This window comes from Oncorhynchus tshawytscha, linkage group LG15, assembly GCF_018296145.1.
Source record: "Oncorhynchus tshawytscha isolate Ot180627B linkage group LG15, Otsh_v2.0, whole genome shotgun sequence".
NCBI lineage: Eukaryota > Metazoa > Chordata > Actinopteri > Salmoniformes > Salmonidae > Oncorhynchus > Oncorhynchus tshawytscha.
The window spans coordinates 762,248-834,336 of record NC_056443.1 but is presented as its reverse complement, the minus strand read 5'-3'; positions in this window follow the sequence as shown (position 1 = coordinate 834,336).

Here is a 72,089-nt window from a genome sequence, read left to right as displayed (position 1 = left end):
GTTCCACAGCGAAATATAATAGCAGAGAAAAGAAAACGCCAATGAAATCCCCATCTTACCTCCTAATCCGCGTTTTATTGCCCGTCTGAGATGAGGGGTGTGTGCTGGCGAGGGGTTGTGATCTCCAGACTTGCGTGCGCACATGCAAGAACACACGCACATAAACAGACACACTCACATACACAAACACACACACACACACACAGACGCGTGCACACAGACGCACGCACGCACGCACGCACACACACACACACACACGCTGATCCTCAGGGCTCAGGCAGATATCTCGACAGAGGCCCAGTTCATATTTCACGGCACAGGATCAATGAGTGAGTTATCTAACTTTTAACTTAATTATGGAAACTGGAAATATCTTGTTTCAGAAGACGGAGATAGAGAGAGTGAGCGAGAAGGCGAGAGAGAGAGAGAAAATGAGAGAGGGGGAGAAATAGTGAAAGTGAGATGGAGCGAGGGAGAGGAGTAGGGTGTGTTGGAGCAGATCAAAGGCAGACCACAGGCTGTCTCTGTAGGCTGATTAGTAAAGCACGCAGATTGTGACACAGAATGTGTGTGTGCATATGCATAAGCATGTCTTGGTAATCTGTCTTTATGAGCACTCCTTATCCCCTCTAGCGTATGTCACCGAGCGCCCGCTGCCCAGAGGTGGTCCAGATGGTATGACGGTGCCAATGTAACGTCTAACGACAGGACTTAATCATAGTCACTTTGGGAATATCTTTGCCTAGCCTTACTTTTCACTTTCACTCAAATTGGTCCATTTTATAATTACAGTCATAGAGCAGTCAACTGGCTAGTCATTTCTGGAGTAGGTGAAGTCAGGTGTCTTGGACTAGTCATTAGGAGGTTAAGTCAGGTGTCTTGGACTAGTCATTTCTGGAGTAGGTTAAGTCAGGTGTCTTTGACTAGTAATTAGGAGGTTAAGTCAGGTGTCTTGGACTAGTAATTGGGATGTTTAGTCAGGTGTCTTTGACTAGTCATTAGGAGGTTAAGTCAGGTGTCTTGGACTAGTCATTAGGAGGTTAAGTCAGGTGTCTTGGACTAGTCATTAGGAGGTTAAGTCAGGTGTCTTTGACTAGTCATTAGGAGGCTAAGTCAGGTGTCTTGGACTAGTCATTAGGAGGTTAAGTCAGGTGTCTTGGACTATTCATTGGGATGTTTAGTCACGTGTCTTTTACTAGTCATTAGGAGGTTAAGTCAGGTGTCTTGGACTAGTCATTAGGAGGTTAAGTCAGGTGTCTTGGACTAGTCATTAGGAGGTTAAGTCAGGTGTCTTGAAATATTAATTGGGATGTTTAGTCAGGTGTCTTTGACTAGTCATTAGGAGGTTAAGTCAGGTGTCTTGGACTAGTTATTAGGAGGTTTAGTCAGGAGTCTTTGACTAGTCATTAGGAGGTTAAGTCAGGTGTCTTGGACTAGTCGTTAGGAGGTTAAGTCAGGTGACTTTGACTAGTCATTAGGAGGTTAAGTCAGGTGTCTTTGACTAGTCATTAGGAGGTTAAGTCAGGTGTCTTTGATTAGTCATTAGGAGGTTAAGTCAGGTGTCTTGGACTAGTCATTAGGAGGTTAAGTCAGGTGTCTTTCACTAGTCATTAGGAGGTTAAGTCACGTGTCTTGGACTATTCATTGGGATGTTTAGTCACGTGTCTTTGACTAGTCATTAGGAGGTAAGTCAGGTGTCTTGGACTAGTCATTGGGAGGTTAAGTCAGGTGTCTTTGACTAGTCATTAGGAGGTTAAGTCAGGTGTCCTGGACTAGTCATTAGGGGGTTGAGTCAGGTGTCTTTGACTAGTCATTAGGAGGTTAGTCAGGTGTCTTGGACTAGTCATTAGGAGGTTAAGTCAGGTGTCTTGAAATATTAATTGGGATGTTTAGTCAGGTGTCTTTGACTAGTCATTAGGAGGTTAAGTCAGGTGTCTTGGACTAGTCATTTCTGGAGTAGGTTAAGTCAGGTGTCTTGGACTAGTCATTAGGAGGTTTAGTCAGGTGACTTGGACTAGTCATTAGGAGGTTAAGTCAGGTGTCTTGGACTTGTTATTAGGAGGTTTAGTCAGGAGTCTTTGACTAATCATTAGGAGGTTAAGTCAGGTGTCTTGGACTAGTCGTTAGGAGGTTAAGTCAGGTGTCTTTGACTAGTCATTAGGAGGTTAAGTCAGGTGTCTTTGACTAGTCATTAGGAGGTTAAGTCAGGTGTCTTGGATTAGTCATTAGGAGGTTAAGTCAGGTGTCTTGGACTAGTCATTAGGAGGTTAAGTCAGGTGTCTTTCACTAGTCATTAGGAGGTTAAGTCACGTGTCTTGGACTATTCATTGGGATGTTAGGCACGTGTCTTTGACTAGTCATTAGGAGGTAAGTCAGGTGTCTTGGACTAGTCATTGGGAGGTTAAGTCAGGTGTCTTTGACTAGTCATTAGGAGGTTAAGTCAGGTGTCCTGGACTAGTCATTAGGGGGTTAAGTCAGGTGTCTTTGACTAGTTATTAGGAGGTTAGTCAGGTGTCTTGGACTAGTCATTAGGAGGTTAAGTCAGGTGTCTTGGACTAGTCATTTCTGGAGTAGGTTAAGTCAGGTGTCTTTGACTAGTAATTAGGAGGTTAAGTCAGGTGTCTTGGACTAGTAATTGGGATGTTTAGTCAGGTGTCTTTGACTAGTCATTAGGAGGTTAAGTCAGGTGTCTTGGACTAGTCATTAGGAGGTTAAGTCAGGTGTCTTGGACTAGTCATTAGGAGGTTAAGTCAGGTGTCTTTGACTAGTCATTTGGAGGTTAAGTCAGGTGTCTTGGACTAGTCATTAGGAGGTTAAGTCAGGTGTCTTTCACTAGTCATTAGGAGGTTAAGTCACGTGTCTTGGACTATTCATTGGGATGTTAGGCACGTGTCTTTGACTAGTCATTAGGAGGTAAGTCAGGTGTCTTGGACTAGTCATTGGGAGGTTAAGTCAGGTGTCTTTGACTAGTCATTAGGAGGTTAGTCAGGTGTCTTGGACTAGTCATTAGGAGGTTAAGTCAGGTGTCTTGGACTAGTCATTTCTGGAGTAGGTTAAGTCAGGTGTCTTTGACTAGTAATTAGGAGGTTAAGTCAGGTGTCTTGGACTAGTAATTGGGATGTTTAGTCAGGTGTCTTTGACTAGTCATTAGGAGGTTAAGTCAGTTGTCTTGGACTAGTCATTAGGAGGTTAAGTCAGGTGTCTTGGACTAGTCATTAGGAGGTTAAGTCAGGTGTCTTTGACTAGTCATTAGGAGGCTAAGTCAGGTGTCTTGGACTAGTCATTAGGAGGTTAAGTCAGGTGTCTTGGACTATTCATTGGGATGTTTAGTCACGTGTCTTTTACTAGTCATTAGGAGGTTAAGTCAGGTGTCTTGGACTAGTCATTAGGAGGTTAAGTCAGGTGTCTTGGACTAGTCATTAGGAGGTTAAGTCAGGTGTCTTGAAATATTAATTGGGATGTTTAGTCAGGTGTCTTTGACTAGTCATTAAGTCAGGTGTCTTGGACTAGTCATTTCTGGAGTAGGTTAAGTCAGGTGTCTTGGACTAGTCATTAGGAGGTTTAGTCAGGTGACTTGGACTAGTCATTAGGAGGTTAAGTCAGGTGTCTTGGACTAGTTATTAGGAGGTTTAGTCAGGAGTCTTTGACTAGTCATTAGGAGGTTAAGTCAGGTGTCTTGGACTAGTCGTTAGGAGGTTAAGTCAGGTGTCTTTGACTAGTCATTAGGAGGTTAAGTCACGTGTCTTGGACTATTCATTGGGATGTTAGGCACGTGTCTTTGACTAGTCATTAGGAGGTAAGTCAGGTGTCTTGGACTAGTCATTGGGAGGTTAAGTCAGGTGTCTTTGACTAGTCATTAGGAGGTTAAGTCAGGTGTTCTGGACTAGTCATTAGGAGGTTGAGTCAGGTGTCTTTGACTAGTCATTAGGAGGTTAGTCAGGTGTCTTGGACTAGTCATTAGGAGGTTAATGCAGGTGTCTTTGACTCGTCATTCGGAGGTTTAGTCAGGTGTCTTGGACTAGTCATTAGTCAGCTGGCCAAGGTCACACCAGAGGTAAGGCCATCAGCTACTTGAACCAGATGCCTTCTTGATACTAAACTGCCCCTCTAAAGGGATAGTTCACTCAAAATACAAATAGATATTTGATTTCCACTGGCCTCTATGGCTTTCATAGAATTTTGCTCCAATGTTTATATTTTTTATAAACTATCCCTTTGGTGCTTAATCCACACATTCATGTACTTGGTACTCAACTAGCACACTGATTGACAGGCATGTCCAAATGGGCCCCCTAGAGAGAGAGTAAGTGTCAGGGCCCAGTTAGTTTGCGTTGTAAACACTGTGATTACAGTGAAGACGTCAACCCTTCATAAGTAATTGGACACATCATGAAGGGCAGTGATTCACAGAGTCAAACTGGGGGCATGATCTTTTTTTGGGTGCGTGAGAAAAGAACAGATGTTTTCTCTTTTGACTAATTTGTAGAAAGGGAAATAGAGAGAGGGAAGTAGAGAGAGAGAGAGACAGGGATGGGGGAGAAGAGAAGAGACAGGAAGGGAGATGGGGGAATGATGGGGATGGATGGAGAAAGAGAGAAAAGAGGGGAGACAACATTAAGAGAAAGAGGATGGAGAGGAGGAATCAGAGAGTGGGGATAGATGTTGTGTAACGTTTGTGCTAGCCAGAGGAGAAGTCCGGGGGCCTGTGTTCTGTGTGTTAATTGATTCTCTCAGTGCTGTCTCCAGCTCCACTCTAAACCCCCTCTACCCCTTTCTCAGGGATTTTTGTGATGCCAGCAGAGTTCTACTTAAAAAGATTCTCAAAAACACCCAGATATCTGCAGGAATACACACGCACAAACACACACACACACACACACACACACACACACAAACACACACACACACACACCTCAGACAGAATAGAAAATCAGCATCTTTTCTCACATCTCTTCAAGGGGTGTCCTTGTCACTGCCTGGGCCCAGTGTGTAGCCAAACAACACTTGAATGGCAGGAACATTGCTCCCTTGGCGTGAAGATATAGTGGCCGTAAGGCAGAGCTGTGCCCTCTGCTCTCTTTTCAAGTCCTGACTGACTGAGTGATCTTGTTGCTGCTGGAGGTCTTGGTGGGTTCAGTAGTGTCTGCAGAGATGGGTCATACACAGTTGATGGGTGATTCTTAGATGTGTTGTTAGATTCTTAGAAAGCTTTTCCAAAATGTGTTCTAGCCACAATGGCTGGCTCACGCTCAGCTGAACATTTTGGAAACACTGTTCCTGTGTACTCCCTATTGTCCTCAAAGAGACTCATAAAAAAAACAAAATGGCAGAAGATAAGGTCGCAGTGCATTATACCCCATTACAGTTTTTTTTTCGATTGCTAAACGACAGTGGACACAACTGGAGTCACATGTGCAAAACTCTAACTACAGTCTGCACAGCAGCAGTTTATGTGGACCAAACTCTAGTTCGTTTTTCATTGCTTGAACACAGTTTTCAAAACTCTACACACTTATCCCATGACTTTAACCACAACCTGCACAACACTGTGGATTTACAGCACTTTGTTCAAATGCTAACACACTGCTGTCAAAACTGTGAACCACACATTCAAAACAGAATAGATTTCACGCTTGTGCATTTCAAACACTGCTGATTGCAATTTCAGCTGAAAGGCTAAGCAGGTGTCTTGTTTTAGACTTGTTAGTGAACACACACACATATTACAGTGTATATAGGTAGAGCTCAGAAAGACTCATTTTGGAAATGGAACAAGGAAGATGGGTTCATGGAGGGAGAAGGGTGGCAGGAAGAGGGCGGATGCGTGGAGGAAGACAAAGAAGACAAAGAGCTGTTATTTCAGATGAAATAAGGGCTACACTTATAGACCATGTCGTGAACCATGGTCTCTCATTGAGAGAGGCAGGGTTGAGGGTGCAACCCAATCTGCAAAGATCCACAGTGGCATCTGTAATGCGAATTTTCCATCATGCAAACAGGTGAGAGTTACATCCTTACAGTAAATGAAAACATTACAGGAATCTATGTTGTATTGCAATTATAGAATATTTACACAGATATATATTACAGTAAGTTTGACTGTAAAATATATTTTTACAACAGGACCCAAAGGCTGCCCCCAACAGGGGGAAGAGGAAAAATATTTTCAGATGCGCAGGAAAATGCTATTGTTGACATGGTTGTTGTCAACAATGCAATAAAACTGCGGGAGATTCAAGATAGAGTGCTGGCTGATAATGATATATTTGAAAATGTTAATTCTGTCAGCACAACAACTATTGCTCGAGTCCTAAAGAAACACCAAGTTACAATGAAACAGTTATACACTGTACCGTTCGAGAGAAACAGTGAACGGGTAAAAGAGCAAAGATTCCAATATGTCCAGGTAAGACGTCTGAGGTTACGTACACAGCTATACAAAATATTTACAGTAAAAAAAAACACTAGCATTTCTACAGTAAAACTGTGCACTTACTGTTTTTCAGAGAGTAATGGAGGTGGAAGCACTGGAAAGACCACATTCATTTGTATTTATCGATGAAGCTGGATTTAACCTTGCCAAAACACGGCGCAGAGGAAGGAATGTTATAGGTCAAAGGGCCACTGTGGAGGTTCCAGGCCAAAGGGGGGGAAATATCACCATGTGTGCTGCAATGGCCAATGATGGTTTGCTTCTCAACACACCACTCATTGGCCCATACAACACAGAAAGGCTTATAGCTTTCCTAGAACAGCTCTATGCTCAGCTAGTGCCAGCAGAACAGGGGGAGCCAGTAAGAAACCCCCAAGGTTTTGTCATAGTTTGAAATAACGTTGCTTTTCACCCCTCTGCAGCTGTCACAGATTGGTTTGCAGCACATCACAGATTTATGGTTTTGTACCTGCCTGCATATTCACCCTTCCTCAACCCAATAGAGGAGTTTTTCTCTGCCTGGAGGTGGAAAGTGTTTGGTCACCACCCACATGACCAAATGTCTCTTTTGGAAGCCATGCGTGCCGGATGTGAGGACACGAGTCCAGAGGACTGCCAGGGATGGATAAGGCACTCCAGAAGGTTCTTCCCCAGGTGCATGGCAAGAGAAAACATTAGATGTGATGTTGAAGAAAACCTGTGGCCTGATGCTAGAGAGAGGCAGGATTAGCCCCTCAATTATTTGTTCGAATTACAGTATGTACTTTTAGTTTCTACCTTTTTTTTCTCATTACTGTAATTCCGTAAATTACTACAGACTATTGAACCAACTGCTAATTTTCATTTACCTTAAAGAATTGTTATGTTCTAAAAATTTTAATAAATCATGTGAAAGAATGTCACTCTTTTCTTTGAAGAAAATATTACTTTGTATGAAGTCACTGAAATTGTTCAAACTGTAAAGATGAAAAGTTTGTATTTTCTGTATTGGTGTTTGATGCTAGTGTTTTTACTCTCAGTGTGTTCTGAGTGACAGTGTGTGTTATCTCAGTGAGGGTTGTGCATAGTGTTTGGCTGCACTGAGTGTGTTTTGAGCCATGTGTTAAGAGTTGTGTTGCTTGGAATGAGTTTTGCAGGTGATGTGAACTGTTTAGCTCAGGTGACTGTTGGTAGTGCAGACTGTAGTTAGAGTTTTGCACATGTACCTCCAGTTGTGCCCACTGTCGTTTAGCAATCGAAAAAAACTGTAATTGATCCAGGGCCAGTTTGAGTTTTACACTTATTATACAGATGGATGGACCGGCATAAGAAGAACTGATCCCACACCAGTTTTGTCAGAGCATCGGTGGAGTTTCTCCTTGGATTCTGGAAGAAACAATATGGCTTTACTGTCTTTAGAGGGAGGTTGATAGTGGTGAACGGGCTAAGTTTGTTACTGTGCTCCCTTCTGGGAGGAAGTGACATAATTACAGCTGGGAGGGATGGCAAGGGAGGGTAAGAGAGGGAGAGAGAGAGGGAGGAAAAGAGAGGGAGAGAGGGGAGCGATGGGAGTGAAAGAGGGGAGGGAGGGGAGGAACAAGTGTGACAACATTTAAAAGTGACACTAGAAAGGGTAGAAGAGAGGGTAGAAGAGAGAGAGTAAAGATAGAAGGTAGAGAGAGAGTAAAGAGACAGGGTAGTAGAGAGAGGGTAAACAGAGAGAAGTAGAGACAGTAGTAGAGACAGGGAAAATAGAGAGGGTAGTAGAGAGAGGGTAAAGAGAGAGGGTAGTAGAGAGAGGGTAGTAGAGAGAGGGTAGTAGAGAGAGGGTAAAGAGAGAGGGTAGGGGGAGAGGGTAGAGAGAGGGTAGTAGAGAGAGGGTAAAGAGAAAGGGTAGTAGAGAGAGGGTAAAGAGAGAGGGTAGGGGAGAGGGTAGAGAGAGGGTAGTAGAGAGAGGGTAAAGAGAAAGGGTAGTAGAGAGAGGGTAGTAGAGAGAGGGTAGTAGAAAGAGGGTAAAGAGAGATGGTAGTAGAGAGAGAGTAGTAGAGAGAGGGTAGTAGAAAGAGGGTAAAGAGAGACGGTAGTAGAGAGAGGGTAGTAGAAAGAGGGTAAAGAGAAAGGGTAGTAGAGAGAGGGTAGTAGAGAGAGGGTAGAGAGAGAGGGTAGTAGAGAGAGAGTAGTAGAGAGAGGGTAGTAGAAAGAGGGTAAAGAGAGACGGTAGTAGAGAGAGAGTAGTAGAGAGAGGGTAGTAGAAAGAGGGTAAAGAGAGACGGTAGTAGAGAGAGGGTAGTAGAGAGAGGGTAAAGAGAAAGGGTAGTGGAGAGGGGGTAGTAGAGAGAGGGTAGAGATAGAGGGTAGTAGAGAGAGGGTAGTAGAGAGAGGGTAAAGAGAAAGGGTAGTAGAGAGAGAGTAGTAGAGAGAGGATAGTAGAGAGAGGGTAATAAAGAGAGGGTAAAGAGAAAGGGTAGTAGAGAGAGGGTAGTAGAGAGAGGGTAAAGAGAGAGGGTAGTAGAGAGAGGGTAAAGAGAGAGGGTAGTAGAGAGAGGGTAGTAGAAAGATTGTAGTAGAGAGACGGTAAAGAGAAAGGGTAGTAGAGAGAGGGTAGTAGAGAGAGGGTAGGAGAGAGAGGGTAAAGAGAAAGGGTAGTAGAGAGAGGGTAGTAGAGAGAGGGTAAAGAGAAAGGGTAGTAGAGAGAGGGTAGTAGAGAGAGGGTAGTAGAAAGAGGGTAGTAGAGAGAGGGTAGTAGAGAGAGGGTAGTAGAGAGAGGGTAAAGAGAGAGGGTAGAGAAGAGCGGATGGAGGGGAGAGAGGGTAAAGAGAGAGGGTAGTAGAGAAAGGGTAGTAGAGAGAGGGTAGTAGAGAGAGAGTAGTAGAGAGAGGGTAAAGAGAGAGGGTAGAGAAGAGCGGATGGAGGAGAGAGAGGGTAAAGAGAAAGGGTAGTAGAGAGAGGGTAAAGAGAAAGGGTAGTAGAGAGAGGGTAGTAGAGAGAGGGTAGTAGAAAGAGGGTAAAGAGAGAGGGTAGTAGAGAAAGGGTAGTAGAGAGAGGGTAGTAGAGAGAGAGTAGTAGAAAGAGGGTAGTAGAGAGAGGGTAGTAGAGAGAGGGTAAAGAGAGAGGGTAGAGAAGAGCGGATGGAGGAGAGAGATGGGTAAATTAAGAGACAAAACAACAGAGACAAAGAGGAAGCAAGAGAAGGGGAGCTTTGGAGTTGTCTAATTCTGCAGGGAGAGCCGGATGTGTCCTACTGGGGGGGTGGGGGGGGGGCTGAGTCGAAAGGGCTGCAGGCTATCACAGTATGTGGGCCTGACTGATGGAGGTCCCACTGTCCTGTGCTAGACTGACACACACACACAACAATTTAGGACCCTCCTCTCCCTTAAAAGTTACCATCCCTCACATCTAAAGTCTAAACTGTGTTTAAGATCTCTGCCAACCAAACTGTGAAATCTGTGTTGTCAACATTGTGGAGGCCTATAGGATACAGTGTTGTTCTGTGTTTGTAAGGCTGCTGTGGTCTTTGGGTGCCGAGAGTATTGGAGATGTGTGGATCCCCTGTTGTGTTGCGGCTCCAGTCTGCCCCGCAGATGTTTAACCAACCCTGGAGCTTCTTACTCCCAGAGGAAGCGAGCGGGGCCCAATCAGAAGGCGGTGCGAATACCAACATGCAAACAGACAGCAGCTGCCAAAGTCAGGCTTCCTACTAATTAGAGAGATAGACACAGAGAGACACAGAGATACACAGAGAGACATTGAGAGACACAGAGAGACACAGAGAGAGACTGAGAGTGACAGAGAGAGAATGACAGAGAGAGAGAGAGACACAGAGAGAGACAGAGTGACAGAGAGAGTGACAGAGAGAGAATGACAGAGAGAGAGACAGAGAGTGACAGAGTGACAGAGAGAGAGTGACAGAGAGAGAATGCCAGAGAGAGAGAGAGACACAGAGAGAGACAGAGAGAGAGATATGTGTGTGTGTGTCTGTGGAAGTGTTGTGGGAATGGTGTTGAGATATTTATGAATTACTGGGATATCATTTGTTTGTGTATTTGAATTCATTTGTTGTGTATGCCGGTATTTATTTGTAATGTATTTATGTATTTATACTGTATGTAAACCCTCTGACTGTTTCTAACCCAGGTGGTGAGGGTAGGCAACAACATCTCCTCCCCGCTGATCCTCAACACTGGGGCCCCACAAGGGTGCGTTCTGAGCCCTCTCCTGTACCCCTGTTCACCCACGACTGCGTGGCCATGCACGCCTCCAACTCAATCATCAAGTTTCTGGACGACACAACAGTGGTAGGCTTGATTACCAACAACGACGAGACGGCCTACAGGGAGGAGGTGAGGGCCCTCGGAGTGTGGTGTCAGGAAAATAACCTCACACTCAACCCTCAACAAAACTAAGGAGATGATTGTGGACTTCAGGAAACAGCAGAGGGAACACCCCTGTTTCATCCACATCGATGGAACAGTAGTGGAGAGGGTAGCAAGTTTTAAGTTTCACAGACCCTCTGACACATCTGACAGTCTAAACCTCTGACAAACTGGTCCACTCACACAGACAGCATCTGAGGAAGGCGCAGCAGCGCCTCTTCAACCTCAGGAGGCTGAAGAAATTCTGGCTTGTCACCAAAAGCACTCACAAACTTCTACAGATGCACAATCGAGAGCATCCTGGCGGGCTGTATCACCGCCTGGTATGGCAACTGCACCGCCTCAACCGTAAGGCTCTCCAGAGGGTAGTGAGGTCTGCACAACGCATCACCGGGAGCAAACTACCTGCCCTCCAGGACACCTACACCACCCGATGCTACAGGAAGGCCATAAAGATCATCAAGGACATCAACCACTCGAGCCACTGCCTGTTCACCCCGCTGCCATCCAGAAGGCGAGGTCAGTACAGGTGCATCAAAGCTGGGACCGAGAGACTGAAAAACAGCTTCTATCTCAAGGCCATCAGACTGTTAAACAGCCACTGTTTCTAACCTCTGACTGTTTCTAACCCTCTGAGTGGCTACTGCCAACTCACTGTCAATGACAGTGACTCTACCCAGCCACTTTAATCATGGGAATTGATGGGAAATGATGTAAATATATCACTAGCCACTTTAAACAATGCTACCTTATATAATGTTACTTACCCTACATTGTTCATCCATATGCATACGTTGATACTGTACTCTATATCATCGACTGCATCCTTATGTAATACATGTATCACTAGCCACTTTAACTATGCCACTTGGTTTACATACTTATCTCATATGTATATACTGTACTCGATATCATCTACTGTATCTTGCCTATGCTGCTCTGTACCATCACTCATTCATATATCCTTATGTACATATTCTTTATCCCCTTACACTGTGTATGACAGTAGTTTTTTTTTTTGAATTGTTAGTTAGATTACCCTGACTGTTTCTAACTGCATTGACGGAACTAGAAGCACAAGCATTTCGCTACACTCGCATTAACATCTGCTAACCATGTGATGTGACAAATAAAAATTTGATTTTGATTTGACCCTCTGACTGTTTCTAACCCTCTGACTGTTTCTAACCCTCTGACTGTTTCTAACCCTCTGACTGTTTCTAACCCTCTGACTGTTTCTAACCCTCTGACTGTTTCTAACCCTCTTACTGTTTCTAACCCTCTGACTGTTTCTAACCCTCTGACTGTTTCTAACCCTCTGACTGTTTCTAACCCTCTGACTGTTTCTAACCCTCTGACTGTTTCTAACCCTCTGACTGTTTCTAACCCTCTGACTGTTTCTAACCCTCTGACTGTTTCTAACCCTCTGACTGTTTCTAACCCTCTGACTGTTTCTAACCCTCTGACTGTTTCTAACCCTCTGACTGTTTCTAACCCTCTGACTGTTTCTAACCCTCTGACTGTTTCTAACCCTCTGACTGTTTCTAACCCTCTTTCTGTTTCTAACCCTCTGACTGTTTCTAACCCTCTGACTGTTTCTAACCCTCTGACTGTTTCTAACCCTCTGACTGTTTCTAACCCTCTGACTGTTTCTAACCCTCTGACTGTTTCTAACCCTCTGACTGTTTCTAACCCTCTGACTGTTTCTAACCCTCTGACTCGGACAAAACAGAGATGTTTGTTCTAGGTCCCAAGAAACAAAGAGATCTTCTGTTGAATCTGACAATTAATCTTAATGGTTGTAGTCGTCTCAAATAAAACTGTGAAGGACCTCGGCGCTACTCTGGACCCTGATCTCTCTTTTGACAAACATATCAAGACCATTTCAAGGACATCTTTTTTCCATCTACGTAACATTGCAAAAATCAGAAACTTTCTGTCCAAAAATGATGCAGAAAAATTAATCCATGCTTTTGTCACTTCTAGGTTAGACTACTGCAATACTCTATTTTCCGGCTACCCGGATAAAGCACTAAATAAACTTCAGTTAGTGCTAAATACGGCTGCTAGAATCCTGACTAGAACCAAAAAATTTGATCATATTACTCCAGTGCTAGCCTCTCTACACTGGCTTCCTGTCAAAGCAAGGGCTGATTTCAGAGTTTTACTGCTAACCTACAAAGCATTACATGGGCTTGCTCCTACCTATCTCTCTGATTTGGTCCTGCCGTACATACCTACACGTACACTACGGTCACAAGACGCAGGCCTCCTAATTGTCCCTAGAATTTCTAAGCAAACAGCTGGAGGCAGGGCTTTCTCCTATAGAGCTCCATTTTTATGGAACGGTCTGCCTACCCATGTCAGAGACGCAAACTCGGTCTCAACCTTTAAGTCTTTACTGAAGACTCATCTCTTCAGTGGGTCATATGATTGAGTGTAGTCTGGCCCAGGAGTGGGAAGGTGAACGGAAAGGCTCTGGAGCAACGAACCGCCCTTGCTGTCTCTGCCTGGCCGGTTCCCCTCTTTCCACTGGGATTCTCTGCCTCTAACCCTATTACAGGGGCTGGGTCACTGGCTTACTGGGGCTCTCTCATGCCGTCCCTGGAGGGGGTGCATCACCTGAGTGGGTTGATTCACTGTTGTGGTCATCCTGTCTGGGTTGGCGCCCCCTTGGGTTGTGCCGTGGCGGAGATCTTTGTGGGCTACACTCAGCCTTGTCTCAGGATGGTAAGTTGGTGGTTGAAGATATCCCTCTAGTGGTGTGGGGGCTGTGCTTTGGCAAAGCGGGTGGGGTTATATCCTTCCTGTTTGGCCCTGTCCGGGGGTGTCCTCGGATGGGGCCACAGTGTCTCCTGACCCCTCCTGTCTCAGCCTCCAGTATTTATGCTGCAGTAGTTTATGTGTCGGGGGGCTGGGGTCAGTTTGTTATATTTGGAGTACTTCTCCTGTCCTATTCGGTGTCCTGTGTGAATCTAAGTGTGCGTTCTCTAATTCTCTCCTTCTCTCTTTCTTTCTCTCTCTCGGAGGACCTGAGCCCTAGGACCATGCCCCAGGACTACCTGACATGATGACTCCTTGCTGTCCCCAGTCCACCTGGCCATGCTGCTGTTCCAGTTTCAACTGACCTGAGCCCTAGGACCATGCCCCAGGACTACCTGACATGATGACTCCTTGCTGTCCCCAGTCCACCTGGCCATGCTGCTGCTCCAGTTTCAACTTCCACCTGACTGTGCTGCTGCTCCAGTTTCAACTGTTCTGCCTTATTATTATTCGACCATGCTGGTCATTTATGAACATTTGAACATCTTGGCCATGTTCTGTTATAATCTCCACCCGGCACAGCCAGAAGAGGACTGGCCACCCCACATAGCCTGGTTCCTCTCTAGGTTTCTTCCTAGGTTTTGGCCTTTCTAGGGAGTTTTTCCTAGCCACCGTGCTTCTACACCTGCATTGCTTGCTGTTTGGGGTTTTAGGCTGGGTTTCTGTACAGCACTTTGAGATATCAGCTGATGTACGAAGGGCTATATAAATAAATTTGATTTGATTTGATTTGATTTGACTGTTTCTAATCCTCTGACTGTTTCTAAAACCTCTGACTGTTTCTAACCCTCTGACTGTTTCTAACCCTCTGACTGTTTCTAACCCTCTGACTGTTTCTAAACCTCTGACTCGGACTGTTTCTAAACCTCTGACTGTTTCTAACCCTCTGACTGTTTCTAAACCTCTGACTGTTTCTAACCCTCTGACTGTTTCTAACCCTCTGACTGTTTCTAAACCTCTGACTGTTTCTAACCCTCTGACTGTTTCTAACCCTCTGACTGTTTCTAACCCTCTGACTGTTTCTAACCCTCTGACTGTTTCTAACCCTCTGACTGTTTCTAACCCTCTGACTGTTTCTAACCCTCTGACTGTTTCTAACCCTCTGACTGTTTCTAAACCTCTGACTGTTTCTAACCCTCTGACTGTTTCTAACCCTCTGACTGTTTCTAACCCTCTGACTGTTTCTAAACCTCTGACTGTTTCTAACCCTCTGACTGTTTCTAAACCTCTGACTCGGACTGTTTCTAAACCTCTGACTGTTTCTAACCCTCTGACTGTTTCTAACCCTCTGACTGTTTCTAACCCTCTGACTGTTTCTAACCCTCTGACTGTTTCTAACCCTCTGACTGTTTCTAAACCTCTGACTGTTTCTAACCCTCTGACTGTTTCTAAACCTTGACTGTTTCTAACCCTCTGACTGTTTCTAACCCTCTGACTGTTTCTAACCCTCTGACTGTTTCTAACCCTCTGACTGTTTCTAACCCTCTGACTGTTTCTAACCCTCTGACTGTTTCTAACCCTCTGACTGTTTCTAAACCTCTGACTGTTTCTAACCCTCTGACTGTTTCTAACCCTCTGACTGTTTCTAACCCTCTGACTGTTTATAACCCTCTGACTGTTTATAACCCTCTGACTGTTTCTAACCCTCTGACTGTTTCTAACCCTCTGACTGTTTCTAACCCTCTGACTGTTTCTAACCCTCTGACTGTTTCTAACCCTCTGACTGTTTCTAAACCTCTGACTGTTTCTAACCCTCTGACTGTTTCTAACCCTCTGACTGTTTCTAAACCTCTGACTCGGACTGTTTCTAAACCTCTGACTGTTTCTAACCCTCTGACTGTTTCTAACCCTCTGACTGTTTCTAACCATCTGACTGTTTCTAACCCTCTGACTGTTTCTAACCCTCTGACTGTTTCTAACCCTCTGACTGTTTCTAACCCTCTGACTGTTTCTAACCCTCTGACTGTTTCTAACCCTCTGACTGTTTCTAACCATCTGACTGTTTCTAACCCTCTGACTGTTTCTAACCCTCTGACTGTTTCTAAACCTCTGACTGTTTCTAACCCTCTGACTGTTTCTAACCCTCTGACTGTTTCTAACCCTCTGACTGTTTCTAACCCTCTGACTGTTTCTAACCATCTGACTGTTTCTAACCCTCTGACTGTTTCTAACCCTCTGACTGTTTCTAACCCTCTGACTGTTTCTAACCCTCTGACTGTTTCTAAACCTCTGACTGTTTCTAACCCTCTGACTGTTTCTAACCCTCTGACTGTTTCTAAACCTCTGACTCGGACTGTTTCTAAACCTCTGACTGTTTCTAACCCTCTGACTGTTTCTAACCCTCTGACTGTTTCTAACCATCTGACTGTTTCTAACCCTCTGACTGTTTCTAACCCTCTGACTGTTTCTAACCCTCTGACTGTTTCTAACCCTCTGACTGTTTCTAACCCTCTGACTGTTTCTAACCCTCTGACTGTTTCTAACCCTCTGACTGTTTCTAAACCTCTGACTGTTTCTAATCCTCTGACTGTTTCTAACCCTCTGACTGTTTCTAACCCTCTGACTGTTTCTAAACCTCTGACTGTTTCTAACCCTCTGACTGTTTCTAACCCTCTGACTGTTTCTAACCCTCTGACTGTTTCTAAACCTCTGACTGTTTCTAACCCTCTGACTGTTTCTAACCCTCTGACTGTTTCTAACCCTCTGACTGTTTCTAAACCTCTGACTCGGACTGTTTCTAAACCTCTGACTCTGACTGTTTCTAAACCTATGACTGTTTTTAACCCTCTGACTCGGACTGTTTCTAAACCTCGGACTGTTTCTAACCCTCTGACTCTGATTGTTTCTAAACCTCTGACTGTTTCTAACCCTCTGACTGTTTCTAACCCTCTGACTGTTTCTAACCCTCTGACTGTTTCTAACCCTCTGACTGTTTCTAACCCTCTGACTGTTTCTAACCCTCTGACTGTTTCTAAACCTCTGACTGTTTCTAACCCTCTGACTGTTTCTAACCCTCTGACTGTTTCTAACCCTCTGACTGTTTCTAACCCTCTGACTGTTTATAACCCTCTGACTGTTTATAACCCTCTGACTGTTTCTAACCCTCTGACTGTTTCTAACCCTCTGACTGTTTCTAACCCTCTGACTGTTTCTAACCCTCTGACTGTTTCTAACCCTCTGACTGTTTCTAAACCTCTGACTGTTTCTAACCCTCTGACTGTTTCTAACCCTCTGACTGTTTCTAAACCTCTGACTGTTTCTAACCCTCTGACTGTTTCTAAACCTCTGACTCGGACTGTTTCTAAACCTCTGACTCTGACTGTTTCTAAACCTATGACTGTTTTTAACCCTCTGACTCGGACTGTTTCTAAACCTCGGACTGTTTCTAACCCTCTGACTCTGATTGTTTCTAAACCTCTGACTGTTTCTAACCCTCTGACTGTTTCTAACCCTCTGACTGTTTCTAACCCTCTGACTGTTTCTAACCCTCTGACTGTTTCTAACCCTCTGACTGTTTCTAACCCTCTGACTGTTTCTAAACCTCTGACTGTTTCTAACCCTCTGACTGTTTCTAACCCTCTGACTGTTTCTAACCCTCTGACTGTTTCTAACCCTCTGACTGTTTATAACCCTCTGACTGTTTATAACCCTCTGACTGTTTCTAACCCTCTGACTGTTTCTAACCCTCTGACTGTTTCTAACCCTCTGACTGTTTCTAACCCTCTGACTGTTTCTAACCCTCTGACTGTTTCTAAACCTCTGACTGTTTCTAACCCTCTGACTGTTTCTAACCCTCTGACTGTTTCTAAACCTCTGACTCGGACTGTTTCTAAACCTCTGACTGTTTCTAACCCTCTGACTGTTTCTAACCCTCTGACTGTTTCTAACCATCTGACTGTTTCTAACCCTCTGACTGTTTCCAACCCTCTGACTGTTTCTAACCCTCTGACTGTTTCTAACCCTCTGACTGTTTCTAACCCTCTGACTGTTTCTAACCCTCTGACTGTTTCTAACCATCTGACTGTTTCTAACCCTCTGACTGTTTCTAACCCTCTGACTGTTTCTAAACCTCTGACTGTTTCTAACCCTCTGACTGTTTCTAACCCTCTGACTGTTTCTAACCCTCTGACTGTTTCTAACCCTCTGACTGTTTCTAACCATCTGACTGTTTCTAACCCTCTGACTGTTTCTAACCCTCTGACTGTTTCTAACCCTCTGACTGTTTCTAACCCTCTGACTGTTTCTAAACCTCTGACTGTTTCTAACCCTCTGACTGTTTCTAACCCTCTGACTGTTTCTAAACCTCTGACTCGGACTGTTTCTAAACCTCTGACTGTTTCTAACCCTCTGACTGTTTCTAACCCTCTGACTGTTTCTAACCATCTGACTGTTTCTAACCCTCTGACTGTTTCTAACCCTCTGACTGTTTCTAACCCTCTGACTGTTTCTAACCCTCTGACTGTTTCTAACCCTCTGACTGTTTCTAACCCTCTGACTGTTTCTAACCCTCTGACTGTTTCTAAACCTCTGACTGTTTCTAATCCTCTGACTGTTTCTAACCCTCTGACTGTTTCTAACCCTCTGACTGTTTCTAAACCTCTGACTGTTTCTAACCCTCTGACTGTTTCTAACCCTCTGACTGTTTCTAACCCTCTGACTGTTTCTAAACCTCTGACTGTTTCTAACCCTCTGACTGTTTCTAACCCTCTGACTGTTTCTAACCCTCTGACTGTTTCTAAACCTCTGACTCGGACTGTTTCTAAACCTCTGACTCTGACTGTTTCTAAACCTATGACTGTTTTTAACCCTCTGACTCGGACTGTTTCTAAACCTCGGACTGTTTCTAACCCTCTGACTCTGATTGTTTCTAAACCTCTGACTGTTTCTAACCCTCTGACTGTTTCTAACCCTCTGACTGTTTCTAACCCTCTGACTGTTTCTAACCCTCTGACTGTTTCTAAACCTCTGACTGTTTCTAACCCTCTGACTGTTTCTAACCCTCTGACTGTTTCTAACCCTCTGACTCTGACTGTTCCTAAACCTCTGACTGTTTTTAACCCTCTGACTCGGACTGTTTCTAAACCTCGGACTGTTTCTAACCCTCTGACTCTGATTGTTTCTAAAGATCTGACTGTTTCTAACCCTCTGACTGTTTCTAACCCTCTGACTGTTTCTATACCTTCTGACTCGGACTGTTTCTAAACCTCTGACTGTTTCTAACCGTCTGACTCGGACTGTTTCTAAACCTCTGACTGTTTCTAAACCTCTGACTGTTTCTAAACCTCGGACTGTTTCTAAACCTCTGACTGTTTCTAAACCTCGGACTGTTTCTAAACCTCGGACTGTTTCTAACCCTCTGACTCGGACTGTTTCTAAACCTCTGACTGTTTCTAAGCCTCTGACTGTTTCTAAGCCTCTGACTCGGACTGTTTCTAAACCTCGGACTGTTTCTAATCCTCTGACTCTGATTGTTTCTAAACATCTGACTGTTTCTAACCCTCTGACTGTTTCTAACCCTCTGACTGTTTCTATACCTTCTGACTCGGACTGTTTCTAAACCTCTGACTGTTTCTAACCGTCTGACTCGGACTGTTTCTAAACCTCTGACTGTTTCTAAACCTCTGACTGTTTCTAAACCTCGGACTGTTTCTAAACCTCTGACTGTTTCTAACCCTCTGACTCGGACTGTTTCTAAACCTCTGACTGTTTCTAAGCCTCTGACTGTTTCTAAGCCTCTGACTCGGACTGTTTCTAAACCTCGGACTGTTTCTAATCCTCTGACTCGGACTGTTTCTAAACCTCGGACTCGGACTGTTTCTAAACCTCGGACTGTTTCTAACCCACTGACTGTTTCTAAACCTCGGCCTGTTTCTAAGCCTCTGACTGTTTCTAAGCCTCTGACTCGGACTGTTTCTAAACCTCAGACTGTTTCTAATCCTCTGACTCGGACTGTTTCTAAACCTCGGACTCGGACTGTTTCTAAACCTCTGAATATGCAGATTTTTGTTTTTATCTCAACCAATTTTCAGCAGTGTTTTTAGACTTAAAATCCCATTTGAAAAAGTGAAGTGATAGTCACACTCCTTACGACGGGCCTTGTAAACACGTGTATTAAAAACTGCAGACATCATTATGTCCTTCAACATCCATGTAGTTCCATGTTCAACGGAATCGTTGGTTTTTATTGTTTTCCTATTTATCATAGTATCGTGTTTGCTCCTTCATGCTGGTGTATTTCTCCCATCCTATCAAAACCTCCAAAACATATTAGCAGTGTTGTTTTGGGGTCAGCGGTCTCTGGTGTGTCTAATGGGACTTTAATGTCATTGTCCTGGTACTGTATGTAGTCTTTCTTTAGGAACGTTATGCAAATCTAAGAGTAACTTGTGTTGCCATTTGTAATAATAATCTCCATAAAGCCAACACATACACACATTGAAGCCTGTCTTTTTGTATTGTTTTGTGTGGACTGCTTCCCAGCCATAGTGTTTGATGTGTGAGATGGGAAGTGTTTGTTAACAGTTGTGTCTAGGAATACCAATCCTCTGCTTTCATCCCTCTCTCCGTTGAGAGGAGGAGAGCAACGGATGAAACACAGGCTTTGCTGCATCACTGCAGTATTATTGGAAACAGTGGTAGTGGGGGGGCAAGGGGTTCACTTCAGCTCAGCGGAGGGGTCGGGATAGACCCTGAACCCCAGGATGTGTAAACCCACATGCTTCCCCCCTCTCCTCTCCCTCTTCCCCTATCTCCGTCCCTCTCCCTCACTCCCTCCTCCCTCGCTCCCGCTCCCTCCTCCCTCTCCCCTGCTCCCTCCCTCTCCCCGCTCCCTCCTCCCTCTCCCCCCGCTCCTGCCCTCCCTCTCCCCTGCTCCCTCCCTCCCTCTCCTCACCCTCCTTCCACATCGCCCTCCTTCCCATCTCCCCCCTTCCCCCGCTCCCTCCCTCTCTATCCTCTCTCCCTGCTCCCTCCCTCTCCTCTCCCTCCCCATCTCCCTCCCTCCCCTCTCCCTCCTCCCTCTCCCCCACTCCCTTCCTCTATCTATCCTCCTCCCTCCCTCTCCTCTCCCACCCTCCCGATCTCTCTTTGTCCCCTCGCACTCTTCCCTCTCCCCCACTCCCTCCCTCTATATATCCTCCCTCCCTCTCCTCTCCCTCCCTCCCGATCTCTCTCCATCCCCTCGCCCTCCTCTCTCTCTCGTGCTCCCTCCCCTCCGTCCCTCCTCCTCTCCCTCCCCCTTCCCCTGAGCCAGCTGTGTGAGCATTGCTAATGACGTTGAGAAAGCATGCTGTCAGCACATCCTGGGCTGCAGCTCTGGAGCCGCCCGGGCACCATTATGTAATCCGGTTAAGAGAGCAGGCCTGCTGCCATGTCATCCTCATCATCATTAGTTTAGAAATGTGAGAGTGAGAGAGAGTGAGAGAGGGTGAGAGAGTGGAGAAACAGCAGTCCCTGTATCCTTTGTCTTCTATTTTCTTTCTCTCTGTCACTCTCTCTCTCCCATTCTCTCTCACTCTTATTGTCTCTCTATGTCTCTCTCTTATTTTCTCTCTCATTCTCTCACTCTCACTCACTCACTCACTCACTCTCTCTCACTCTCACTCACTCTCTCTCTTATTTTCTCTCTTATTTTCTCTCTCATTCTCTCACTCTCACTCACTCACTCACTCACTCACTCACTCACTCACTCACTCACTCACTCACTCACTCACTCACTCACTCACTCACTCACTCACTCACTCTCTCTCACTCTCACTCACTCTCTCTCTTATTTTCTCTCTTATTTTCTCTCTCATTCTCTCACTCACTCTCTCTCTCTCTCACTCACTCTCTCTCTCTCTTATTTTCTCACTCCAAATTATTCTCTCTCTCTCTCTCTCTCTCTCTCTCTCTCTCTCTTTCTCTCTCTCTCTCCTTATTTTCTCACTCCAAATTATTCTCTCTCTCTCTTATTCTCTCTCTTATTTTCTCTCTCATTCTCTCACTCACTCTCACTCTCTCTCTCACTCTCTCTCTCTTATTTTCTCTCGCTCTTTCTTACTTTCTCACTCTTTCACACACAATCAAACACATCCACCCTCTCTCTGGCTGCAGTAGTTAAGAGACACTAGGCAGTTTTAGTTGTATTCAGTAATGTAGTGTTAGGAGTGATATTGATATCAGACTAGTGTTCAGTAATGTAGTGTTAGGGGTGATATTGATATCAGACTAGTGTTCAGTAATGTAGTGTAAGGAGTGATATTGACATCAGACTAGTGTTCAGTAATGTAGTGTTAGGGGTGATATTGATATCAGACTAGTGTTCAGTAATGTAGTGTTAGGAGTGATATTGACATCAGACTAGTGTTCAGTAATGTAGTGTTAGGAGTGATATTGATATCAGACTAGTGTTCAGTAATGTAGTGTTAGGAGTGATATTGATATCAGACTAGTGTTCAGTAATGTAGTGTTAACAATTATTGACATTCTTGACATGGAAGTATGCTTGGGGTCATTGTCCATTTGGAAGTCCCATTTGCAGTCAGATAGGATCACCACTTTATTTTAAGAATGTGAAATGTCAGAATAATAGTAGAGAGAATTGTTTATTTCAGATTGTATTTATTTCATCACTTTCCCATTGGGTCAGAAGTTTACATACACTCAGTTAGTATTTGGTAGCATTGCCTTTAAATTGTTTAACTTGGGTCAAACATTTTGGTAGCCTTCCACAAGCTTCCCACAATAAGTTGGGTGAATTTTGGCCCATTCCTCCTGACAGAGCTGGTGTAACTGAGTCAGGTTTGTAGGCCTCCTTGCTCTCACACGCTTTTCAGTTCTGCTCACACATTTTCTGTAGGGTTGAGGGCAGGGCTTTGTGATGGCCACTCCAATACCTTGACTTTGTTTGTTTGTACAGGTACCTTCAGGAAATTGCTCTCAAGGATGAACCAGACTTGTGGAGGTCTACAATTTTTTTTATGAGGTCTTGGCTGATTTCGTTTGATTTTCCCATGATGTCAAGCGAAGAGGCTGAAGGCCTTGAAATACATCCACAGGTACACCTCCAATTGACTCAAATTATGCCAATTAGCCTATCAGAAGCTTCTAAAGTCATGACATAATTTTCTGGAATTTTCCAAGCTGTTTAAAGGTACAGTCAATTTAGTGTATGTAATCTTCTGACCCACTGGAATTGTGATACAGTGAATTGTAAGTGAAATAATCTGAAATAAAAATGACTTGTGTCATGCACAAAGTAGATGTCCTAACCGACTTGCCAAAACTATAGTTTGTTAACAAGAAATTTTTGGAGTGGTTGAAAAACAAGTTTTAATGACTCCAACCGAATTGTATGTAAATTTCAGACTTCAACTGTAGCTGATTCAATCAATGAAAGATTGGTGATTAGTTTATTATTTTAATGAGCTGTGTGGTACTAGGACAAATAACTAATCGGGCCCCCCTTGGGGTCCCAGGACCAAGTTTGGGAAACACTGCCTAGAACCTCTAACTAACCTCTAAACCCCTAGACAACACACACAAACACAAACACACACCCCAAAAAGCCACGAGCTCAACTCGTTCTCCTCCACGTTACCGAAGAGAAATCACCTGTTTAGACGAGACAAATTGGTGTACAACCTAAACAAGTGGGTGGCACACAGATAAACAAGCCCATCATTGAGCCTTGCCACGCATGACTGCACGTCCTTATGTATGTGTAGAATAGTAATAGTGTGGTTTCATTTAACTCCCAACTGTGTTTAACGAGATTTGGGACGTAGACAAGTGTACGATGTGCTAAGCTAATGACAAATTGTTAGTTCGTTGCTATTCACTGAGAGCCTGAACTGTTCTTTTGGAGTTTTCCCCTCTAGTGTAGTTCCCACGGAAGGCGTACTGTTTCAGAATTGGATTGAGAAGCAGTGACAGTCAGTGCTATCTGTGTGTGTGTGTGTGTGTGTGTGTGTGTGTGTGTGTGTGTGTGTGTGTGTGTGTGTGTGTGTGTGTGTGTGTGTGTGTGTGTGTGTGTGTGAGTGTGTGTGTGTGTGTGTGTGTGTGTGTAGGGAGCAGTGTTGCTGGTCCATTGCTTAAGCTGTGCAGCTGTGCCCTTCAACTTGGTGTACAGACGTTGCTTTGATGTCGAACACAGGCCACATTGATTTGTGTGTGTATGTGTGTGTTCAGGTTGTGCACTTAATCTGTGTTGGTTGGTACGTGTGCAGCATAGGACTGCAGTTGTGTGTGTGTAGCTGCACTTTTTGCCCAAGATGCATTGTGTGTGTTCATGTGTGTGTGTATTTCACTTCGTTCACATTATGTAATAAAATAAATGACAGAACTGCCCCAGGAGGGTAAAGCAGAAAGCTGCAGAACTGAAAGAAAAGCAGGAAAAGAATAAGCAAAAAGAGAGACAGACCTCAACATACTGAGATATATGGAGAGACAGACCTCAACATGCAGAGATTATTATTATTATTTATTTTTTAACCTTTATTTAACTTGGCAAGTCAGTTAAGAACAAATTCTTATTTTCAATGACGGCCTAGGAAAAGTGGGTTAACTGCCTTGTTCAGGGGCAGAACGACAGATTTGTACCTTGTCAGGTTGGGGATTTGAACTTGCAACCTTTCGGTTACTAGCCCAACGCTCTAACCACTAGGCTACCAAAAGACCTCAACATGATGAAATATAAGGAGAGACAGACCTCAACATGCTGAGATATATGGAGAGACAGACCTCAACATGCTGAGATATATGGAGAGACAGACCTTAACATGCAGAGATATATGGAGAGACAGACCTCAACATGCTGAGATATATGGAGAGACAGAACTCAACATGCTGTGATATATGGAGAGACAGACCTCAACATGCTGAGATATATGGAGAGACAGACCTCGACATGATGAGATATATGGAGAGACAGACCTCAACATGCTGAGATATATGGAGAGACAGAACTCAACATGCTGAGATATATGGAGAGACAGACCTCGACATGATGAGATATATGGAGAGACAGACCTCAACATGCTGAGATATATGGAGAGACAGACCTCAACATGCTGAGATATATGGAGAGACAGACATCAACATGCTGAGATATATGGAGAGACAGACCTCAACATGCTGAGATATATGGAGAGACAGACCTCAACATGCTGAGATATATGACGGAGGGGAATATACATCACTACAGTGCATAGGCATACAGAGACAGAGAAGAGGGATGCGTTCTTCATTAAGCAAATTAAATCTCCCTAATGCTCTCCTCTTTCCTAAATGGATGTTCCTCCATTATCCCTGTGTGTGTGTGTGTGTGTGTGTGTGTGTGTGTGTGTGTGTGTGTGTGTGTGTGTGTGTGTGTGTGTGTGTGTGTGTATGTGTGTGCGTGTGCGTGTGTGTGTGTGTGTGTGTGCGTGTGTGTGTATGTGTGTGTGTGTTTATCTGAAAACTGCCTCAGGCTCTGCTCCTGCTGCAGTTTTGAGTCTTTTTACTGTGCAGTAAAATGTTCAGAACCACGGACAGCTCCCTTAAACCACGTCTAATATTTTCACCACCACAGAAAGGTCCTTTTAGCCTCTGTGGTCTGTTCAGGAACCCGGGTAGCTCCTTGTTATTTTTCCAGGTCACAACCAATCATAGCCGTTTTTATCTGCATGGGGCCACGGAGAGTTTAGGACCACGGAGAGCATCTCATAACGTCATGTTGTGTCTCTAGGAACATCCACTTAAAGTGAGCTTTAACTCTATGGGGCCTTTTCAAGGCTCAGGAGCACAGAGAGCTAATTTGAGATTATTTTCAGGACCATGGAGAGCACCTACGGCTACTCACACTGTTTCTCCTGTTGACCCTGTACATGCTGACTACACCGGGCACGTGCCTGCGCCATCGTGTGCATATTGATTTTGTCCGTCCACACCAGATGTGATCAGGACACGCAGGTTAAAAAACGTCAAAGCGAACTCTGAACCAACTATATTAATTTGGGGACAGGTCAAAAGCATTAAACATGTATGGCAATTTAGCTAGCTAGCTTGCTGTTGCTAGCTAATTCTTCCTGGGATATATACATTGGGTTGTTATTTTACCTGAAATGCACAAGGTCTTCAGATCTTTGTAGAATTCTGACCCATTTTGAGTCACACAAAATCGTGTGTTCTCTACTCCGACAATTAATCCACAGATCAAAGGAAAACCTAGTTAGTTTCTAGTAATCTCTCCTCCTTAAGTCTTCTTTTTCTTCTGTGGACGTTATATGGCGGTGGGCAACCAACTTTAAGGTGCATTACCACCACCAACTGGAGTGGAGTTCATCTTTCAGTCACCCATTTTGGTATATGCTTCTAAAAACCAATGAGGGGATGGGAGAGACGGGACTTGCAGCGCGTCAAGCACCTAAAATATAACCAAGTTGTATTTTATCGCCTGGCTACGCAGACAATCGTTTACGCGTGCAAGCACTTTGGATGAAATGATTGAATAACATATAAGTGCACATTTATTTAGCAACGCTTGCACATGTAATGCGAGCGGTGTGGTCAGCATGTTAAGTACCTTACTGTGCTCTATAAGGATCTTCAGGGCTCATAGTCACCATATTAGACTCAATGTATTTCCTTAAGTGGTGCAGCTCACTGGGGATTGGTTAGTGTTGCACCTCTCTCTTAATGTTAGCTACTGAATAACTGAGAGAGAGAGACTATCGAGCGAGAGTGTGTGGAGTAATGAGTGAGGGAAAGCGAGAGAGAAGCTGACTATGACTTACAGAATGGAAGACAGAGGGCTATGCCGAGGAACATCAGCCCAGCCTCCTCCACCACCACTCTACCTGCAGTTCCATGTCAGCTCCTGTGAGGGGCAGCAGAGATACAGCTCTCCTACAGGCCACCATCTTCCTACCAACCATCCTGTACAAACCAGAAACGCTAAAGCCCACTGCAAACACACCATCCAGAGAAACCGCAGAGTATCTCTCACACGTAGTGTCTCTGTGTCTCTGTGAACTCAGTCAGAGGCCCCCCACCTCGCCTCACTCCTCCATTCAAACTGACCAGAGAGGATGGGAGGTAGTGGGTGTGCGAGAGGGATTGATCCTAGCTAGTGTCTGTCTCACCTGGGTTCAGAGAGAGGAGAGGAGCTGGTGGGTGGGCCTCTGCTAGTCCGTGCTACTGGGTTACCTCTCAGCTACAGGCTACGGCTAATTGCTGAAGACTCACTTCAGCTGAAGACTAGCCAGAACAGGTGTGGCAATGTGGAAGACAGAGGAGCTATAGGCTATGAGGGTAGGGGGAGAGGGTTGTATACCAAAGGAAGGTGTAAGTGTGAGCGCACACACACACACGCGCACACACACACACACACACACACACACACACACACACACACACACACACACACACACACACACACACACACACACACACACACACACACACACACACACACACACACACACACACACACACACACACACACACACACACATACACATACACACACTGTCCATGTACACCACCCTCTGCAAACATCCCCACACACACACTTGAAGCCGGGTAAACCCAGCAAGGTCACCTGTGATACAAGTCAGTATTCAACGTCCATCCACATCTGTGGATGTCGGGAGATGATGTGGAAACCTGCCACTAGGGGCAACAGTGAGCGCTGTAACCTTCGAGTAGGTTTTGGATTTGCTATGGTATTGTGGACTGGGATGGGAGATGGGCGTAAGGATCTGCCTCTGATTCCAAAGGTTGCATGTTTGAATCCAATAATAGAAAGGGCTTTTTTTAAGCCTCTCCCAAACGTTAACCTTTACCTTAACCATTCAGAGTTAATGCCTAACCTTAAGAACCTGAACTTATCCCGAACTTTACACATTCAGAGTTAATGCCTGAACTTATCCCTGACCACACATCATTGTTAATGCCTGAACTTATCCCTAACTTTACACATTCAGAGTTAATGCCTGAACTTATCCCTAACTTTACACATTCAGAGTTAATGCCTGAACTTATCCCTAACTTTACACATTCAGAGTTAATGCCTGAACTTATCCCTAACTTAGCACACTTCATTGTTAATGCCTGAACTTATCCCTAACTTTACACATTCAGAGTTAATGCCTGAACTTATCCCTAACTTTACACATTCAGAGTTAATGCCTGAACTTATCCCTAACTTAACACACTTCATTGTTAATGCCTGAACTTATCCCTAACTTTACACATTCAGAGTTAATGCCTGAACTTATCCCTAACTTTACACATTCAGAGTTAATGCCTGAACGTATCCCTAACTTTACACATTCAGAGTTAATGCCTGAACTTATCCCTAACTTTACACATTCAGAGTTAATGCCTGAACTTATCCCTAACTTAGCACACTTCATTGTTAATGCCTGAACTTATCCCTAACTTTACACATTCAGAGTTAATGCCTGAACGTATCCCTAACTTTACACATTCAGAGTTAATGCCTGAACTTATCCCTAACTTTACACATTCAGAGTTAATGCCTGAACTTATCCCTAACTTTACACATTCAGAGTTAATGCCTGAACTTATCCCTAACTTTACACATTCAGAGTTAATGCCTGAACTTATCCCTAACTTTACACATTCAGAGTTAATGCCTGAACCTATACCTAACTTTACACATTCAGAGTTAATGCCTGAACTTATTCCTAACTTTACACATTCAGAGTTAATGCCTGAACTTATCCCTAACTTTACACATTCAGAGTTAATGCCTGAACTTATCCCTAACTTAACACACTTCATTGTTAATGCCTGAACTTATCCCTAACTTTACACATTCAGAGTTAATGCCTGAACTTATCCCTAACTTTACACATTCAGAGTTAATGCCTGAACTTATCCCTAACTTAACACACTTCATTGTTAATGCCTGAACTTATCCCTAACTTTACACATTCAGAGTTAATGCCTGAACTTATCCCTAACTTTACACATTCAGAGTTAATGCCTGAACCTATACCTAACTTTACACATTCAGAGTTAATGCCTGAACTTATTCCTAACTTTACACATTCATTGTTAATGCCTGAACTTATCCCTAACTTTACACATTCAGAGTTAATGCCTGAACTTATCCCTAACTTTACACATTCAGAGTTAATGCCTGAACTTATCCCTAACTTTACACATTCAGAGTTAATGCCTGAACTTATCCCTAACTTTACACATTCAGAGTTAATGCCTGAACCTATACCTAACTTTACACATTCAGAGTTAATGCCTGAACTTATCCCTAACTTTACACATTCAGAGTTAATGCCTGAACTTATTCCTAACTTTACACATTCAGAGTTAATGCCTGAACTTATCCCTAACTTTACACATTCAGAGTTAATGCCTGAACTTATCCCTAACTTAACACACTTCATTGTTAATGCCTGAACTTATCCCTAACTTTACACATTCAGAGTTAATGCCTGAACTTATACCTAACTTAACACACTTCATTGTTAATGCCTGAACTTATCCCTAACTTTACACATTCAGAGTTAATGCCTGAACTTATCCCTAACTTTACACATTCAGAGTTAATGCCTGAACTTATCCCTAACTTTACACATTCAGAGTTAATGCCTGAACTTATACCTAACTTAACACACTTCATTGTTAATGCCTGAACTTATCCCTAACTTTACACATTCAGAGTTAATGCCTGAACTTATCCCTAACTTTACACATTCAGAGTTAATGCCTGAACTTATCCCTGACCACACATCATTGTTAATGCCTGAACTTATTCCTAACTTTACACATTCAGAGTTAATGCCTGAACTTATTCCTAACTTAACACATTCAGAGTTGATGCCTAAACTTATCCCTAACTTAACACACTTCATTGTTAATGCCTGAACTTATCCCTAACTTTACACATTCAGAGTTAATGCCTGAACTTATACCTAACTTAACACACTTCATTGTTAATGCCTGAACTTATCCCTAACTTTACACATTCAGAGTTAATGCCTGAACTTATCCCTAACTTTACACATTCAGAGTTAATGCCTGAACTTATCCCTGACCACACATCATTGTTAATGCCTGAACTTATTCCTAACTTTACACATTCAGAGTTAATGCCTGAACTTATTCCTAACTTAACACATTCAGAGTTGATGCCTAAACTTAACAGTAAACACTTTGACGTTTGGAACAACTTAGAAAATTGACATTTGAGAAACATGGATGATGGCCTAATTCTGACGATAGTCCCCCCCACACACACACACACACACACACACACACACACACACACACACACACATATGCACATATGCATATGCAAATGTACAAAACCCTTGACAGTTTTAAAAGGTTCCCTGATTTGACACATGCTGATGGGAGTGGAACACATAATGGCTGGGAGGAAGGTGTGTATGTCCTCTATCCTTCATACACACACACACACACACACACACACACACACACACACACACACAGTTGGAACGCCAACTTCTCTCCCAGCTCTGCCTATGGGCTATACTCTACATACAGTACACTACAGGGCACACTCAGAGGAGCAGCCTGTGAGAATCAGGGATGTAAACTATAGGGGGTTTGGTATGTGTCAGAGCTAATGGCTGGATGGAGTTATGGAGTATACTGTATATCTATACCTATAAGTATCAGACCTGGGTCATATACATGCTGTACGTCCATGACTAGAAAGTGTTTGAGGTGTGCTTGACTGTGCTCCCGAGTGGCACTGCATCTCAGTGCTAGAGGCGTCACTACAGACCCTGGCTCGATTCCAGGTTATATCACAACAGATTTAACTCCCATTTCATGTGAATTTGTGTAGAAATGGGGCCAATTGCAGTAAATTAGTAGGTGTTACAAGTCACGTCCTGCTGTTTTCAACAATGCCATTCTATTAAAACACAAGGTTCCCAAGTAACTGTACACCCATATAACCTTACTATCAAGGCTGCTACAGTACATGTTCACCTGGAAGTTGGAGCTTCTGCAAGGCACACATTCCAGCTTCCACCGGAAGAGAGAGTCTTGTCTAGTCTTGACACTTCTCTCTCTTCTCTCCTCAGCTGCTGCTGTGTTAATTGTGGCGGAGACGGGAGGCGCTGTGAGGGAGTCTGGCACTGGCCAGATGGAGGGAAGGTGGTTCAAATTGATTCCTTGCATTAGTCTTCATTAAGACCCTGGGCTCTGGGGCTCACTGCATATGCCGGGTGCCTCCTACTGGATGGACAGAGGGGGAGAAGAGCGGAGAGAAAGGGGAGAGAGAGAGAGAGATGCCCTCAGGGTTCTGCTGTGATGAGGTCCTGGTTAATAGAGAGGGGTGATGAAGATAGAGGTGCAGTGCTAGGTGTGAGTGTGTGTGTGTTTGCATGTGTGTATGAATGTGTGCTTGTGTGTGTTTACGTACTGTATGTGTATGAGGGGGGACAGAGAGGGATTTGAAGGTAACTAACAGGGGTAACTAACAGTCATCTTCTGTTTCTGTGTGTATGCATGTATGAGTGGGAGCTTGTGTTGTATTCATGAGGCCACTGTATTTACCCTTGAGGGTCTCCACACTCCCTGCATCACTTCACAACTTCTCCCTCTTCAGTCCTGTCCCCATCACAAACATCGACCCCCTGCCTCACCCCTCTCCCTCCTTCTCCCTCACCTGCTCTCTGCCTCCTCCTTCATCATCCCTCTCTCCCTCCTTCTATCTCACCTCCTTTCTCACCTCCTCTCTGACCTCCTCCTTTCTCACCTCCTCTCTGACCTCCTCCTTCCTCACCTCCTCTCTGCCTCCTCCTTCCTCATCTCCTCTCTGCCTCCTCCTACCTCATCCCTCTCTCCCTCCTCTTTCCTCACCTCCTCTCTCCCTCCTCCTTCCTCACCTCCTCTCTGCCTCCTCCTCCTTCCTCACCCCTCTCTCCCTACTCCTTCCTCACCTCCTCTCTACCTCCTCTTTCCTCACCTCCTCTCTGCCTCCCATAACACAAACATATAGACACCCCTCCCATAACACAAACATATAGACACCCCTCCCATAACACAAACATATAGACACCCCTCCCATTACACAAACATATAGACACACCCCTCCCATAACACAAACATACAGACACCCCTCCCATAACACAAACATATAGACACCCCCTCCCATAACACAAACATATAGACACCCCCTCCCATAACACAAACATATAGACACCCCCTCCCATTACACAAACATATAGACACCCCTCCCATAACACAAACATACAGACACCCCCTCCCATAACACAAACATATAGACACCCCCTCCCATTACACAAACATATAGACACACCCTCCCATAACACAAACATATAGACACCCCTCCCATAACACAAACATATAGACACACCCTCCCATAACACAAACATATAGACACCCCTCCCATAACACAAACATACAGACACCCTCTCCCATAACACAAACATATAGACACACCCTCCCATAACACAAACATATAGACACCCCTCCCATAACACAAACATATAGACACCCCTCCCATAACACAAACATATAGACACACCCCTCCCATAACACAAACATATAGACACCCCTCCCATAACACAAACATATAGACACCCCTCCCATAACACAAACATATAGACACCCCTCCCATAACACAAACATATAGACAACCCTCCCATAACACAAACATATAGACACCCTCCCATAACACAAACATATAGACACACCCCTCCCATAACACAAACATATAGACACCCCCTCCCATAACACAAACATATAGACAACCCTCCCATAACACAAACATATAGACACCCCTCCCATAACACAAACATATAGACACCCCTCCCATAACACAAACATATAGACACCCCTCCCATAACACAAACATATAGACACCCCTCCCATAACACAAACATATAGACACCCCTCCCATAACAAAACATATAGACACCCCTCCCATAACACAAACATATAGACACACCCTCCCATAACACAAACATATAGACACCCCTCCCATAACACAAACATATAGACACCCCTCCCATAACACAAACATATAGACACCCCTCCCATAACACAAACATATAGACACACCCCTCCCATAACACAAACATATAGACACCCCTCCCATAACACAAACATACAGACACCCTCTCCCATAACACAAACATATAGACACCCTCCCATAACACAAACATATAGACACCCCTCCCATAACACAAACATATAGACACCCCTCCCATAACACAAACATACAGACACCCCTCTCCCATAACACAAACATATAGACACCCCTCCCATAACACAAACATATAGACACCCCTCCCATAACACAAACATATAGACACCCCCTCCCATAACACAAACATATAGACACACCCCTCCCATAACACAAACATATAGACACACCCCTCCCATAACACAAACATATAGACACACCCTCCCATAACACAAACATATAGACACACCCTCCCATAACACAAACATATAGACACACCCCTCCCATAACACAAACATATAGACACACCCTCCCATAACACAAACATATAGACACACCCCTCCCATAACACAAACATATAGACACCCCTCCCATAACACAAACATATAGACACCCCTCCCATAACACAAACATATAGACACACCCCTCCCATAACACAAACATATAGACACCCCTCCCATAACACAAACATATAGACACCCCTCCCATAACACAAACATATAGACACCCCTCCCATAACACAAACATATAGACAACCCTCCCATAACACAAACATATAGACACCCCTCCCATAACACAAACATATAGACACACCCCTCCCATAACACAAACATATAGACACCCCTCCCATAACACAAACATATAGACAACCCTCCCATAACACAAACATATAGACACCCCTCCCATAACACAAACATATAGACACCCCTCCCATAACACAAACATATAGACACCCCTCCCATAACACAAACATATAGACACCCTCCCATAACACAAACATATAGACACCCCCTCCCATAACACAAACATATAGACACCCCTCCCATAACACAAACATACAGACACCCCTCCCATAACACAAACATATAGACACACCCTCCCATAACACAAACATATAGACACCCCTCCCATAACACAAACATATAGACACCCCTCCCATAACACAAACATATAGACACCCCTCCCATAACACAAACATATAGACACACCCCTCCCATAACACAAACATATAGACACCCTCCCATAACACAAACATATAGACACCCCTCCCATAACACAAACATATAGACACCCCCTCCCATAACACAAACATATAGACACACCCCTCCCATAACACAAACATATAGACACCCCCTCCCATAACACAAACATACAGACACCCCTCTCCCATAACACAAACATATAGACACCCCTCCCATAACACAAACATATAGACACCCCTCCCATAACACAAACATATAGACACCCCTCCCATAACACAAACATACAGACACCCCTCTCCCATAACACAAACATATAGACACCCCCTCCCATAACACAAACATATAGACACCCCTCCCATAACACAAACATATAGACACACCCCTCCCATAACACAAACATATAGACACACCCTCCCATAACACAAACATATAGACACACCCCTCCCATAACACAAACATATAGACACACCCTCCCATAACACAAACATATAGACACACCCTCCCATAACACAAACATATAGACACACCCCTCCCATAACACAAACATATAGACACACCCTCCCATAACACAAACATATAGACACCCCCCCCTCCCATAACACAAACATATAGACACCCCCTCCCATAACACAAACATATAGACACCCCTCCCATAACACAAACATATAGACACCCCTCCCATAACATAAACATATAGACACCCCCTCCCATAACACAAACATATAGACACCCCCCTCCCATAACACAGACATATAGACACACCCCTCCCATAACACAAACATACTCCATACTCTCTCACTGCACACCACAATCCTCAGATGAAATGAATCTGACCTGTATACATAAACAAGCAATCCTCATGTAGCCCTGTGAGATTTCTGCATGTGAATCCACAGAGTGTTTTTTAATGAAGGATTTGTCAGCCCAGATAAGCGCTGCTCGGCACGCGGTGAGGGACTGGCATGGGGCGGTCGTGGCTGCCGCATAGTGAGTTAGCGTGCAAGTTGTTGGTGGGAGGTTGCGAGGTTTGCTTGACGTTCTATCGCTCATTCATGCCACGTTACCTGGATTACATAGACAAGGGGGCTTTGAGGCGCTTCAATGGTAACCCTTACTTTGGTCTGTCACAGAAAAGCATGGAAAAGAGGAGAAGAGACTCTTTCGCTCTCTCAACCGCATTCAATCCCCCTCATAATTTATTTATTGCTTCCTGTTGTTTGCCTTACCTTCTTTCTCCATCCCCTCTTTCCCCTCTCTATATTCCCTGTCCTGTACATCTCTCTTTCTCTCTCTCTCTCCCTCCCTCTCTCTCTCCCTCCTCCCTTTCTCTCTCGCTCTCTCTGTCTCACCATCCCTCCATTCATTTTGCTTTCACCACTCTCACCTCCGTGTCACTGCACCTCTCCCTCCCTCATCTCCTCTCTGTGGAGCTTACTGTGTGTATGTCTCCAGGCTTACAGTACCTTGGCCTCAGATCATTGGAGTAGAGGACGTTACTGTCATACAGAGCCATGGAGATGACTCACTACTTCCTACACATCTGCATCCCAAATTGCACCCTAATCTCTACATACTGCACAGCTTTTGACCCTATGGGTGTTTATATTTAACCTTTATTTAACTTTAAACTTGATTTAATACCCCCATATAGGGAACAGGGTGCCATTTGGGATGCAGACAGTGACTATTAATTATTTTCCTCCTACTGTACTAACAACTGGATGACTCCATAGTCTACGTGTTTAGAATCCAACTGGATGACTCCATAGTCTACGTCTTTAGAATCCAACTGGATGACTACATAGTCTATGTCTTTAGAATCCAACTGGATGACTTCATTCTCTACATCTTTAGAATCCAACTGGATGACTGCATAGTCTACGTCTTTAGAATCCAACTGGATGACTCCAAGGTCTACGTGTTTAGAATCCAACTGGATGACTGCATAGTCTACGTCTTTAGAATCCAACTGGATACCTCCAGAGTCTAAATCTTTAGAATCCAACTGGATGACTCCAAGGTCTACGTCTTTAGAATCCAATGTACTGCACCAAATTGATTGTTTGCTAAAGGGCTTAACCTAACTTTTGTGTGAAAGATGCAATCAATTGATGTCAATATGAAATTAATTCAGGGGAAGAAAAGCATGAATTGTAGGTTCTTAATAGTGCTGATTAATAGTGTTTCCAAACTTTCCCAGTCACTCATAAACAAGGAATTTCACCTGCAATACCTCAAGCACTAATATTTTTCAATGTACAGTACCAGTTTGGATATACCTACTCATTCCAGGGTTTTTCTTTATTTGTACTATTTTCTACATTGTAGAATAATAGTGAAGACATCAAAACTATAAAATAACACATATGGAATCATGCAGTAAACAAAAAAGGTTTTAACAAATCAAACTATATTTTATATTTGAGATTCTTTTCAAGTAGCCACCTGTAACGATGTACGCTGAGAGTCGGGAAGCAAGTTCAGGGAGTGAATACATTTAATTAATAAATAAACACAACAAGAAACACCAACAGCGCACCAACATGACACAGAAACAATGACGACTGGGGAAGAAACCAAAGGGAGTGACATATAAAGGGCAGGTAATCAAGGAGGTGATGGAGTCCAGGTGAGTGTCATTATGCGCAGATGCGTGTAACTCTGGTGACAGGTGTGCGACATAACGAGCAGCCTCGTGACCTAGAGGCCGGAGAGGGAGCACACGTGACACCAACCTTTGCCTTGATGACAGCTTTGCACACTCGTGTCATTCTCTAATCTAGCTTCATGATGTAGTCACCTGGAATGCATTTCAATGAACAGGTGAGCCTCGTTAAAAGTTAGTTTGTGGGATTTCTTCTTCATGTGTTTGAGCCAATCAGTTGTGTTGTGAGAAGGTAGAGGTGGTATACAGAAGCCCTATTTGGTAAAGTCCATGTCCATATTATGGCAACAACAGCTCAAATAAGCAAAGAGAAATGACAGTCCATCATTACTTTAAGACATGAAGGTCAGTCAATGCGGAACATTTTCTTTGAGTGCAGTCGCAAACACCATCAAGTGCTATGATGAAACTGGCTCTCATTAGGACCACCTTTGGAAAAGAAGACACAGAGTTACCTCTGCTGCAGAGGATAAGTTCATTAGAGTTACCAGCATCAGAAATTGCAGGGAAAAATAAATGCTTCACAGAGTTCTAGTAACAGACACATCTCAACATCAACTGTTCAGAAAAGACTGCGTGGATCAGGCCTTCGTGGTCGAATTGCTGCAAAGAAACCACTACTAAAGGACACAAATAAGAAGAGACTTGCTTGGGCCAATAAACATGAGCAATGGACATTAGACTGGTGGAAATCTGTCCTTTGCTCTGATTTGTCCAATTTTGAGATTTTTGGTTCCAACCACCGTGTCTTTGTGAGACGCAGAGTAAGGGAACAGATGATCTCCACATGTGTGGTTCCTACCGTGAAACATGGAGGAGGAGGTGTGATGGTGTGGGGGTGCTTTGTTGGTGAGACTGTCAATGATTTATTTAGAATTCAAGGCACACTTAATATCTTAATCGAAATTATGGATTGCCTTTAATTCGCTCATCGTTCCCTTATAGTTTGTACATCTCAATTGTGAGTAGAACCCACATTTGTTTAAGCAAGTCAGCCATGTCAGCTATGTTTTTTAAAAGGCAGTAAATGAGGCTGAATGAACTGTTTTGCCGCCAGACAAGACTCTGCTGATAGCCAGGTGTAGCAGTGGTAAGATGTTGGGACTCTGCTGTTGGGACTCTGCTGTTGGGACAGCTTTATGTAGGCCCTAACAGTGTGCGGGCACCACCTGTCACCGTTATAGTGCAATGCATTTATTGTTTAGTGTTGTGTTGTGTAGTGTAGTGGATTTGCTGGCATGCATCAAAAACATGATTTAAAAAAAATTCGCCCCACCAAGATTTACATGCTAAAATCGCCACTGAGTGGGACTATAATTTTTTTTCAACAGGACAATGACCCAACACCAATCCAGGCTGTGTAAGGGCTATTTGACCAAGAAGGAGAGTGATGGAGTGCTGCATCAGATGACCTGGCCTCCACAATCACGCGACCTCAACCCAATTGAGATGGTTTGGGATGAGTTGGACCAACTCGTTCACAGAGCGAAGGAAAAGCAGCCAACAAGTGCTCAGCATATGTGGGAACTCCTTCCAGATTGTTAGAAAAGCATTCCTCATGAAGCTGGTTGAGAGAATGCCAAGATTTTGCAAACCTGTCATCAACGCAAAGGGTGGCTACTTTGAAGAATCAAAAATATTAAATATTTTATATATATATTAAACACTTTTTTGGTTACTACATGATTCCATGTGTTATTTCATAGTTTTGATGTCTTCACTATTATTCTACAATGTAGAAAATTGTAAAAATAAAGAAAAACCCTTGAATGAGTAGGTGTTTCCAAACTTTTGACTGGTACTGTATTTTTCATATCAAAATATTCGGCCCAACCCCGAATCTCTACCTCCCACTAGATTTATTGAAGATTAAAGATTGCAATAGGTATATTTATTCACTATTAGTACATCAAATACTGTGTTTGCATATTCTATGATTTTTTCTATTTGAATTAATGAAAAAATAATACATGTAACAGATTATCTACAACAGGTTTGAAATTGCCCACTCTTCTCTCCTCTCCTCTCCTCTCCTCTCCTCTCCTCTCCTCTCCTCTCCTCTCCTCTCCTCTCCTCTCCTCTCGCCCTCCTTTCCTCTGTTTATGTTAATGCCAAGCCCACCCCGAGGCTGGGACCTATAGCTCTTGTGCGTTCCATTCTAATTCATCTGATTCTGGGCCTGGGGATTTGGCAGGGCTCTGAACACAAAGCCCCACCGTGTCCGCCTCTGGATCTAACCTCAGCGCAGCGTTTACATCTGCTGAATATGCCTATGAGGGCCTGGGGCCGGGTCCAAGGTGACCTTTACCTGACCTCAGTACAGCAGATAGTGGATCTATATGCTGTATTTCTAATTTATTTGTTTTCACTTCCTTCTGTAGGCTGCTGCCCCCACTCTATATTTCTCTCTCTTTGTATTTCTTTCTCTGCCTGTTTTTTCATCTTTCATTTGCACTATCTAGTATTTCTCTCTTTTACCCTCTCCTCTAATCCTTCATCCCTGTTACTGAGTACTCTCACACTAGTGCAGTTGTTCAAGGTCTTTACTTTTTGACATAAAGAATAAACAAATAAACTCTCTAGCTCTCACCCTTTGTGTCCATCTCTCTTTCCCCATCTCACTGTCTCTCTCTCTCTGTCTGTCTATCTGTCACTGCCTTTGTCTCTCTCTCCTTCCCTCCCAGCTTCTCTCTCCTCCTCTTTTCAACCCGCATCTCTCTCTCTCCATCTCTCTCTGTCTGTCAGCCAAAATAAGTGTGAATGGTGAAAAGGTACCAAGGTGTATAAGTCTCAATATTGCCTAATCCCATCTTGCCTCACCGTGGACAGGTCTCTGCCCAATGACCACAGCATGAGTCACAGACCGCCAGCCATATTAATTCTTTATACTTGTAGATTCCCCTGCAATCACTCTGACCAGCCGGCGCTACTGTATAAGGTGCCTTCTGCCCAGGGAGGAGAGAATGGCAGAGGTTACTAGAGGAAACCACTCCTGAAAGAAGCGGCTGCAGGGGAGAGAGGCGTACTGACAAGGTGACAGGCTGTGGATGAAAGGGTATGAGGTTCTATTAATCAGCTACAGTCAAGAGAATCTAGGAAGTCTGCAAAGGCCACAGATACAGACACAACTATACACTCACAGGCATGCAGGCAAACATATTCACATAGATATGCACACACACACACACACACACACACACACACACACACACACACACACACACACACACACACACACACACACACACACACACACACACACACACATACACACATACACATGAACTCACTAACCCCAGGCCTACAAAAATTTACCAACTAACATAAACATTCAACACACCAATTTCCAACATACCCGAACACAGACATGTACTAACACAGTGAACACAGACATGCACTAACACAGTGTACACAGACAAGCACTAACACAGTGAACACAGACATGCACTAACACAGTGAACACAGACATGCACTAACACAGTGAACACAGACATGCACTAACACAGTGAACACAGACATGCACTAACACAGTGAACACAGACATGCACTAACACAGTGAACACAGACATGTACTAACACAGTGAACACAGACATGCACTAACACAGTGGACACAGACAAGCACTAACACAGTGAACACAGACATGCACTAACACAGTGAACACAGACATGCACTAACACAGTGAACACAGACAAGCACTAACACAGTGAACACAGACATGCACTAACACAGTGAACACAGACATGCACTAACACTGTGAACACAGACATGCACTAACACAGTGAACACAGACATGCACTAACACAGTGAACACAGACATGCACTAACACAGTGAACACAGACATGCACTAACACAGTGAACACAGACATGTACTAACACAGTGAACACAGACATGCACTAACACAGTGAACACAGACATGCACTAACACAGTGAACACAGACATGCACTAACACAGCGAACACAGACATGCACTAACACAGTGAACACAGACATGTACTAACACAGCGAACACAGACATGTACTAACACAGTGAACACAGACATGTACTAACACAGTGAACACAGACATGTACTAACACAGTGAACACAGACATGCACTAACACAGTGAACACAAACACAGTGAACACAGGCATGCACTAACACAGCCACATAATTAGCAAGATAATGCAATTGTAATTACGGGTGCAGCCACGCTCAAAGAGCTAGCAGGCAGATGTTTCATTAGAGGTGGTGGGGCAGAGGAACTTAACAGATGCCTGGGGTCAGCAGTCAGCAGGTTAGGGAGATAGAGTCTGAGACAACACAACGTCTTGTTTCTCTTGTTCACAGAACAGATATGATCGGTTTAGTCACAAGAAGGTGTTTAATCATAAATAAATGGATTATTGAATGCCGTTTGACAATATACGTACTTACACACACATGAAGCACACCAGAATGCAGACGCAAATACACACTGCACATGCACTCACGCACACGCAAGACGCACACACTCATACACGTACACTCCCCTTCACAAGCCACTTCTTCTCACAGTGAATCCATGACCTTATTAAAGGAGAATTTAGGTTTGAGTTGAAAATGCTTGTTTTTATGGTCCCCAACAACACTGTTAAATGTTTACTGCTCACTGAGCTCCCTAAAGCCAGACAAAGCTTTCCATATTTCAGCTGGGAGAGGAATATGACAGCATCTGAGAGAGAGAGAGAGAGAGAGATGCATAGAGAGAAAGATTGAGATCTAAGAGAGGTAGATAGAGAGAGAAAGATCAGGGAGAGAGCTAGAGCTAGATAGAGAGAGCTAGAGAGAGGGAGGGAGAGAGATGCAGAGATAGAGAGAGAGAGATGATGAGAGAGAGGGGGAGGGAGATAGAGAGATGCAGAGAGAGAGAGAAAGATCGGAGAGAGAGCTAGAGAGAGAAAGCCAGATAGAGAGCTAGAGAGAGCGAGAGATATATGAGTGAGATATCTGATATAGAGAGAGATAGTGTGTGTGTGTGTGTGAGAGAGAGAGATCATCCCTCAGAGAGAGAGATTCATAGAGAGAGAGAGATCATCCTTCAGAGAGAGAGAGAGAGATTCAGAGAGAGAGATTATCCTTCAGAAAGAGAGAGTGAGAGAGCGTGAGAGAGAGAGAGAGAGAGAGAGAGAGAGAGAGAGAGATGCATAGAGAGAAAGATTGAGATCTAAGAGAGGTCGATAGAGAGGGAAAGATCAGGGAGAGAACTAGAGCTAGATAGAGAGAGCTAGAGAGAGAGGGAGAGAGATTCAGAGATAGAGAGAGAGGGATGCAGAGAGAGAGAGAGATCTGAGAGAGGGGGGAGGGAGATAGAGAGATGCAGAGAGAGAGAGAAAGATCGGAGAGAGAGCTAGAGAGAGAAAGCTAGATAGAGAGAGAGCTAGAGAGAGCGAGAGATAGAGATCTGAGAGAGATATCTGATATAGAGAGAGATAGTGTGAAAGAGAGAGACACATAGAGAGAGAGAGAGAGAGAGAGAGAGAGAGAGATCATCCTTCAGAGAGAGAGAGAGATTCAGAGAGAGAAATCATCCTTCAGAGAGAGAGAGAGATTCAGAGAGAGAGATCATCCTTCAGAGAGAGAGAGAGATCCTCCCTCAGAGAGAGGGAGAGAGAGAGAGACTCAGAGAGAGAGAGAGAGAGAGAGAGAGATCATCCTTCAGAGAGAGAGAGAGAGAGATTCAGAGAGAGATCATCCTTCAGAAAGAGAGACAGGGAGAGAGATTCAGAGAGGGAGAGAGATCATCCTTCAGAGAGAGAGACAGAGAGAGAGAGATTCAGAGAGAGAGACAGAGAGAGAGATTCAGAGAGAGATCTCATACTTCAGAGAGGGAGAGAGATTCAGAGAGAGAGAGACAGAGAGAGATCATCCTTCAGAGAGATATCATCCTTCAGAGAGAGATCATCCTTCAGAGAGAGACAGAGAGAGATTCAGAGAGAGAGAGAGACAGAGAGAGATTCAGAGAGAGAGATCATCCTTCAGAGAGAGAGAGAGACAGAGAGAGAGATTCAGAGAGAAAGATCATCCTTCAGAGAGAGAGAGAGAGATTCCGAGAGAGAGATTCCGAGAGAAAGATCATCCTTCAGAGAGAGAGAGAGATTCCGAGAGAGAGATCATCCTTCAGAAAGAGAGACAGGGAGAGAGATTCAGAGAGGGAGAGAGATCATCCTTCAGAGAGAGAGACAGAGAGAGAGAGATTCAGAGAGAGAGACAGAGAGAGAGATTCAGAGAGAGATCTCATCCTTCAGAGAGGGAGAGAGATTCAGAGAGAGAGAGATCATCCTTCAGAGAGATATCATCCTTCAGAGAGAGATCATCCTTCAGAGAGAGACAGAGAGAGATTCAGAGAGAGAGAGAGAGAGAGAGAGAAAACATTCTTCAGAGAGAGAGGGAGAGAGAGAAAGAGAGAGAAAATAAGAGCCTGTTTTGACTTTTAAGGCACTTAGGCTAAACAGATGAGTATTACAAAAGAATGAGAGAGAGAACAATAGGATTTGTCCCGTCCCCAACCTGAGAGACAGAGAGACGGTAGATTAACAACACCTAATTGATTTCTTCTTTCTCCTCTCCTCTACATTTTCTCATTACTTCTCCTCATTTGGTTCTCTTAAGTGTTGTTGTCAAAGTTATTGCTATTATGGCTCCTAACTATGTCTCCACCTGCTTCTGCCTCACCAGTATAGTCTAGTTCATCACTTGTATCACTCTTTTTTGATTTACACAACATCTTTTATTCATTGCCAATAAAGTCTAATGAAGTTGAAATTGAATTGAGAGAGAGAGAGAGAGAGAGTGAGAGAGAGAGAGAGAGAGAGAGAGAGAGAGAGTTATAAGTTAGTTATAGTTTCATTTTCCATAATTTGATTTTATATTTATTACATTTCTACTAGAGCATTTTATTGGTATTATTTTTGTATTTAATTTTGTATTATTATTTACTACCATTTTATATTATTATTTGCTATCATTTATAATTTTGTTACAAGTATAGAGCTATTGACACAATGTTTTTCATGCCAATAAAGAGAGAGCTAGAGAGAGCTAGAGAGAGCTAGAGAGAGCGATGCAGATCTAAGAGAGGTCGATAGAGAGAGAAAGATCAGGGAGAGAGCTAGAGAGAGAGAGAGAGAGAGAGAGGGATGCAGAGAGAGAGATTGAGATCTAAGAGAGGTCGATAGAGAGAGAAAGATCAGGGAGAGAGCTAGAGCTAGATAGAGAGAGAGAGAGAGAGAGAGAGAGAGAGAGAGAGAGAGAGCGAGGGACAGAGAGAGAGAGAGAGAGAGGGAGGGAGCGAGGGACAGAGAGAGAGAGGGACAGAGAGAGAGAGGGAGAGAGAGAGAGAGAGAGAGAGAGAGGGAGAGAGAGAGAGAGAGAGAGAGAGAGAGAGAGAGAGAGAGAGAGAGAGAGAGATAGATAGATAGATAGATAGATAGATAGATAGATAGATAGATAGATAGATAGATAGATAGATAGATAGATAGATAGATAGAGATAGATAGATAGATAGATAGATAGATAGATAGATAGATAGATAGATAGATAGATAGATAGATAGATAGATAGATAGATAGATAGATAGATAGATAGATAGATAGATAGATAGATAGATAGATAGATAGATAGATAGATAGATAGATAGATAGATAGATAGATAGATAGATAGATAGATAGATAGATAGATAGATAGATAGATAGATAGATAGATAGATAGATAGATAGATAGAGAAAAAATATATATCATGGGGAAACATTGGGATGGAGACAGATCAATAGACATCAGTAAACAAAAGAGATCTGATATGGTTGAATCTATTCTTCCAAGACATTTAATAGCTCAAACAAAATGTTGTCATATCATCTAGATGGAGGATTGGATCAATGGGCTCCTATTGGCTGTGTTAGGTTGTTGCCTGCAGTGCAGCAGTGGTTGGATACAGCATGCAAATACTCATCCTGCCTCACCTGTGTTGTGCTGAGTGAAAGGGATGTATCTGGGTTGAGCTTTGTTCTTCTGCTGGGAGATTTAGAGCCCTCATGTCCTTGTATATAGCACAGTTTCCTGGTTTACCCTGGCATATGTGGAAACTATGCCCGACTGAGCACATCAACCAACCTGTCCGTGGAAAATGGCGTCCCAACGGCAGGGGCATAGACAACAGAAGCAAGCTGTTCAGTCTGGCAGTAACAGCTTCCAAAAGAGTATGGTGCCCTCTCGCCAGCCTCAGTCAGTGCTCCCCTTACCCACCCATGACCTCTCTGTGTTCTCTTTGACATTCTCACCTGACATAGTCCTTTAGAGATTCACTTCCTCATCCTCACCCTCTCAATGGCCCCTTACCTTATCTACCCTTTGATGATAGAGGTACACATGGACATCAAACAGATGTTTCTAGTTTTCCCAGAGAAACTCACTGTATTTTAACTCACCTATCCCACAGTAATGGTTGATGTACCTCTTTATTTCCTTTCCTTTCCACTCTCCTCCCCTCACATTCCCCATGTTCCTCTCACCCATTCCTCCTACTTTCCTTCCTCAGTTAATCCATTTGACATCCCTCCCGTATCAATTTGGTAGCCACTTACATCTCTCTCTCTCCTTATTTTAATGGATCTCATGCCCTCTCATGTCTGGGAGACCTGCGTCAGTAACATACTTCAAACCCACTCTCACCTCTCTACCTCTACCCAATGAAAGCAGGGTCTTGCGTATTTCCAAAATCTTTATCTGGCCTAACTCAAGGAAAGAGGTTTTTAGTAAAGTTGTGCTTGTTCCTCTCTCTTACATCCACCTCTATCCATATACTTCTTTCCATCTCTTGTTCCTCTCTCTTACATCCACCTCTATCCATATACTTCTTTCCATCTCTTGTTCCTCTCTCTTACATCCACCTCTATCCATATACTTCTTTCCATCTCTTGTTCCTCTCTCTTACATCCACCTCTATCCATATACTTCTTTCCATCTCTTGTTCCTCTCTCTTACATCCACCTCTATCCATATACTTCTTTCCATCTCTTGTTCCTCTCTCTTACATCCACCTCTATCCATATACTTCTTTCCATCTCTTGTTCCTCTCTCTTACATCCACCTCTATCCATATACTTCTTTCCATCTCTTGTTCTCTCTCTTACATCCACCTCTATCCATATACTTCTTTCCATCTCTTGTTCCTCTCTCTTACATCCACCTCTATCCATATACTTCTTTCCATCTCTTGTTCCTCTCTCTTACATCCACCTCTATCCATATACTTCTTTCCATCTCTTGTTCCTCTCTCTTACATCCACCTCTATCCATATACTTCTTTCCATCTCTTGTTCTCTCTCTTTACATCCACCTCTATCCATATACTTCTTTCCATCTCTTGTTCCTCTCTCTTACATCCACCTCTATCCATATACTTCTTTCCATCTCTTGTTTTCTCTTACATCCACCTCTATCCATATACTTCTTTCCATCTCTTGTTCCTCTCTCTTACATCCACCTCTATCCATATACTTCTTTCCATCTCTTGTTCCCTCTCTTACATCCACCTCTATCCATATACTTCTTTCCATCTCTTGTTCCTCTCTCTTACATCCACCTCTATCCATATACTTCTTTCCATCTCTTGTTCCTCTCTTACATCCACCTCTATCCATATACTTCTTTCCATCTCTTGTTCTCTCTCTTACATCCACCTCTATCCATATACTTCTTTCCATCTCTTGTTCCTCTCTCTTACATCCACCTCTATCCATATACTTCTTTCCATCTCTTGTTCCTCTCTCTTACATCCACCTCTATCCATATACTTCTTTCCATCTCTTGTTCCTCTCTCTTACATCCACCTCTATCCATATACTTCTTTCCATCTCTTGTTTCTCTCTCTTACATCCACCTCTATCCATATACTTCTTTCCATCTCTTGTTCCTCTCTCTTACATCCACCTCTATCCATATACTTCTTTCCATCTCTTGTTCCTCTCTCTTACATCCACCTCTATCCATATACTTCTTTCCATCTCTTGTTCCTCTCTCTTACATCCACCTCTATCCATATACTTCTTTCCATCTCTTGTTTCTCTCTCTTACATCCACCTCTATCCATATACTTCTTTCCATCTCTTGTTTCTCTTTCTTTCCTCATCCCTCGTCCCTCTCCTTCTCCTCTTTTGTATCTTTCTTTTTTTATTTTTCCCTCACACTCTCGTTTTGCCTCCATCAACCTTATTCTCTCTCTCTCTGTATTCCTCTTCATCCCCCCCCTCTCCGCTCTCTCTCTCTTGGGACAGACAGTGAGATGAGTAGTCCATCTCTCCTCTCATCCTCTGATATCAGACAGAAGAGTGGATCAAAGTCTTCCCGCTGACATTTGTTGAAATACCACAGTGTCTGCCCACCTCTCTGGACTATCTTAACTAGCACAACCCCATTAAAGTTTCAGCCCTCTGCCAGGGACATTGAGAGTGGGGGTGTTGTTATTTAGTATAGCTCTGAGGGGATGGGATAGGTGTAAACAACCTCTGTATGGAGGAGACACATGTAGGCCCATAGATGCTCTCCTTCCTTTCCTATAGCCTTCTGCCATAACAATAACGTAGTGATGCCATCACAGGAGGTTCAGGGTTTTGTTGCTCTGTGTGGCTCAAAGTGGCTTGATCTGCTCTCTGACAAATGCCTGGCCTTATTTAGAGGTCAAAGGTTTTCCAACATAGTGAAACTGTAGGAATCGGAGCCCTAATGGCGGTAATTTGTCTCTGTCATATTGGATGGGCATTGGATTCCTTCACAGAGGAGGAAGCCATTCCGGGCCAGAGTTAAGGGCCATCCTTTATGCTGGGACCCGGTCATACATCATGGGTCTAATCTCATAGAAAACACAGAGAGAATATAAAGAGAACCATCTGAAAACCTCAAGGCTAATGGTCCAGCGCTCTATAAGACTGCTTCGAATCAACGTTCCCTGGAATGAGGTCTGTGTGTGTGTGTGTGTGTGTGTGTCTTGTTTTTGTTTGTGTGTGTGTGTGTGTTTGTGTGTTTGTTTGTATTTTTCCCTGTGTGTTTGTGTGTGTGTGTGTGTCTCTGTATTCCTGTGTGTGTGTGTGTCTTGGGACAGACAGTGTGAGTGTCCATGTGTGTGTGTGTTCTGATAGCAATGACAATTACCTATGTCAAGAAAGGGAGAGAAAAAGAGCCACACACACAGCAATATCCCTATAGCGGTGGTCCAAGCCTCCCTACAGTAAGTATGATAAACGCAGAGAGATTATCAGTAGCTCCTTGACTAGGGGGAAAAGCCTCACATTTCATGTAAATGACATGCCATGCCCAGCTGTCAGGAAGAAATGCAGTCAGTAAATAACCCAGGACTCACTACAGCTGAATAGCAGTAATTTGATTCTATTTCCCAAGTTTGACCTTCCCAGTCATGGCCTTACACACGTCACACACACACACACACACACACACACACACACACACACACACACACACACACACACACACACACACACACACAAACACGTCATATTGGCAGACACGCCACCATGCTGGGACCCGGTCATACATCATGGGTCTAACACATAGAACACACAGAGAGAACACACACAGAACCACTGAAAACCACAACTAACCACACACATAAGACACACAACACACGCCTGGAACACGTGTGCATGTGTGTGTGTGTGAAACACACACACAACACACACACACACACGCACACACCACACACACAGCATCCCATGCACCAAGCCTCCCACACAGTACATACACGCAGAGACATTACACAGCTCCTTGACAGGGGAAAAGCCACACATTTCATGTACATGACATGCCATGCCCAGCTGTCAGGAAGAAATGCACAGTAAATAACACAGGACTCACACACTGAATAGCAGTAATTTGATTCTATTTCCCAAGTTTGACTTCCCAGTCATCGCACACACGCACACACGCACACACACACACGCATGCACGAAACACACACACACACACACACACACACACACACACACACGCACACACGCACGCACGCATGCACGAACACACACACACACACACACACAGCATGTGTGAATGTATTACAGTGTGGAGAGTAGTGGGAGTTCTTCTTCATGGAGTAATACATGTATATCCTCTGTGAGCAGCAGCGAAGAACAGAAGGATTGGTTTAGACTATAACTAAAATTGCTGCGAAACACACACGCACATGCACACACACACACACACACACACACACACACACACACACACACACACACACACACACACACACAGCATGTGTGAATGTATTACAGTGTGGAGAGTAGTGGGAGTTCTTCTTCATGGAGTAATACATGTATATCCTCTGTGAGCAGCAGCGAAGAACAGAAGGATTGGTTTAGACTATAACTAAAATTGCTGCGAAACACACACGCACATGCACACACACACACACACACAAATGCGCACAAACGCACATTACTCCAGAAAACGCACCAAAAATACCCCAACATGTGGCAATTTCATCCTAAAAAGATAGTTCACATAGAGGCAATATTTAGATGTAACAGACTATTGACACAACCACATGGCCCTGAAATGAAACCCAGCTCCCTCACTGCTCCCCACTAGTACATAATGCTACCTCCTAGTACATACTGCTCCCTCCTAGTACATACTGCTCCCTCCTAGTACATACTGTTCCCTCCTAGTACATACTGCTCCCTCCTAGTACATACTGCTCCCTCCTAGTACATACTGCTCCCTCCTAGTACATACTGCTCCCTCCTAGTACATACTGCTCCCTCCTAGTACATACTGCTCCCTCCTAGTACATACTGCTCCCTCCTAGTACATACTGCTCCCTCCTAGTACATACTGCTCCCTCCTAGTACATACTGCTCCCTCCTAGTACATACTGCTCCCTCCTAGTACATACTGCTCCCTCCTAGTACATACTGCTCCCTCCTAGTACATACTGCTCCCTCCTAGTACATACTGCTCCCTCCTAGTACACACTGCTCCCTCCTAGTACATACTGCTCCCTCCTAGTACATACTGCTCCCTCCTAGTACATACTGTTCCCTCCTAGTACATACTGCTCCCTCCTAGTACATACTGCTCCCTCCTAGTACATACTGCTCCCTCCTAGTACATACTGCTCCCTCCTAGTACATACTGCTCCCTCCTAGTACATACTGCTCCCTCCTAGTACATACTGCTCCCTCCTAGTACATACTGCTCCCTCCTAGTACATACTGCTCCCTCCTAGTACATACTGCTCCCTCCTAGTACATACTGCTCCCCACTAGTACATACTGCTCCCTCCTAGTACATACTGCTCCCTCCTAGTACACACTGCTCCCTCCTAGTACATACTGCTCCCTCCTAGTACATACTGCTCCCCTCCTAGTACATACTGCTCCCCACTAGTACATACTGCTCCCTCCTAGTACACACTGCTCCCTCCTAGTACATACTGCTCCCTCCTAGTACACACTGCTCCCTCCTAGTACATACTGCTCCCTCCTAGTACATAGTACATACTCCCTCCTAGTACATACTGCTCCCTCCCAGTACATACTGCTACCCTCCCAGTACATACTGCTCCCTCCTAGTACATACTGCTCCCTCCTAGTACATACTGCTCCCTCATAGTACATACTGTTCCCTTGTAGTACACACTACTCCCTCCTAGTACATACTGCTCCCTCGTAGTACATACTTCTCCCTCCTAGTACATACTGCTCCCTCCCAGTACATACTGCTCCCCCCTAGTACATACTGCTCCCCCCTAGTACATACTGCTCCCCCCTAGTACACACTGCTCCCTCCTAGTACATACTGCTCCCTCCTAGTACACACAGCTCCCTCCTAATACATACTGCTCCCCACTAGTACACTCTGCTCCCTCCTAGTACACACTGCTCCCTCCTAGTACATACTGTTCCCTCCTAGTACATACTGCTCCCTCCTAGTACACACTGCTCCCCACTAGTACATACTGCTCCCTCCTAGTACATACTGCTCCCCCACTAGTACATACTGCTCCCCACTAGTACATACTGCTCCCTCCTAGTACATACTTCTCCCTCCTAGTACATACTTCTCCCTCCTAGTACATACTGCTCCCCACTAGTACATACTGCTCCCTCCTAGTACATACTGCTCCCTCCTAGTACATACTGCTCCCTCCTAGTACATACTGCTAACTCCTAGTACATACTGCTCCCTCCTAGTACATACTGCTACCTCCCAGTACATACTGCTCACCACTAGTACATACTGTACCCTCCTAGTACATACTGCTCCCTCCCAGTACATACTGCTCCCTCCTAGTACATACTGCTCCTTCCCAGTACATACTGTTCCCTCCTAGTACATACTGCTCCCTCCTAGTACATACTGCTCCCTCCTAGTACATACTGCTACCTCCCAGTACATACTGCTCCCCACTAGTACATACTGCACCCTCCTAGTACATACTGCTCCCTCCCAGTACACACTGCTCCCTCCCAGTACATACTGCTCCCTCCTAGTACATACTGCTCCCTCCCAGTACATACTGTTCCCTCCTAGTACATACTGCTCCCCACTAGTACACACTGCTCCCCCCTTGTAAAGCCTGCTCCCTCCTAGTACATACTGCTCCCTCCTAGTACATACTGCACCCTCCTAGTACATACTGCTCCCTCCTAGTACATACTGCTCCCCCCTAGTACATACTGCTCCCTCCTAGTACATACTGCTCCCTCCTAGTACATACTGCTCCCTCCGAGTACCTACTGCTCCCTCCTAGTACATACAGCTCAACACTAGTACATACTGCTCCCTCTTAGAACATACTGCTCCCCACTAATACATACTGCTCCCTCCTAGTACATACTGCTCACCACTAGTACATACTGTTCCCTCCTAGCTGGATGTATAATCCATGACCATAGTCTTTTCTAGCTAGTGTCCATGGAGCCATGCTCTTTCTCTTTACCTAAGACAGGAATGGACTCATTTGTAACCGTGAACGAACTTGGTCGTCACACCTGGAGGATGACAACATTTGCTGAGAGAGAGAGGATTGTGATTTGTTATTCCAAATAACATAAGATCCATCTCTAAGCACTGTAACCAGATAGGTGAGCTGAGGCTATGGATTTGTCACAACCCTTTTCTCAATAACTACATTTTACAGGCATACAAACTTCCTGTGTGAAATCAGAAAAATAACACTAATCCACCATACAAGTCTGGACCAGAATGAAAAAGAAACCAAGAGAATGGTGAGAGAAGAGAGAAAGATCTGAGAGTGAGAGAGAGGAATAGAGATTGTGTAAGTGAGAGAAATGGGGTATGGGAGGGAGGGAGAAAATAGAAGAGACAGGAAGTTGGTTTTGTTCCTGTTGGTTTTCCACCTCTATACATGCACTCTCCCAATGACTTCATGCACCAACTGTAGAATGAAATGTGTCCATTTTCTAACTATTGTGTCTCTAATGTCTGTAACAACACCTCTGATATGTGTAAAAATGTTTTCAGCCATGTTTAAAAGTTAGAAGTTTATTGATTTGTGATATTTTCTCTCATATGGTGGTATTGGCACTGCATTGAGAAGGTGTGTTTAAGGACATATTCAAACTCTCCCTATCCAAGTCTGCTGCCCCCACTTGCTTCAAGATGGCCACGATTGTTCCTGTACCCAAGAAAGCAAAGGTAACTGAACTAAATGACTATCGCCTCATAGCACTCACCTCTGTCACCATGAAGTGCTTTGAGAGACGAGTCAAGGATCATATAACCTCTACCCTACCCGTCACCCTAGACCCACTTCAATTTGCTTACCGTCCCAATAGATCCCCAGGTGGTGAAGGTAGGAAACAACACTTCCACTTCACTGATCCTCAAAACTGGGGCCCCACAAGTGTGTGAGCTCAGCCCCCTCCTGTACTCCCTGTTCACCCATGACTGTGTGGCCAAGCACGCCTCCAACTCAATAATCAAGTTTGCTGACGACACAACAGTAGTAGGCTTGATTACCAACAATGATGTGACAGCCTACAGGGAGGATGTGAGGGCTTTAGGAGTGTGGTGGAAGGAAAAGAACCTCTCGCTCAATATCAACAAAACCAAGGAGGTGATTGTGGATTTCAGGAAACAGGAGGGAGCACCCCCCTATCCACATTGACGGGACCGCAGTGGAGAAGGTGTGTCCTCAGTGTATACTTCACTGACAAACTGAAATGGTCAACCCACACAGACAATGTGGTGAATAAGGCGCAACAGCGCCTCTGCAACCTCAGGAGGCTGAAGAAATTTAGCTTGGCACCTAAAACCCTCACAAACTGAGCTCAGCCCCATCCTGTACTCCCTGGTCACCCATGACTGCGTGGCAAGCACGCCTCCAACTCAATCATCAAGTTTGCAGATGACACAACTGTAGTAGGCTTGATTACCAACAATGACGAGAAAGCCTACAGGGAGGAGGTGAGGGCTCTAGGAGTGTGGTTCCAGGAAAATAACCTCTCGCTCAACATCAACAAAACAAAGGCGAGGTCAGTATAGGTGCATCAAAGCTGGGACCGAGAGACTGAAAAACAGCTTCAATCTCAAGGCCATCAGACTGTTAAATAGCCATCACTAGCAGAGGCTGCTGCCTATATACGTAGACTTGAAATCACTGGCCACTTTAATAAATGGAACACTAGTCACTTTAATGATGTTTACATATTTTGCATTACTCATGTCATAAGTATATACTGTATTCTTCTATTCTACTGTATCTTAGTCTATGCTGCCCTGACATTGCTTGTCTATATAAACTCCCTTGTCTATATAAACGTCCCTTTTTCAGGACCTTGTCTTTGAAAGAGATTTTGTAAAAATCCAAATAACTTCACATATCTACATTGTAAAGGGTTTAAACACTGTTTCCCATGCTTGTTCAATGAACCATAAACAATTAATGAACATGCACCTGTGGAATGGTTGTTAAGACACTAACAGCTTACAGGCAATTAAGGTCACAGTTATGAAAACTTAGGACACTAAAGATGCCTTTCTACTGACTCTGAAAAACACCAAAAGAAAGATACCCAGGGTCTCTGCTCATCTTTGTAAACATGCCTTAGACATGCTTCAAGGAGGGATGAGGACTGCAGATGTGGCCAGGGAAATAAATGGCAATGTCCGTACATGTGAGACGTCTAAGACAAAGCTACAGGGAGACAGGACAGACAGCTGATCGTCCTCACAGTGGCAAACCACATGTAACAACACCTGCACAGAATCGGTACATTCGAACATCCAACCTGCGGGACAGGTACAGGATGCCAACAACGACTGCCCGAGTTACACCAGGAACGCACAAGCCCTCCATCAGTGCTCAGACTGTCCACAATAGGCAGTAGACTGAGGGCTTGTAGGCCTGTTGTAAGGCAGGTCCTCACCAGATATTATCAGCAACAACGTCAGCAGACAGGACTGGCAAAAAAGTGCTCTCCACTGACGAGTCACGGTTTTGTCTCACCAGGGGTGATGGTCAGATTCACGTTTATTGTCGAAGGAATGAGCGTTACACCGAGGCCTGTACTCTGGAGCGGGATCGATTTGGAGGTGGAGGGTCCGTCATGGTCTGGGGCGGTGTGTCACATCATCGGACTCAGCTTGCTGTCATTGCAGGCAATCTCAATGCTGTGCATTACAGGGAAGACATCCTCCTCCCTCATGTGGTACCATTCCTGCAGGTTCATCCTGACATGACCCTCCAGCATGACAATGCCTCCAGCCCTACTGCTCGCTCTGTGCGTGATTTCTTGCAAGACAGGAATGTTAGTGTTCTGCCATCGAAGAACCTGGATCTCAATCCCATTCAGCACGTCTGGGACCTGTTGAATTGGAGGGTGAGGGCTAGGGCCATTCCCCCCAGAAATGTTCGGGACCTTGCAGGTGCCTTGGTGGAAGAGTGGGGTAAAATCTCACAGCAAGAACTGGCAAAGCTGTTGCAGTCCATGAGGAGGAGATGCACTGCAGTACTTAATGCAGCTGGTGGCCACACCAGATACTGACTGATTGATTTTGACATGTGACTAACAGAAATTGAATAATGTGTCCCTGACTAAAGGGGGGGGGGGCTTTAGTCAGGGACACATTATTCCATTTCTGTTAGTCACAGAAATTGATATTTACACACATATTTACACATGTTAAGTTTGCTGAAAATAAACGCAGTTGACAGTGAGACGACTTTTCTTTTTTTGCTGAGTTAATTTATATATTCATAATTCCATTCCTTTACTTAGACTTGTGTGTATTGGGTATATGTTGTGAAATTGTTTGATATTACTTGTTAGATATTACTGCACTGTCAGAGCTAGAAACTCAAGCATATCGCTACACCCGCAATAACATCTGCTAAACACGCGTATGTGTCCAATACAATACATTTTGATTTGATTTGAAGGCAACCCCCCAAAAAATGTCCAAAATGTCCATCTATAAAGCGCGTTTGATCCAGAAAAAAACAGCTTACAAAAAACACAACGTCACTACAAAATATTTCAAAAGTGGCCTATAAACTTTGCCAAAATATTTCAAACTACTTTGTAATACAACTTTAGGTATTTTTAAATGTTAATAATCGATCAAATTGTAGACGGGGCAATCTGTGTTCAATACAGGAAAGAAAACAAACCAGTGCCACTTTTCACGTCTTGCACAACTCACAAAAGTGTCCCCAGTTCCGAGTTGGCCTACTTCTTCATTGCACAAAGGAATAACCTCAACCAAATTCCAAAGACTGGTGACATCCAGTGGAAGCGGTAGGAACTGAAAACAAGTTCCTATGAAATATCCCTTGGCAATAACAACCCAGGGAACAGAGAGAGGCAAAAAATAATAATCTGAACAGTTAGTCCTCTGGGTTTTGCCTGCTACACAAGTTCTGTTATACTCACAGACATGATTCAAACAGTTTTAGAAACTCCAGAGTGTTTTATATCCATATCTATCTAATAATATGCATATCTTATATTCTTGGCATGAGTAGCAGGAAGTTGAAATTGGGCATGCTATTTATAAAAAAGTGAAAATTTTGCCCCCTAGCCCAAAGAGGTTTTAACACGAGACTGTAACATGAAACACCACAGTCCCAGTATTACACATCCATTGACGTACACGGTTGAGACATCACGCCTCGACACAGCAAAGGTAGCGTGCTTATCTCCAGCAAATATCCTGAGAGGAGGATTACACGCCTGGCTACACACACACACACACACACACACACACACACACACACACACACACACACACACACACACACACACACACACACACACACACACACACACACACACACACACAACCTTACCCCTAAACAAATACACACCTTACACTTCTCCCTTGCCTTATCCTCTGCCTTCTACCCTGACTTCTCCTCTGCTTTCTCCCCTGCCTTCTCCCCTGCCTTCTCCAATGCTTTCTCCCCTGCCTTCTCTCCTGCCTTCTCCCCTGCCTTCTCCCCTGCCTTCTCCTCTGCCATCCAGTACTATGTGTGTTTGTGTGTTGTGTGGTGCAGGGATAAACCACTCGTGCGCTGTAACACTGCCACACAATACAAGCTGTAATTGAATGACGCTGGGCTTGAATGTAAAGATCCACGGCTGTTGAACAGGCCTACCTACACCCACTCTAATCCAATTGTAAATCATACAAACACAAAACGCTCGCTGGCTATTGTGCAACTGTACAAGCTTTCTCCCCTGCAAAAAGCTGTCCATTCTGTCTGCTTGCGACGGTGGAGAGAGGATAATCCCAGAAGACTGCAATGGAGGGAGGGAGGGAGGGAATAGGAAAGATGAGAGGGGTGGAGATAGAGACTGTTAGGGACCTCTCCGTGTCTTCGTGGGGGATGTACAGTATAGAGAGTCAGGAATCTCTTCTGTAGATGTATAAGGTGACTGGAACAGTATTTGTCATTGATTGAAATGGTAGTGCCTGTTTGTGCATGTGTGGATCTGTGTGTATGTCAATGTGTGCATGTGTGGATCTGTGTGTATGTCAATGTGTGCATGTGTGGATCTGTGTGTATGTCAATGTGTGCATGTGTGGATCTGTGTGTATGTCAATGTGTGCATGTGTGGATCTGTGTGCATGTCAATGTGTGCATGTGTGGATCTGTGTACATGTCAATGTTTGCATGTGTGGATCTGTGTACATGTCAATGTTTGCATGTGTGGATCTGTGTGTATGTCAATGTGTGCATGTGTGGATCTGTGTGTATGTCAATGTTTGCATGTGTGGATCTGTGTGCATGTCAATGTTTGCATGTGTGGATCTGTGTGCATGTCAATGTGTGCATGTGTGGATCTGTGTGCATGTCAATGTTTACATGTGTGGATCTGTGTGCATGTCAATGTTTGCATGTGTGGATCTGTGTGCATGTCAATGTTTACATGTGTGGTCTATGAAATAGGGACATTTATAGGAGGGATTCGTTTTGACCCGGCGAATAAAATGCAGTTATGTTAATAGGAACCGTATTCACTCAAAACTCTTAGACTTGGTCATTGTTTTATGCATAGAATGTCATTGAATCTCACACTATGCATAGATAGGAGATTCCTGTCAATGGATATATGACACACAGCGATGTAATCTTTAAACTGTTGCATATCAATTAGGTTTTGAGTGATTGAGGTTGGTGGCACCTTAATTGGGGAGGACAGGCTTGTGGTAATGTCTGGAGCGGAATAGATGGTTTCCATGGTTTCCAGGTGTTTGATGCTGTTCCATTCGCTCCATTCCAGACATTATTTGGATCTGTCCTCACCTCAGCAGCCTCCACTGGTGTCAAAGTGTGTGTGTGTGTGTGAGTCATAGAATACTGTATAAGGTGTGTGTGTGTTGGTGTGTGTATGCTTGTATGCGTGCTTGATGGTATCTATGTGTGTTGTGGTGTGCTCAGTATGCCCAGCCAGTCAGTGAGTTAGGCAGCAGACAGACACGGTTGACTACAGATCTCCAGGCTGCTTCGGTGTTCCAGTCTCTCTCTCTCTCTCTCACCTTTCCACTCTGCCCCTTAATCACAAACTGACCTTGGAGCTAGAATATTGACCCTCTTCATTCTTTGGTGGTGAATGTGTAAGTGTTTGGGGTTTGACCGTTCCTCTCCCCTCTGTGTGTTGGTGAAGAGTCTTTCTTTCTCTCTCTCTCTGTCTCTCTTTCTCTCTCTCTCTGGGGTTAGCGTTCTGCGTGGCTCTCCACACAGCTTATCTGTAACTCCAGCAGGTAAGGGGACAAAACCTCCACTGCCAAATTAACCAGGACAAGGGATCAATACCACTTTATTTCAGGGACAAACAATGCTGTCTCTCTCTCGTTCTCTCACTTTCTCTCTCTCTCTCTGCTTCTTTCTCTCTCTGTTTCTTTCTCATTATGGTACCAGCAAAAACTAAAGCTCTCTCCTAATCTTGTTCACTCTTTCTTTCAGTCTCTCACCTCCTTTCTCTCCTCTTGCTCTCTCTCTCTCTCTCTCTCTCTCTCTCTCTCTCTCTCTTTCTTTCCTTCTCTCTCTCTCTCTCTCTCTCTCTGACTCGCTCTCTCTCTTTCCTTCTCTCTCTCTCTCTCTTTCCTTCTCTCTCTCTCTCTTTCCTTCTCTCACTCTCTCTCTCTTCTTTTCTCTCTCTCTTTTTCTTTCTCCCCATTCTCTTGTATTTTTTTGTCATTGAGCTGTTTTCTTCACACAGGCAGTTTGTATGCCAGTAAAATGTAGTGACAAATCCATAAGAGCAGCCTGTTCACCTCAGTTCAACTGTCTGGTTACAGTGCCTAGAGATGTATCTTATGTTATTTGGAATAGCATTGGACAATCCATAGAATGTATCAGATGAGAGTTGTAGAGTTATGTACACCTGGGTCTTTTTAGAAAGTTATGGATACTTGGTGGCCCTCTCTCTGTCTTTCTTTCTCTTTATCTCTGTATCTCATTCTCTCTCTCTTTGTTTCTCTCTCTGTATCGCTCAGTTTGAAGTTGAAGAGATAGCTGCCCAACCCATCTCTCCCTCTCTGCCTCTGTGTAGAACATAGGGTCTATTGGATGAGAGAGCAGAGAGGAGAGATAAGGACGATCCTGATCAGATCTCAGGGACACTCTCTCAGGGGAGAGCTACTGTGTAATTATAGACTGAATCCTACAGATATGGGCCTTTATCGGCCTTTGTAGACTCATGGTGGTGTGTGTGTGTGTGTGTGTGTGTGTGTGTGTGTGTGTGTGTGTGTGTGTGTGTGTGTGTGTGTGTGTGTGTGTGTGTGTGTGTGTGTGTGTGTGTGTGTGTGTGTGTGTGTGTGTGTGTGTGTGTCAGTGGAGGCTCCTCAGAGGTGGTAAGAGAGGACCATCCCCTCAGTGAATTTCATAAAAAATGTAAATAGTGAAACATTTAAAAGTTATAATTGATTAAAGCACACTGTTTTGCAATGAATCTCAACAGTAGCCTCAACAGCACTCTGTAGGGTAGCACCATGGTGTAGCCAGAGGACAGCTAGTTTCTGTCCTCTTGGTACATTGACTTCAATACAAAACCTAGGAGGCTAATGGTTCTCACCACCTTCCATAGACTTACACAGTAATTATGACAACTTCCAGAGGACGTCCTCCAACGTATCAGAGCTCTTGCAGTATGAACTGACATGTTTTCCACCCAATCAAAGAATCAGAGAGTGAATCTAGTACTGAAAGCATAAGCTACAGCTAGCTAGCACTGCAGTGCATACAATGTGATGAGTAGCTGACTCAAAGAGGAAGAAAGACAATAGTTGAACAGTTTTAAACAAATTAATTTCTTCCAAAATGAAAGAGAAGCAAGATTGATAGAGAGAGATTTACTTGTATTTTTTTCACTTTCACTTACTTTGCTGGTCAGTGCAGCTAACTAGGTTAGCCAACTCAAACACCTGGCTCAAACAGAGAGGGATGCTATGTTAACTAGCTGCCTTTGGCTATCCAACACAAGTCAAGGTAACCATTTGGTTTTATAAATGTATTGCCACTAGGTCTGCTCAACTGCTTGCTGACTGTACACTGTACTGCATGATTGTAGTGGATTTACTAACACATTAATTCTATTAGGGATGTTTACTATGACGTTAGCTAATTTGATGACAACAATGTAGGCTGTGTGTAGAGGTTAGAGGTTAGGATATAATGATTTGGCTTGGAAAGATTTTTTGCTAAAGTGTTGTACACTGAGTCCACAAGTGAAGGAAAAAGGTGAGAGGAGAGCAGCGTGTAGATACGAGAAGAAATTATAAAACGAGAAAAGTGAACATGCTGTTTCTATGTGGCGGCTATGAAAGTTAACTGTGTTTGCGTGTGATCAGGGGTGTATTCATTGCGCCAATTCTTTTGAAAAAACAAACTGAAGCAAACTGAAAGAAACGGGGATAAACATGCCTGAATTTGTACAACAGAAATTCTTGTTGTAACTGTTGGACTAATGATTACACCCTAGATCAGCTAGATGCAGGCAAGAGTGTGTAAGGCAGTATTGAATTTGTCACTGTCTGTCACCTTGATTACTTCAATTTTTCTCTCTCATTCATAGGCTAGGTTGTAGCGACCTCGTGATGGGTAAAGGGAAAATTGTAGTATTATGTAGTAGCCTAAACCGATCACTGTTACATTGAACTGGGTGAATGGAATATGACTGACAGTCATCCAATATGCTGTAATAGAAATAATTGTTTTTATGCAGATTCTAGAAATTTTAAATTAAAATCTCTCTCTGTGTATCTCTCTCTCTCACTGTCTCTCTTTCTCTCTCTCTGTCTTTCTCTCTCTCTGTATCTCTCTCTTTCTTTCTTTCTTTCTTTCTCTCTCCTCTGTATCTCTCTCTCTCTCTCTCCTCTGTATCTCTCTCTCTCTCTCTCTCTCTCTCTCTTCTGTATCTCTCTCTCTCTCTCTCCTCTGTATCTCTCTCTCTCCTCTGTATCTCTCTCTCTGTATCTCTCTCTCTCTCTCTCTGTATCTCTCTCTCTCTGTATCTCTCTCTCTCTGTATATCTCTCTCTCTCTCCTCTGTATCTCTCTCTCTCCTCTGTATCTCTCTCTCTGTATCTCTCTCTCTCTCCCTCTGTATCTCTCTCTCGTTCTCTCTCTCTCTTTCTCTGTATCTCTCTCTTTCTTTCTCTCTCTTTCTCTCTCTCTTTGTATCTTTCTCAGAACTAAGAGAAATAAGGAGTCTGTAGCCTAACATGCTAGTGGATTGTGTAGGTAATTTCATTTTTCTCCCATGAAGCACAGAGAGACAAATTAATTCAAGTGCATAATGTCCCACTTTTCCTTCAAACAGATCTAATTTCACAGGCCTGTTTGCTCAACCAAATCCAGCTTGAACAGGGACCAAGGCTCAGCTCAGTCTTGCAGTAGGAAAGTATAGACACAGTAAACTTGTAATACCTTTTTATTGGGCAAGCTCTGGGTTTCTGGGACCTATTGAGACTATTGAGTCTGAGTAAGACATCATCAGCCGAACCAGAGCTGCCGAACCCACCGCTGGGTTTGATTGAGGCTACCTGCGGGGTCCCTGAGGAGAGAGAGAGCAGCAGTGGTGCTCGGCTGATGATGCCTGGGCTCTTTCGGAGGTTAGGAGACTCAGGAGAGGTGAAGGTAGATAGTAGATGCATAATGAAATGTTATCCTGCTGCCGTCACCGTATACCCATGCCCCTGTAGTACACTTAAGGACACACACACACCCTAAGAAGCACACTCAGAGTTACGCAGGGACCAACTTTCATAATTCATTGTATTTAATTAGCGTTTCTTAATACCGACGACGGAAACTCCACTTAAGCGACGGGGGAGAACAGGGGAGCTTATGTTCAATTCTGACAGAAGTTTGCACATTCTGCATATCCCGACGCTCCGGAACTCACTCACTCATCCATAATGGAGGCACACCCTGTGTCTGAGGGAAGCAGTGAAAAGTTGGGCTACCCCGCCGCATGATTCAATAGATGGTGACACACTGTGGGTAAATGAAGGACACCGCCCCGCAGGGCTAGCTCCTCTGCCGCTGCCATGGTTACCTGGGACTAACTGTCATGAATGCTTAAAGGTGCATTAGGTAGGATTCTCGGTTGCTAATATCTAGCCTTCTAACTCACAAGGCTTAGGATCACTTAGAATCAATGTTTGTAAAGGAGGTTATTTTGGGCCATGTCAGTGGGAGAGAGCAAAGATCGGAGATGAGTTAACAGTTGTTCTGTACTTGATTGGTATGCTTACTAAAGTTAAGCATCAAATCCTGCAGTGTGTATCCAACATTAAGTCCATACCTTTAGAGACTATCAATTCTACCTGGCATTTTGGCCTTTGAAAAATAAGTATTTTTCCTCACTGATCTCAGAGAAGAAAAGACAGGACAGGAAGGATCAAGGTTTTTTTTCTCTTTCCCCCTCTCCACTCATAGATTGTTGATCAGTTGGCCTAGCAAGGTACAGTGCAATCAAATGCATGGAGAGAGAGGGATGGAGGGGAGTTTGGAGGAAGGGGAGAAAGAAGGGGAAGAGTCTGGGGAAGATGAGGCCATGTGAATTGATCTGGACACAGAGCCTTGAAAGGCCAGAGTGGTCGCCCATGAAATGGCTGCCCGTCCCTAGAGTGAGCCACACCGTCACATGTACACACTCCCCCTCTCTTCTCTCTTCTCTTACCCTCTTCTCCTCTCCTCTGGCTGTCTGAACTCAACCCAGGGCACTGCTGGGCTAGCAGTGTGATGCCTACAAGTGAGCTCTGACTGACCTGTGTGAGTATGTGTTGCTACTCTTCCTGGGGTTCAAATAGGAAAAAAATCATATTAATACATAATACTACATAACACTACATAACACGACATCATCTCCTGCCTCTGTCTCACGCTTCAGAAGCAGGAGATGGCTCCTGCCCTATAAGACGTTCCTACATAATACAGTACATAATACAATACAAAATATTTAAAAAATGGCTGTCTCTTCACACTCCTCGTTGTTCCGTAAGGTGTTCTTTTATGTTTTTTTATCAGATTTTATTGCTAGCTTGAGTTACATGAGGTGGCAGAGAGTTCCATGTAGTCATGGCTCTATTTCATACTGTGTTTCCCAGCCTCTGTCCTGGACCTGGGGATTGTTGAAGAGACCTCCGATGGCATGTCTTGGGCTGTACCGATGAGTGTCCGAACTGTGTGCCAACTGATGGAACAGACAGTTCGGTACCTTCAACACATCAACACCTCGCACAAAGACTAATATTGATGCAGTCAATCTCTCCTCAACCTCAACAGGCAAGTTACTGACATTCGCCCTCCATGTACATGGACATGCAATATGTGCTGCTCTGTTCAGGACCACCTGCAATTGAGCTACAGTACCAGTCAAAAGCTTGGACTCACCTACTCATTCAAGGGTTTTTCTTTATTTGTACTATTTGCTATATTGTAGAATAATAATGAAGACATCAGAACTATGAAATAACACATCTGGAATCAATTAGTAACCAAAAAAGTATTAAACAAATTAAAATATATTTTATATTCTTCAAAGTAGCCACCCTTTGCCTTGATGATAGCTTTGCACACTCTTGGCATTCTCTCAAACAGCTCCTTGAGGAATGCTTTTCCAACATTCTTGAAGGAGTTCCCACATATGCTGAGCATTGTTGGCTGCTTTTCCTTCACTCTGACGGTCCAAGTCATCCCAAACCTTCTCAATTGGGTTCTTCTTCTCAGGTCGGGTGATTGTGGAGGCCAGGTCATCTGATGCAACACTCCATCACTCTCCTTCTTGGTCAAATAGCCCTTACACAGCCTGGAGGTGAAAAACAAATGGAGGTGAAAAACAAAGTTATAGTTCTACTAAGCGCAAACCAGATGGGATGGCGTATGGCTACAGAATGCTGTAGTAGCCATGCTGGTTTAAGTGTGCCTTCAATTCTAAATAGTGCACAGACAGTGTCACCAGCAAGCACCCCCACACCATCACACCTCCTCCTCCATGCTTCACGGTGGGAGCCACACATTCTGTATACCTGAGCTGCATCTAAATACTAAGAAAACACATGGTGTTTTTCCCGCAGCTGAGCTAGCAGCCGGAGAATCTCTACCCTGAGCTGCTTGATGAGGACGCATCTGGGACAGATAAAGAATTCATGTTAATTTATCACTTTCAGCTTATCTTCCTTCTCTTGCGTAGAGATCATCTCGCACCTAGCGCATTTGAGCCCAGAAATAGACACAAATACCACAGGTGTTTTGACTCACTGTTAGCATTAGCTTTCTCTTTTTGCTGTTAGCATGATGGCTAACCGCTAACTATTGTGCTGTTTTAGCTGGAATCAGTAACACAAACTAGCGGTACCAGCCGAAAAAGATAAAGATAAAACATTTTCCGTAAAAACAGTTCAATGGGCTAGGGGACAGTATTTTCACATCCGGATGAAAAGTGTGCCCAAAGTAAACTGCTTGTTACTCAGGGCCAGAAGCTAGCATATGTATATGCATGGTCGTATTGGATAGAACACACTTTAACCTTTCTAAAACTGTTAAAATAATGTCTTAATAACAGTCTTAAATTGTATCGATTATTTACATTTTAGGGTACCTGAGGTTGGATTAAAAATGGTGTTTGAAATGTTTGGACCAAGTTTACAGGTAACTTGTTAGATACTTTGTAATCATGTTGGGAGAGTTGGAACCGGTGTATTTCTGAATCAAACGCACCAAATAAGAAGGAATTTATCGAACAAAACAACCATTCATTGTGTCACTGAGACATTTGGGGTTGCAAAAAGATGAAGATCTTCATAGGTAAGGCATTTACTATATCGCTATTTCTGACTTTCGTGTCACACCTGCCTGGTTGAAAAATGGTTTTCATTTTTTTGTATGCGGGGTGCTGTCCTCAGATAATCGCATGGTGTTCTTTGGCCGTAAAGCCTTTTTGAAATCTGACACAGCGGCTGGATTAACAAGATGTTAAGCTTTATTTTGATGTATTATATTTGTATTTATATGAACGTTAACCTCTTTGGGCTAGGGGGCAGTATTCGGAAGATCAGATGACTGACGTGTCAAGTAAACTGCCTGTTACTCATGCCCAGAAGCTAGGACATGCATAGGATTGGTAGTATTGGATAGAACACACTCTAATGTTTCTAAAACGGTTCAAATCATGTCTGTGAGTATAACAGAACTGATATAGCAGGTGGAAACCTGAGGAGAATCCATCTGGAATTTTTGAGGTCACAGGCCATTTCAATGATTGTCTATGGGATATTCAACAGAATTTCTCCCTTGCACTAGATGGCTTCCACTAGATGTCAACAGTCTTTAGAAAGGGTTTCAGGCTTGTTTTTGAGAAATTAGCAAGTAGTTGCAGTTTTTCAAGGTGTCTCTCATTAGTACTCTAGTCTTGTGGCGCGGTTGAATGAGGGCGCGCACTTCGTTATTTATCTCCGGTATTGAACATAAAACATTCCGTCTTAAATTTGATAGCTTATTTACATATAAGGGTACCTGATGATTGATTAGAAACATTGTTCGACTTGTTTGGGCGATGTTTACCGGTAACTTTTGGGATTCCTTTGTCTGCATGTTGAAAGAGTGGAATGGTGGATTACTGAATCAAACGTGCCAACAAAACTGACTTTTTTGGGATATAAAGAAGGACTTTATCGAACAAAACGACCATTTGTTGTGTAGTTGGGACCCTTGGGATTGCAAACAGAGGAAGATCTTCAAAGGTAAGTGATTTATTTTATCGCTCTTTCTGATTTTTGTGATGCCTCTGCTGATTTGAAAAATGTTTTCAATGCTTGTGTATGCGGGGCGCTGTCCTCAGATAATCGCATGGTAAGCTTTCAGCCATTTTGCCTCACAGGTGTCGACGGCAGGGCAACGTTGGAATGGTAACGTTTAAAGACAAAAGCATTGGCGAGCCAGCAAGGGACGGGGACATAGGAGTCACGGTGAATCACTGCTCTGTCTCTCTCCTCTCGTCTCTCTCTCCTCTCGTCTCTCTCTCCTCTGTTTCTCTCCTCTCCTCTCCTTTGACTCTCTCCTCTCCTATCATATCCTTTGTCTCTCTCTTCTCTCTCTCCCCTCTCCTCTGTCTCTCTCCTCTCATCTCTCTCTCCTCTGTTTCTCTCTCTCCCCTCTCCTGTTTCTCTCCTCTCCTGTCTCTCTCCTTTCCTCTGTCTCTCCTCTCCTGTCTCTCTCCTCTCATCTCCTCGGTCTCTTCCCTTTCCTCTCATCTCTTTTGTCTCTGTCCTCTCCTCTCTCTATCGCTCTCTCTCTCCTCTCATCTCTTGTCTCTCTCCTCTCCTCTCTCTCTCCCCTCTCTCTCCTGTCTCTCTCTTTTCCTCTCCTTTGTCTCTCTCCTCTCATTTCCCCTGCCTCTCTCCTCTCTCTCTCTCTCTCTCCTCTGTCTCTTTTCTCTGTTTCTCTCTCTCTCCTCTCCTCTAAACTTCTCTATCTCCTCTGTCTCTCTTTACTCTGTCTCTCTCCTCTCATCTGTCTCTCTCCTCTCCTCTCCTTTGACTCTGTCCTCTCCTCTCTCTCCTCTCCTCTCCTCTGTCTGTCCTCTCCTCTCTCTCTCCTGTCTCCCTCCTCTACTGTCTCTCCTCTCCTCTGTCTCTCTCTCTCCTGTCTCTCTCCTCTTTTCTTTCACTCCTCTCTCTCTCTCTCTCTCTCTCTCTCTCTCTCTCTTCTGCTCCTTTCTATAACCACACAATTAAAATATTTATGAGAGCTCCCACTGATAGAAAACCCCATTTAATTTCTGAACCTTCTCTCTGTCCTTTTCTCCCTCTCTCACTCCCCCTTTCTATTTCTCTCTCACTCCCCCTTTCTCTCTCTCTCTCTCCGCTCTCTTGCTCTCAGTCTCTCTCTCTCTTAGTCTCTCTATTCTATTTCCCTCGACATCTCTCTCCATTTCTCTTACCTTCTCACTGGCTCGCTCACTCACTCTCTCTTTCCTTGTTCCTTTCGCTCTCATTTTCTTCCCCCCATCTTCTCTCCCTCTCGCTCTCTACTTACTTTTCTATGGATTTATTTTAATGAAAGGCACACTGGAGAACCAGTCAGGCATTTGCTGGGCCGTAATATCCACAACACAATGACATGAATAACTATGAACTGATGGCTCTACAGTTCTGACAGCTTAGAGGATAAGTACATTTATAAAACACACAAGAATAAAGACCTATGCACACACACACACACACACACACACACACACACACACACACACACACACACACACACACACACACACACACACACACACACACACACACACACACACACACACACACACACACAGGTAGTGTCATACACACGGATGCAGATCTCAAAGTGAATCTCACTGACACTGATTTACTGAGTTGTGGCTGCTTCGCGTGATGTATTGTTGGCCCAATAATGTTCATGCCATGTTTTGTGCTGCTACCATGTTGTGTTACTACCATGTTGTTGTTATGTTGTGTTGCTACTGTGCTGTGTTGTCATGTGCTGCTGCCATGCTATTTTGTTGTCTAAAGGTCTCTCTTTATGTAGTGATGTGTGTTTTGTCCTATATTTATTTTGCATTTTTAATCCCAGCCCCCGTCCCCGCAGGAGGCCTTTTGCCTTTTGGTAGGCCGTCATTGTAAATAAGAATTTGTTCTTATTAACTGACTTGCCTAGTTAAATAAATGTTAAATACAAAATAAAATAAATAATTTTTCAGGTGTGACACTCTCTCCATCATCACTCTCTTCTCTTTCCTGCAGTGGGAAAAATTATGACGTGTCTGGACTCTTCAACAGAAACCAAAGAGTGGCCACCGCTGTAGACCAATTATTCTCACCGCTGTAGACCAATCATTCTCACCGCTGTAGACCAATCATTCTCACCGCTGTAGACCAATCATTCAGCAACAGAAGCATCATGGTATGCCTGTCTGCATGTTATGTCTTTGTGTGACTTGGTTTGGTGAATCTGTGAAAAGCTAATGTTACTTTCTCAGTTTTGCTGTTCTAGACAAGTGGGTTGGGTTGTTAATGTACATTGCTAACGAATGAACAGATGCTTTCATATCATATTTAATACCTTAGTTTGTATAATGAATCCTTTTTTTTGTTATATTCCTTTTTACTTCGATTTTATTTGACTTTTTCAACGTAAAATCCGAGCTCCAGAGCAGAAATGCAGAAACAACAACAACAAAAAACATTGATTACATAATTGACCTATAATACCTTTCTCTCTCCCATCCTCCAGATCTGCACTGAGATGCTTTAGAATGGCCAATTAGGCCAGTCGTAGGAGCGGGATGAGTCTTACCGCGCGGAGTGCCACAAGCTGTTCCCAGATAAGACCGGTCTGCTGGACCAGTCGACCGGCCTGAAAGGACTAGTCAGATGGCCAGATGAGAACAGTTGGCCTGCCAGATAGGAAGAGTTGGCCTGCCAGATAGGTTCAGTCGGCCTGGGAGATAGGTCCAGTCAGCCAGATAGTACCTGTCGGCCAGCCTGATAGGACCAGTCTCTCCTCTCCTCTATCTCCCCCCTCCCTCCCAGGAACTCTGGACGTCAGTAAGCGTGAGGAGTACAGCCAGAAGACTATGGATGAGGCTCTGCAGAAGGTGAAGGGAATGAGGGCTGACCTGGGAGGTACAAAGATCTTTCAGTCTTAAAAATATATCTACAACTGTACGTGGTGCGGAGATGGTTGTCAATCTCATCTTTGGAGCAGGTAAGGTGGCCACTGCCAATCTGCCCTACCAGCTGTTAGGTGAATCCAAAGGAATTTGCTAAAAAGACAGCCCCCTCTTTCCGGCGTCTTCTATGCACCTCGGCTCTCTGCAAGGTCCTGAGGATGTTACGTAGCTCTGACTAGGCTGCTCTTTCTTCCTCATTCGCCTCCTTGAACTGTTCTCAACTCCTGCCTTATCAGGTGGATCTTTGCCTCTCTGTTGTTGATGGTGTATGGGGCCTTCGCTTTGGCTTCAGAAGGCTTCCACAACAAGTCAGAAACCTCTGGGGGAATAATGGGATTGCTACAGCCTGAACTGTACACTCTTTAGTGAGGGCTGTTAGGTGTCCTCTCAACCTCTCCACACATTGTGCTTTTATAGTGACCAATAACTTTGAGTTATATTCAATGTGGAATAGCACTGGAATGACCTCATTTACATAAATTAGGCCTAAAAGTTATTGGTCACTATAAAAACACAATTTCTACATTATTAACCTCTCTCAAACATTTTGGTGGTGTCAGGGGACATCCAGGTGTCATTTCATCCTCTCCAAAGTGTCCGCATGGGGTAATTCCACTGCTATTACACATCAGAATAGGACTAAAAGGTATCGGTCCCACATTAAGAAGAACTATTTAGAAGAAAAATAAAGACAACAGATATACATTAGAAATGTAACGTGTCTGGACTCAGCGAGACGATCAGACCCTGAAGACCCCTTCATTCTCTTCATCCTTCTGTGGGTCCCTCATGAAGAGTACGGTTGACGGAGAGGACACACGTTTCACTGAAAATGGAGGCAGGGAACTTGAATCGGTAGAGCGGTGATGCTGCACTAGTCAACTAGTCGCGATACCTATTTCAGTCCCATGTATATTACCAAGGAAATGTACAAGAGCTGTTGCCCATAGTGACATGTTTCCAGTGCATTTAGCTGCTTTTTGTCCCCACACTTGTTGCTATTGGAAACTAGTGTCCCCAGGATCTGAACCTGGGTGGTACAGGCTCCACATAATCTTCAATGACCAATCTGTCCTCAGCTTCATCTCCCTCTGTTCTGCTGGGACCAGTGCTGTTTCCAGTGCCCCTACCATCTTCTTCTCCCTCTTCACTGTTGACACTGAGGTGTCCCCCCTGCCCCCTCACCTTTAGACGAACCGGCAGAGAGCCAGGGCCTGTAGTGGGGGTAGTGGAAGAGGAGTGGGAGTTAGACAGTTACAGAGTCAACAGACTTCTCCAAGCTCCCCTCTGTCCTGCACAACTACCTCTGGGCCGTATCCACAAAGCATCTCAGAGTAGGAGTACTGATGTACGGGCCCTGGACACTGTCTGCAGAGTGCCTCACTCACAATACAAAACAGTGGAACACTTTAGAGACAAAGGAGTAATGGCCACAAGAGTTCGATGGCATCCTAGTGGAAAACTCATTTGAAATATGGCATAAACAGGACACAGTTACATAGGCCTATCTGGCCGACTGGACCTACCTCTCTGGCTGACCGGACCTAGCCATCTGGTGGGCATGCCGGACCTACCTGTCTGGCCGACCGGACCTAGCCATCTGGTGGGCATGCCGGACCTACCTGTCTGGCCGACCGGACCTAGCCATCTGGTGGGCATGCCGGACCTACCTGTCTGGCCGACCGGACCTAGCCATCTGGTGGGCATGCCGGACCTACCTGTCTGGCCGACCGGACCTAGCCATCTGGCGGACATGCCGGACCTACCTGTCTGGCCGACTGGGTCTACCTGTCTGACCTACCTACCGATTGAAAAATGTAATGTTCATTGCAGAGCTCTATTTTAATTTAATCCAATAAATGTAAATGTCTGGAGTTTGCTCTTGGATTGGAACTGGTTCTATGGTCAGATGACATGAAAATAGAGTTATTTTTCCACCCACACCAGTGGTGGGTTTGGCATCGAAAGAAAGATGCATATGCAGGAAGGAGCACCATACCTACCGTAAAATATGGTGGTGGATCTTTGATGGGTAATTATAATATGCATTGGAATTGCCCCCCTGCCGGCCATAAGCATGCAGTGTGACAGGCAAGTGAAATCTCAATGATGTGAACTTGATGGGTTGGTATATCGGGAAGACATGACTTATTCACACGCTACGACAACTGAAGGGAGAATGTCCACTATGGGGTATGATCTCCCCAAGGGCGTCTGGAGAAATGTCAACGGGCCTGGGGAACTCGTCTGTTCACACAGGGGCTTTCAGAGTGTGAAGCCCGACGGAGGGTATCTTGTTCCTTCTATGACTGTTGACTTTAACAAGTGGATCGTAACAGACACAGTGCTGACAGTGCTAAACATTATATTATAAGAGTAAAGCGTGAAGGGAATATTTCTGGCCCATTGATTTTTGTATAAGTGTCTCTTTTAAGCGAAGTGTGCTCTCTACCAAACAAGCGCATGCACACACACATACACGCAAACAGGGCACAAATGGATGCAAAAAGAACAGTGCACATGTGCACACACACGGAACAAATGGACACACACACACACACACACACACACACACACACACACACACACACACACAGTTAAACATGCGACTTAATCAGTAACTATGCTCCAGACTTGCTTCAGGACAAGGCTGAGTACCCAGTCACTCTCCCCATCCATATCCTCTCCTAATGGGGCTTGAGTGCCTGCCGAAGAGGCCTCTCCTGAAGACACAGGCATGAGTGATTCCCTGAGTGAGGCACCAATCTCCAAGTTCCTTCTAACTCCTGTATGGCCTCTGATTTGACACCGGTCTTGCAGATAATTGGTCGTTCAATGTGCCAAGCCTGGGGAGATGGTAAGAGTTGTAAAGTTGTAACTTTTTGAGAGGGAAAAACTAAATCGATTGTCCTCAGTTAGTCAGTTAGTAACTCAAGGACAAAGCATAAACACTAAATTGGCTGAAATTTGTTTTACAAAATTCTCCCTCAATGTAAAACTGCATTCCCCAATCGCTGGCTATAATACCACCCTATCAGATCATATATTCTCTTTCCGATCACAGTTTCATCTTGATTTACTTGATTCTTATTTACTTGATTTTTCGTTTTAAGAAATAAGAAGGCATCGATCTGCTGGGGATTCAATGAATTAGCATGAAATGACTTTGATACAAAGAGCCGAAGGTTTGCCACTGTAAATGTTTAATGAGTTAGCAGGACCCATGAATATTGGTGTGAGCCAGACAGTCACACACATGCGTTGTCTGTTTAGTGGATTCACACCAAATCATCTTTAGGTCTTCGCTGCAGACACTTATTCATTCAGATGCCTGTACACAAGTATTATACTTGAGATTTACCAGTGGTTTATTTAAGGGTGCACTATTTTCCACAGTTCTTTTCCCTACTGAGGCACGTGCACGTCTCGCACAGATATCGGTCCAAGTGCACACACACACACACACACACACACAAACACACACACACACACACACACACACACACACACACACACACACACACACACACACACACACACACACACACACACACACACACACACACACACACACACACACACACACACACACACACACACACACACACACACACACACACACACACACACACACACACACACACACACACACACACACACACACACACACACACACACACACACACACACACACACACACACACACACACATACATCTCTACCCCTCCCACCAACCACAACAGCTTTCATTCATGTTTACTCTCGGTCCCATGAATCTAGGGTTCTATTTTTCATTTTCCTTAATTATCTTCCATATTCATGGCTGTGGGCTGGGTGGGAGCTGTGTGTGTGTAGCCAGCCTCTGCACCCTGCGCACTGCATGGCAATTATTGTGTTACATAACACATAGCCACACACACAAACACTCTGC